Genomic DNA, 58,441 nt, shown 5'->3' on the forward strand with positions numbered 1-58,441 from the left:
ACCCCGACCCACCCCGTCCTCCTGCGGAAACATAGAGTGTCCATCCAGTCGTGAAAGAGTGTTTGACAAACCCAGTTTGTGAGACATTCTATAGAACAAGGGACCGGCGCTGCCCCAAAGGAAGGCCAGGTGGGACTAGGGCGGGAGGTGGTCCGGCTGGAAGGGACCCGGCACCCAGCAGGTGAGCCCCTCCCACCCCCACCCCCACCCCCGACCTCAGAGGCCTCCAGACTGTCACACACCAACTCAGTTCTTACTCGTGCTTCCTAGGACTGTGACATGACAGGGGAGCCATACAGAGCATCCCCGTCCTGCTTTACAACTTCTGTTTTTATTTTGAAATCACTCCAAGTGAAGAAAGCACCTCCTTAGCCACACTTTGTTTTGGACTCTGGCCTGGCCCCCCTGGCCCCCGCCCGCTCCCCGAGTGGCTCAGCCCTGCCTCTGCCTTTCCCAGCCCTTCCCCCACGCCCTGAGCCCCCCACCGGTACTGAGCAGAGCTCTCTGACCGTCCCTCTGGCCCTCTGTCCCTCCGCAAGCAGCTCATTCACAGGTGCTCCAGGGAGACACAGGAGGAAGGACCCTCACCCCCCTGCCTGGCCACGCGGCATAAGGGGGAGCCCAACACCCACTGCCCCGGGAGGCCCTGCTTCCAGCCCTCGAGGCGTGTCTAGCAGGGGCTCCTTGGGGTCATGCGGCCCACCCTGGCCGGGATAGCAGGTCCACAGAACACAGAATGTGACAGCCTCTGCATAAAAATCCTTTCTGGAACCAAAAAGCTGCCCACTCAAATGATCCCACTGTCTCCTGTTTCCCCTTCTACTTCACCCCATCTCAAATTTCCCATGTAGAGATTTCTTCCAGAGCATTCCCCTGAGGGTCAAGGGGTGGCAGCAAGGGGCAGAGGCAGAAAAGAGAGGGGTACACCATGGCCTGGATCTCCCATCCCTGCACTCGGTCCAGAAGGGCCCCTTGAGCTCAGGGACACGGGGGCAGCCCCCTCCCCAATGCTGTGAGCCTCCTGCATACCCGCTCCCTGGCCCAGCCCTCCAAGAATGGGACCCCCGCCCTTAACAAGCAACCGCGGGCCCAAGCCATTTCTGTCCACTCCAGGCGGCAGCAGGAGGGACCCGCGAAGCATGCCGCGTGACTGGTTCACACTGCGAAACAGATTAATAAACCATTATGATAAGCAGGCTGATTATCAGCACGGGAACGAGGCTCGGGAGCTAATTGAAGCCATCCAGCAAAATGTCAGCGCCTTCTTGGGGTATGAAATATTAATCGCACCCAGGCCCCGACCGGAGACAGAGGTTTGTTTGCACCTTCTCTCACGTGGCCGAGTGACCGGTGAGACTCCTGTCCCTGCGACGAGGTCAGAGCCCCCTGCTCCCTGGGGCCCTGGCCCTCTGGCTGCGGCTGGCTTACACTGCGGCCCCTCTCCCAGTCCACTTCCAGAGAAGAGGGAGATCCCTGTAAGTGTAGGGGAGCTCAGCACCCATTCTCATGGGTCTCCATCCAGGGGGGGTCCTGTGTCCTGGGAGGTGGGGCTCGAGGCTGCCTTTTCTGTTGCGAGGTGCCCACGCAGACGGCCTGTTCCATAGCCTGGAACGTTCCAGACCCCAAGAGCAGCCCTCCAGCACTTGACCATTCTCTTCCTTTCATTCAGCTGGCAACCCACGTGCTCCCCTCCTCCAGCCAGCTCCAGTCACGGTGGCATGCAGGATGGGATGGTTCCAGGTGCAGTGGCCAGCCCCCGCCAGGGCTGATGTCTCGTCTCCACTGACTGGGGCCCAGGAGCCTGTCTTTCTGGGGCCAGGAGGAGTCCAGGTAGGCCAGCTCCAGGTGGGGTCAGGGTTCCGGGGTGGGAACGCCATTCCTCAGGCCTCATTCCCTGCCTGTGAACTGCTGGCCTGACAACGCGAGAGGCACAGAGTCACATGTAAGGCTGCTGCAGAGCTGACCATCAGCGTGCAGGCTGGTGAGGGGGGCGATGCGGGCCTCAGCACTGGCAGAGGATGACGGCCTCCAAGGGGCAGTCCCTGCCCCCCTAAGGCTGCCGAGCGCTGGATGGCCTCAAAGGAGGGGCAGTGTCTGAGTCCCTCGGAGGCAGCAAATGCAACTGGCCTCCTCCCATGTTGTCATAGCAACCACAGTTTTTAAAAAAGTATCCCACCTTCTATTGTGTTAAGTGTGATGAGATTGACGTCAATTTTTCCAATGCCAACCCCCCCAAAAAGGGCTGCTCTATCCCACGGCATTTTTTAAAATTAAAGTGAATTAAAATTTCTCTGGTTTGAAGATTTTTCTAAAGACTGCTGTGACAGTGTGGAGAGAGTGATGGCCTTCCCGGGGCTCTATGTGACCCTAGCTGGGACCCTGTCTGCACGCCAGCGCAGAAAGCCCAACAGGACCAAGGCCCAGTGGACACCCCCATCTCCCGCTAGCCGTTGGAGGAGATGCAGCTTTTGGGGAGCGCCATGAAGCCTGAAAAACATTTGTGCCACCTCCAGAGGAGATTCCAGGCAACACCAGGGCACGGGGTTCTGGTTCACACTATGACACGGATGAGCTCAAGAATGGCACGCAGGACCACATGTTGCAGAATGCCATTCATAGGAACGTACAGAACAGGCAGGTTCACAGAGATGGATGGCACAGCAGGGGGCGGCGGGCACGGGGGTTCAAGGCAGTCCAGTGGGGATGGGAGTTCCCTTTTGGGGGCAATGAAAATGTCTTCACATTGATTGTGATTGTGGTCACACAACCCCGTGAAGACACTAAAAATCACAGAACCATGTGCACATGAATCCTATCTCAATAAAACTGGTTTTTTTTTTAAAGATACTATGTATTTATTCATGAGAGACACACAGAGAGAGGCAGAGACACAGGCAGAGGGAGAAGCAGGCTCCATGCAGGGAGCCCAATGCGGGATTCAATCCCGGGACCCCATCCCGGGACCCCAGAATCACACCCGGGGCCAAAGGCAGATGCTCAACTGCTGAGCCACCCAGGTGTCCCAATAAAACCGTTTTTTTTTTAATAAAACCATTTTTAAAACAAACCCCATACAATAACACTTTATTCCAGAAAACACACACATATGTGTACCCTCTCTGACCTAGCAATTTCACTTCTAGGAATTGTTCACAAGGAAATAATTAAGGCTGTGCACACAGCTGTTTAATGCTTTAAAAACCACTTTAAATGTCGAAGGAGAGAGGTTCGAACACATGTGGGCACACACGTATGCACTCCCGGAACGCTGCTCAGGCCGAGCCATGTGGTGGAGACGCTCCTGTGGAGCGGGTGTGGGGCTCCTGATAAACTGCTGTGATATCAGCGAGTACCAAACAGCACGTGGGGGTGCCATAAAGTCACCTGCCTCACGTGCATGGAAGCTAGGTCACCACATCATACACAAGGTCCCCTTCCAGACAAGAGATTCGGGAGGATTCCTTCCTCTTTTTTTTTTCCAATTCTGAGGATTCTCTGGTTTTTGTGTCATGACCTGTGTGACCGGTACATCAAACTGGAGTGAGTTACATTTTGCAGGAGACAGGAGGGGAAGACAGGTAAGTGCCGGAGCGCACAGAAACGTGGCTTTGTTTTGAGCACACAAAGTGAGCTCCGGGTGAGCAGAGCTGAGCAGAACACACTTGGCGTGGGGCCCCCGGCGAGGCCTGCCTCTCGGGGCCTCCGTCATGGACAAAATGTAAGTGATAAATCCCTCCTGGAATCCCAGGTCTGGGGCTGAGCCCCAGCGGGCCCGAGGCAGACGCTGATGGAAGGGGCCAGCTGTGGGTGAGGGAAGCCGGCTGCGCACCCCCCCGGCCTCCTGGGCACACCGGCCCGGATGACAGCTCTGGGCCCCGGGCCAGCAGGTCCTCGCTGGGCCCGCTCCCTCTGCCTGCACATTATTTCCTGCTAATCAGCATCACTGGGCCCCAAGAGATGCCAGCCTGGAGCCCCACCAGCTGCTCTGAGGAGCCGCTCCCCTGTTCCGGGGCACGCTTGGCTGGTTTTGGGAAGGCTGGGCATAAGCAAAGCTGACAGCCCCATCTGCTTCCTCCCGAGGAGCGCGAAGCACTGGGAGCAGGCACAGAGCCCCGTTCAACACCCGGGGCCCGGCCTGAGCTGGGGCACCCTCCTCGCCAGCCCGAGCCCCAGGCCCACCTCCCCTCTATGGCCCTGCCAAGGAGACTGCAAGGGACAGAGTCAGGACCTGCCACCTAGACAGCAGCCCCGGGTCGGGCAGGGGGATGAGGCCGGGGTGCTCCATCCTGATGGCAACGCAGACTACACTGAGGGCCAGCGACAGCAGCAAGTAGAGCAACATCATTGACGTTAACTGAGCGCTTACTGATTGCTCAGGGGGACCTTTGCCTTTACCCCTGCACCAGTCAGGCGTCCCTCCTTTATAGATGGGGGCACTGAGACCCGGGAAGGTGTCATCTGCAGAGCTGTGCCCCGCACACCAGCCACCCTGCCTTCCCAGGCATGTGGCAAATGGTCCCGGATGGCTGAGTATGGGACTTCCACCCTGGGCCACAGGCTTCCAGACCCCTGCAGATGTCCCCCGGCGAGGCAGGGAAGGGGATTCCTCTGACAGTCTGATAGAGCAGGGAGGCAGAGTCCGAGGGCACAGCCCAGGGCAGCCTGGGGTGTGCAGAAGCTCCTGGGTGACAGGCAGAGGCTCCCAGCTGGGCCTGCGCCCTCTGGGGAGGAGAGGACAAGTGGAGCCTGCCCATTGGCGGAGGGCCTGTCCCCTCTTGGTTTCCCAAGAAGCAGGCTCCTGGGGGAGCAGGTCCTTGGAGGCTCACCTGCTAGGAGCTAGGGGAGGCAGGGCAGGCAGAGGGCTGAGCTGGCCTGCAGCCAACCACACAGGCCCAGGGCAGTCTCTGGAGCTAGGCCCCCCCAGACTCACCCCGAATTGAGGCAAGGCGGACAGGCCTCTGTACCCCGTGCATCATTGGCACAGACTGCCATCCCCCCGACCCAAGAGGGTAGTGACCTTGGACCAGGAGTGTCAGCAGGTGTTGCCCGCAGCTGGGGGGGGTGGGTGCTGGGGCCCAGAGAGGAAATCTGGGTGGACACCCTGGCATCACCATGAGCCTATAGGGACCCCCATCCTGCCCGGAGGAGGCCAGGGTCAAGGTGATGCCCCCACAGCAGCTCCCTTCTGCCAGGGCCCTGAAACAAGCACCTCCTAGTCCTGGGTGCCACCCCCCCCCCCGCCCCAGTGCCTCCCTACTGCACTCCCAGCTGCAATTGCCCTCCTGAGTGTCCCGTGTGGGCTGTGGTGCCTCCTGCCTCTGGGTCATGCTTGTTTAAAGGAGCCAATGCAGAGGCAGCAGGGGGACCTGACACACCCTTCCTCGCTGCCCCCAGCCCAGCGCCCCTTGCCCCTCCCCACCCACGGCCAGGGCAGCACAGACCCTGAGAGACCCCCTCATGGGCCAAGAACACGGCCTTTGCTCTTGATGAAGATATTTCAGCTCATCATGCAAATTTGAACTTGTGCAGAGCAGAAACTGGGGCTCCCCACACCCCCCACCCGCAGAGAACCTGCTGAGGCTTCCATGCCACCCCCCACCCTGGACCCACCTGTGGTTTGCATATGTGGAGAACATTACGGGAAGAGACTGGGCTGCTGTGCTGCCCACTGCCTGCTGTCCGTGCACACAGACGGACGCCAGCCTTTCCAGTTCAAGTGTCAAACTTCCGAGACCTGCCGGGTGCATCGGGTCAACACGTCTCTGGCGCAAGAGGACCCGAGAGGTAGGTGCGGGGAGAGCAGAGCCCACCGGGCCTTGGATTCCTCGCCTAAGAAGTGGGGCTGGCACGGCATGTGCCGACCTCACAGCCGTGCCTGTGTTGGGAACACCCTTGGATGGGGGTGTTGCAGCAGGAGACTGAGCCAGGGACCCGGAGATGGCTGGTGGTGGTAACTTCTGGCCTCAATCAATAGCTATTTCTCTGCTCCAAATTACTTTCTCCTCCCCCTGAAACCATCAGAGGCACCTGCTGCATCAGCTATGACACTTTACAGAAATGCTATCGGAATTTCCGAACTCCAGAGGGTTCTCTGGGGCCGCTGTTTGCTTAGCCAACTCCATCAGCCAACGGGGTGGGGAGAGTCAGCACAGGGCTGACCCACTGCCCTGGGCAAGTCACTCGGGCCTCAGCGGGGTAGCCACGGCGTCCCCAGAGCAGCCCTACTGGGGCCCCACCCCGCGATGGGTGGGCCAGACTTCGGCACTGACCTTGCATGTGACCTCGTGAGTAGAAGTGCTGGCTTTCCTGGGTTCAGTAACACCAAGGAGTAGAATTGGGGGGGGGGGGGCATGGCCTGGGTGTAGCCCTGCAGACCCTGTTAGGGTGAGTCATTGGGTCCCTACACCAGCTCTTGAGGTCCCTGTAGGCCCCAAGATCAAGTCCCAGCCAGTATCCCTGGGAGCAACTGTCAGCCATAGTGCCCAAGGAGGGGCTTCCTTGCCCGGGGTCCCAAAGCCAGTGGAACAAACAGGACTGCCCTCACTTGTGGGTGGCACCGCGTGCAACACAGGCTCAAGGGGCCACACAGACGTGGGCTGGAATCTGGTCCTCCACAGTCAATAACTGGGTGACTCTGGGCAAGTATGACAACGATGCCAGCTTGTTGAGTCTTGGCAAGACAAGTGTCCACGTGTGGAAGCACCGGGCACAGGCTGGGTTCCAAACAGGCATCCACATGATTCCAGGCCCACATGTTCCCCAGACACTCGTGCTCGCCTTAGCTCAGGAGCTTCCTTGAGAACAGGGCCTGGATGGACAGGTCATTGCAAGAGGAGCATTAAGGGGCCTCTGAGGCCTCATCAGGCCACGGCCCAGCCAGGGTCCCACAACCACAGCCCTGAGGCTCAGGCCTCAAGTGGCCCCGAGGTGCCCAGCTGCGTCCTCCCCCACCCAGACCACACTGGGAGACAGTAGAGCGCCACCTAGGTTTGAGCCCACAGATCTCGCTCCATGTGGCCCGCCTCAGAGCAGAGAGCCCTCCCTGGTGTTGCTGCCACAGCCCTCGCCCACAGGTAATTAAAAGAAGGAACAAGATAATGACCTCCTAACCGCGGAGGTCCCTCGTGTGCCACGCTTGCTCGTTCCTGCTAATTGGAGGGAACTGCTGCCAGCCACCCGGAGTCAGGGCTGCCTTCCCGTGGCCCTCACCCCCCCACAGCCCTCACCCCCCTGCAGCTGAGCTCTGGAAGCCATGAAGCAAGTCCCCAGGAGTGCCCCCCGATGCGGGAAAAACGGGACACCAGGGATTCTGGGGTGGACAGGGTGCCCCCCTCGTCCCACCTCAGGTACGATCAAAGCACCAGTTGTGCCCAAGAGGCAGTGCAGAGAGGAAAGAGAGCCCTGGGCACCAACTCTCGACCCCGACCCTCCGTGTTCTCATCTGTAAGGTGGGGAAGGCATCACCTGCCTTCGCAGGAACAGCAAGGATGTCACACGCAGTGCCCAGTGCAGTTCCATTCAGCCCCAATCACTGTTGGTTTTTACAAGAAAAGAAGGGGTGCGGGATGTGAGTGTGGAACCATCCGGTCCTGGGTTCCAGGCACACGGGGGTGGGGGAGGGATAGTGAGAACTGGGGAACCTGGCGATGGAAGGGTGAGGATGGCCACCCTGGGACCCAGCTGCCCAGCTTGCCTGACTGTGCCCCTGAGCTTCCAGGAGAGGAGACCCCAGAGAGGCCGATGACCACACCTGCTGGGCCAATTCATGGTGGGCGATATGAGACTGTGTTTTCAACCATGAAAAAAAATGCATTAAGATAAAAATAAATAAAACTATGCCGGAATTGAAGGCTGAAGTGTCCACGCAGAGCCTCAGCCCAGGGCTCAGGCTCTGTCCAGCTCCCCACTGTGTCTCCGGCACCTGACGCTGCATAGCTGGTCCCAGAGAGCAAGGCCCCAGGTGGCTGCTTTTAGGCAGGCCCCGAGAGCCTCTCCTCCTTACAGCTCCCAGAACCTAGACACAGGGACTCCACCCCAGAGTGAGGGGGCTTCTGGTGCTCCCTGCCCCTGGTCAGCTCTACTGAGGCCCTCGGGGTCCCCCCAACCACCCAGAGGCATCCCAGGCCCCCCGGCCTTTCCCAACACTGCCTTGCAAGCAAACCCCCCCCCCACCTGCCTTCTGATGGCACCCAATGCAGAGTAAACCCCACTTCCTTGAACCTCCCAGAATCACTTAACACAAGCCTGAGTCCCACTACTAGCCCTTTCTGACACCCTGTGTGGGGACGCCCCAGAGGCCCCCGGCATGTGGGTTCTTCACTGTGAATGCCAGTATGAGCCAGAGCTGTACAACCCCTGGTGGCCCTTGGCAGAAGCAGCCAACAACACCATATCCTGTGGCACTGCCACATGTGCTCCTGCCGGACCCTCCTCCAGGGAAGTACTGAGATGTCTCCGTGTCCCCCTCTCTTCTCACCGATACTTTCAACTAATTTTTTTCTGGCCCATAAGTCTCCCTTGGATGGTACCTCCTCCTCCTTCCCTACCCCCCCAAATGGCTTCCTATCTGTGTCTGCGCCCCCACATCCTTGAGCCCTCTCGGGGTCCCCAGCAGGCTATGCCACAGCTGAGTGTCTCCTCCGCAGACCCATTGTGGCCTGAAGCAGGGGCCTGGCCCAGGGAAGAGTGGCTGGCAGCCTGGACCCCACCAGCCAGCATCATCAGCATGAGGGCCTGCACAGCCCACGGGCACCTGCCTGGAAGGGAACAGGAACGAAACACCGGAAACACCGGCTTCTGTGGGTCCACTGCCCCAGCCACATGTGTGCACGAGGACTGAGCACAGGGCTGGTGATTGGGCTTTTTTCTCATCTTGAGGGGCAGAGACCAGGCACCAGGGTGCAGGCGTGCCCCCCAGGGAAGGCTGTGACCCATGCCCCCTCCCCGGCCTCCAGGCTGGGCCGGGAGCAGGATGGCCGTGTGCAGGCAGGGCAAGGACCACATTTTAAAAGGAGAGCCCTGGACACCCACATGCAAAACAGTGAAAGTTAGACACAGACCTAACACCTTTCATAAAAGTCAACTTGAAATGGATCACAGATTTCAACGTAAGGTCTGAAAACTTCTAGATCAGAGAAGAAAAACCCAGAAGACCCTGGGCGCATCAATGACTTCTCAGCGACAGCATGAGAGACACCGCCTCTGCATGAAAGCGGGACCTTGTTAAAATTAAAACCTTCTGCTCTGCAAAAGACGATGTTAGGACATGAGAAGATAAGCCACAGATGGGAAAAATACCCACAGAGTGTCTGATAAAGTGCTCTTCAAACTCAACAATGAGGAAAAACAGAAAACCCAATTAAAAATGGGCAAAACATCTGAGCAGACAGTGAAGAAGATACACAAGTGGCCAACAAGCCCGTGGAGAGATGCTCCACGTCACCGTCCTCAGGGAAACGCAAACCAGAACAACAGCGAGACCCCACCATGCACCTCTGAGAACAGCCAGCTTCCAGAATGCTGGCTGCGAGGGGCAAACGGTCAGCGTGGGGCGCCCGCGGAGCCTGGCCAGCACTCTCCAGCACTCTGCAACACGAGTTGGCAATTTCTCACAAAATTGGACAGTGTTATTCCCATACCATTCGCCTTGGCACTCACCCAAATTAGTTGAAAATTCATATCTGCCAAAAAACCCATTCGTGGAATTTGATGGTAGTTTTGCTTACAATTTCCCAAATTTGGATGTGGCCAAGATGTCCCTGAGAAGGTGAGTGAATAAATACAGCGTGGTCCATCCAGAGAGTGGAATAGTACTCAGCGCTAAAAAGAAACGAGCGATTAGTCCGCGAAAAGACATGGGGGAAACTCACGAGTGTATTGTTGAGACACCAGCATGGGAAGGCCAAGCATGTGTGTTGGTGGCTCTACAGCATTCTGGGAAAGGCCACATTTTGGAGACAGTGAAAGGATTAGGAGTTTCCAGGGGTAGATAGATGGAGCACCAAGGGTGTTTAGGACAGAGAAGCCATCCCTGTGATGTGTCGTGACAGGTGCATGTCGCCATACAACCGTCTATAAATGTGCCTTCATGTTTCTGTGAACTCAAGACTGCTTAACACACACACACACACACACACACACACACACACACACAAGTCTATTAAATTAAATTGTAGGAAAGAAGCCAAAAGAAAGAAGCCAGAGGGGTGACACTTCAGGCAGCAGGTGGGTGACTGGCCCTCTGCACTGCCCAAGACTGGTGCCACCCAGGTGGGCCTGGAATGTCTTCCATCAAGCAGTCTCCCGTGAGGACCATGGGAGGGCTGGGGACCCAGGTGAGAGGACCCGAGAGCCACCACACAGCTCTCCAAGGACTTCACTTACCTCCCTAGTCGGTGCCCAGGCACCCGAGCATGCTCCTTCTCTCAGAGCGTTGACGGAGCACCCGCCGGCCGAGTGCCTGGCCTTGATTCACAGACTCCTGCAGTCAGCCCTTTCCTGTCTGAGAAGCAAGCAAATAGTGGCTTGAGCTAGGCCCAGACACGATGTCTGTGAACCCTAATTATGGCTGTCAGGATTAATGAGGTTTTGCAGATTCTCATTACTGGGGAAATATTTCAGAGAAGCTGTCTGCAGTACAGTGGGCAGGGCCACCACCTGCCAGGAAGGTGCTTCTTGCTCAGAGGAGCAGCCCGGAGCAGGTCAATTAGGCAAGCAGCCCCCAGGAGGGGCAGCCCCTGGCCTTCCCCGGGCACTGGCACCCATCAGAACACCTCCAGGAGTGGGTCCACCAGCTGGAGCAGGGGCGGCTCGGCAGTGGCGGGGGTCACGGGCCTGGTCAGCTGGCATTCATCCCAGCCCATAACACTGTTTACTGGTGACCACTGCCTGCAGAGGACAAACAGACATCCAGTTGCTCATCCATGCCTTTTAATTAACTAATTCATATTCGTGCATTCATTCATCGGCCATGGGTGCATTTTTCAAGTGTTTAATGAACGTCTGCTATGCGCCAAGCACCTTCGTAATGAGCCCACACGCTTATTTATGAATCAACGCATCCACAGACTTCAGGCACTCACGTGTGTTCAATTCCACTGCTCACTTGGGGCTCAGAGGGACTGAGCTGTGGGAGGGTCGGGAGGGTCTGGGAGTGCTTCTTGAAGAGGGGGCTCTGCACTCCAGGATGGGGAGGCTGGGACCGGCCCTAGGATTGGTGGATGGCACCCCCGGTGGCAAGCAGAGCCCAGGCACCTATGACAGTGAGCCCTTCAGGTGGCCGGTGCAGGCTGGCGGCCACAGAGTCAGGGGGCTGGTGGGGGCCTCCGCATCTAGATCATGCGGGCTGTGGGCCGGTGGCCCCCCACTCAGGGCAGCGGGAGCAGGACCAGCTGGCGTGGCCTCCCCACGCCTCATGATGTGCACACTGCTGCAGGAGCGGCGAGAGCTCACTTTACAATGAAATATTCATCATGGCTGGCATACGCCTGGCCCTGAAATATAGTTTGGAGAAGGAAAAAAGAGTCATCAGGCATTTAATAGCAGTGTTAACAATGCTTTATTTGGAAATGAATTCATTCTGACAGTGTCCCCGCCAGCAAGTCAGGGCCCGGCCAACCTGTCCTGCCAGCTCCGGGATGGTGTCTCATTTCTGTGACATCGAGGAGAGATGTGCTCGCCAACAGGAGACACACCTGGACCAGGCACAGATCTGACTCGATCGAGGTTACGGCCGATGGTCCTCCGCTTAGGGGGAGCCCATGAAATTTTAACGACATCCTGAGGTTTGCCAAACGCATCCTTTTAAGTGGAGAGCGAGAAGTGCCCTGCGCAGACTGGGCATATCCAGCGTAGCTGAGCAGCAGGGGCTACGGTGAGCTACGTGTGCCTCCACAATGAGCTTCCCCGGGGTGGGAATCAGCCTGCACCTGCCACCTCTGTCTCCCCTCACAGCTGCGTGGGAACCCCTAGGTCCCGGCCCTTCAAGGCAGGTGTGCCCACAAGGGTCTCCCAAACTCGGGATCCTAGGCACCCCCCGCTGGGTCCCTCCCTCCAGTTTCGATCCATTGGAAGTCCCTCCCCAAGGCAGAGGCACCCTCGTCCCAAGAACCAAAGCCCCTCTAGAAGGGGCCGTCTTGGGTCTACATGCCCCTCGGAAGTGCTTTTGGGAGGTCATTTGCACATAACGAGAACACAGAGAAACTCTATGATTTCAGACACCACTAATGAGGGGAGTGCAAGCAGCGGTCTGGGCAGCACAAGTTGACATTTGCTTTCTCCATAGACAGTGCAAATGAACAAGCAGATGAGCTCAGGGGACCTTTCAAACGCCGGGAGCAGGTCCTGGCCAGCCAGTGGCATTGCCATGCACATTGGGAGCACCGATTACCAGTTTCTCTTTTCTTGCCAGTAGTAGAGGTCCCCAAGGGGCAGCCAGGGGCACCATGTGCGGCCTCCCACGAGATCTGGAGGCCCCAGAGTGGTCCTGGGAGGAGGGCGTTCACGGAGCAGGCTAAGTGTCCTGGGGGAGGCTCCCTGGGTCACACAGTGGAGATGTGCAGAGACTGCCAGGCCCCAATACCGCAGGGGCTCCTCCATGATGTGTGCAGAGAAGGGACACGAGCCAGGAATCAGCACCACCAGGCAGGTCCCGGGCTCCCTTCTCTGCTTTGCCAAATCCCACCCTGTCTGGGAGATGAGGAGGACAAAGGGGCCCTTCTCCCTTATAAATTGTGGGGTCCAGGGGTCAACAGGGAGGCGGCGGGAAGTGGAGCACAGTGTTGTTGGAAGGTATCCTCGAGGGCTCACAGTGAGGCCAGACAGTGGGAGGAACCATGAAAGGTTATGGAGCAGGAGCCTAAGGAGGAAAGAGGCAGAGTGGGGAGGGATGAAGACAGGGGTGAGCCCAGGGTGGGGACATGGGTCAGGCCTATGTGCAGGGGCCCAGAGCAAAATGAAAATGCAGGGTTCCAGCCCAACAAAGTGGGAAAATGGGCCATTAGTGGGGCTGAAATCCAGAGTTTTGTTTGGTTTCCACACAATGTGTTTTGCTATTTAATGTCATTCTGAGAAAAATCCTAAATGTAAATTACTAGCATGAGTTTTGACCATTCTTCCTTCTTTCTTCTCCGATTGTTATATCCGAGCGTCTTACTCACATGTAAAACCACAGAAATGACCTGATTTGTGTTTCTCGGCTTGCTCCTGAGCAATGCCTCCACCTCGTACTTGGGCAGAGACAAGGCAAGCCAGACCCAGGAAGGCTCCGAGGAGGAAGAGGGTCCCCCAGGCAGGAGCCGCCCCCAGGGGTACTCCTTCCAACCCTTGGAGGGGTACCTGGCAGGGCGTCACAGCTGCTGGGTCCCCCTCCTGCCACTGCCACTGAGGGATGCACCACAACCACACCAGGCGAGTCCAGGGGTGGTGCAGCCTGCACTCCAGGACACACCAGATGCCCCTCCAGGTGGCCCACCCAACTTGCCTGGGTGGGTGCTATGGCTCAGAGCATGCCACTTGAGACACGGAACACACACCCCGCTCAGAGCTCCAGGGCAGAGGGCGGTAGTGGTCACGGGGCCAGGTTGCGTGGGGGAAAGTCAGCGTGGGGGGACCCCGGTGGGGTGAGTGAAGAGAGAATCCTGGTCCCGTCAGTGTCCATATAGTGGGCTGGATGCTGGGAGGAGGGAGAAGGGAAGGGGGAGGATGGAGGGAGGGGAGGAGGGACAGAGAACACAGAGAGGAAGGAGGGGTGAACACCCACCTGCTCAGGCCTTCACACCCAACCTGCCAGAGCTGGGATAGGCAGGAGCACTGGCCAGCAGGGCCGGGGACTGGATGGGCTCTGGCAGGTGCTCCCAGCTCTGGCTCCAGCCAGCGTCTCCTCCTCCCTGCGTCTCTGCTCCCTTTGGAGGCAAGAACATCACAGCGGCCGGCTCCAGCTCCGTGGATGTGCTCATGGCCACAGGCCACACCCCAGGCAGGACTGGCCCAGACCACAGGGTGTTAGCTTCCCAGCCTGGCCCCACTGCACCCCTGGGAAGGCTGTTTCTCAGGGATGCAGGACACGTGCCTGTCTGGACCTCTGGGCGCCAGGTTCTGGCCCTGGTGTTGCCCCTCTCCTGCCACCCTGCCCCAGGTCTGTGGCCTGTCCTGCCCAAGGGTGACCCTGGTGCTCTGTTTGACTCTGGCGGGAGTGTAACCAAGCCTGGGTCGGTTCCTGGCCCTGGGCTCCTCCTCATTCCTAGGAACCCCTCAGCCTGCAGACCCCAGCCCATCCCGAGCAGCAGAGACAGACCCTCTTGTGCCTCTTGTAGGGAAGGCCGGGGCTGGGGACCGCTGCACACTGAGGCGGCCTTTTCACCCACGGGCTCCCTGGGGACAAGGCCTGGCTGACTGAGCTCCGCTGATGCAGGGCCCTGCGGACCCAGACACCCCACGCCCCCCACCCCACCCTCCCCTGAGACATCTGCCCGCACAGACCTGCTTCTGTCTCTACCGCTCCGTATCACCCGTACCGAGCAGCGTATCTCTCTGTATCTTTCTGGCTACAAAACAAATGCCCTGCGAGCAGGACCGCAGCTCTCCCACCCTGGTCTCCCCAGCATCCTGCAGGTGCTGGCGCCCAGGACACATGCCCGCTAGTGGCAAGAGGGGGCAGGACGGAGGGACCTGAGTTGGGCAGCTCCTGGAGAAACCCAGGACGGTGAGCAGCATCGCCCACCAGTCAGGCAGGCATCTACCTGGGGCCACCTTGTCTCTGCCAGGTGTGGCCGAGCTGAGAGGACACCAGCCCTGTCTGACCGCAGAACCGCTTCCCTGGGAGCAGCTGGCCCCCCGCTGTCCCCAGTCCTCTCCTTTCAATAAGTCTTTCAGCCCATGTTGTGTAAATAAAATTATTCTTCCAAAAAAAAAAAATCATTAGCAAGGCCCGACATTAATTCCCCTGCAATCTGTGTAATTAACTGCATGTAACACCAGGCATTACAGGGTCCGTGTGCTAATCACCACTCCTCAGCTCCTGGCACCTAATTAAATCCTCTTCCTGTTTATCCACTTCCAGGAGCCTCAGCAAAGACACAAGCCGCCAGGAAAGCCGTGGTCGTAAATCATCTCCCCCCCGATTTTCAGAGGGCACAGTGCCACTGTGTATCTTTGCATCTGATTCCCATCACAGAGTCCCCGCCCCACGCAGTCCTGTCCTCCTGTGACTGTGACTCCTGGCTGCCACCACCAGTGTCCTTCTAACGGGTTGGGGGGGCGGGGAGCAGAGGGAGACGTGACACCAGAGAGGAGAAGCCACGAGAGGATGGAGCAGAGAGAGGCCAGGGAGTGCGGGGTTGCAGCCCCCAGTCAAGGGACACCCCAAGCCACCAGCAGCTGCAGGGGACAAGGAGGGACCCTTCCCTGGAGCCTCCAGCGGAGCACAGTCCCAGTGACGCCTTGAGTTCCGACTGGTGGCCTCACAACAGGGAGAATAAATCTCCAATTCCTAGTGTGCCAAGCTTACTGTGGCCCCAGGAAACCAACCCATCCCCTGAATCAGAATCTGAGTGTTAACAAGACCCCCGGGTCCCAGGGTGCGGGCGAGGGTTGTCTGGTGCCCGGGCACCTCCAGGCAGAGCAGGATGCGGGCCTCAGTTCTGTGCTGACAGCAATAGCAGCTGACACCAGGACCTTGCACTCACCGTGTGTCTCCCCCTTCCCCATATGACCCTCCTCATCCTCACCATTTAATCCCGTATAATACCCCAGACTGGGAAACTGAGGCTGGAAGTAACATACCTGGGCCAGGAGCACACAACTGGCACGTGGCTGAGGTGGGACTTGAACCGGGACTCTGGCTTTAGGATCTGTGCACGTGCCAGGCCCTTGTGCACAGGGCATGGGGGTGGGGGAAGGGGGGGTCACAAGGCCACCCGTCTCGGCGTCGGCACTGTTGGTTCGGCTTCTGGGAGCTGGGACGGGGAAGCCGAAATCAGGCAGCCGTGCTGGGCTTATGAGGAGTGATGCAAGCTCATTCTGAGCACCAGGTGCCTAAGGTGGGGCCCACGGAAACGAGCCACTCGCCCCCCTGGCCTGTTGTCAGAGGCTGAGATCAGGTAAGGCAGGCCCCTGCCAGGGTCTCCTGACCCCTACTCCCTCTGGCCATCCCGAGCCACTGCCCAGATACCGTTCCCACCGGGGCCCAGGATGGCTCTACTCCCCCGCCACAGGTCAGCTGCCCGGCCACTGTCCATGAGTCAGAGGCGGGTGTGCAGGAGGGTCGGCAGGGGCGCCCGAGGATGAGCCCCTGGGGGGCAGGAGGCAGGATCGGGCAGAGAATGGAGCAGGCAGCATAATCTGCTCAAGGCACAATCTCGACCCAGGCAGCAGCTCACCCTGCAAGGGCTCAGAGCCATCCTAGGCCCGGGCGAGGGGCCCAGACTGTCCGCACCCCACGTCCACCAGGCTGGATGCTGGCTGCCCTCAGAAGAAGGCAGGTACTGGGCCAGGCTGTTCTCTTTAGCCAAGGGCGAGTCTGCAGAGGGACCCCCGAGGGCCGCTGTTGAGTACCGGCACTGCAGCAACAGGGGGACCCCAGGCGGCATGGCTCAGCATCTGCCAGCACCCGCAAGCACCCACCATTGCCCACCAGCGCCCACCTCCCACCTTCATCCAGGTACCCTCCCAGGAGATGCACGGCCTACCACTACGGTGACCCCCATTCCCGGTCAGCACAGAGGTCCTGGGTCCCCAGAATGGGAGCCGGGCAGAGCTCGAGGGACAGAGCTGCCACTCCGCCCAGCCTCGGGGGGGCGGGGGGTCAGCCGTCCTCATCGCCACCGGCCTCTCGCCTCCACACGTACAATGAAACCGGGCGTCCTGCCAGGCCTGTCTCCGGCAATTTCCGCGCGTTAATAATGCTCCCATTAGCCCCATGCAGCAAATCTGTCACAAGCAGCCCCCTTCTGGGCCGTATTTTTTACTTTTAATTATGATCAGATGTGGAATATTGAGTACTTTGATGCATTTTAGGCGCCTTCAGAGAGTTCTTTTTAATAATGCAATTGTAAGGCTCTGAAGCCTCATAACCTGGGTCATTACTGAAATGTGCATCCAGTGGTGTCAAAGTTGGATGCTCCCCCCACAACAGGGGAGTTGGTGGGTGAAGTCAGAGGCTGGAGATGACCTGGGGAGTCACCCTGGAGGCCTGGAGCATCTCAGGGCCCGGAATACACCCTCCCGCCTGCCAGCGTGGGTGACAGCAGCGAGTTCTCGATGGTCTGCACCAGGACATCAAGTCACCTGCTGCCAGTTCTCCAATTCACGGCACACGGACCTGTGCTTACCTCCATCAGAGCAGGACAGCTGGGGGTTAAGGGAGGCTCTGGGTCAGGTAGGTCAGGGAGGGGATTCAGCGCCATAAACCCTGAAATCCACTTGCAGCCACACCTGCTGGCAGCCAGTTAGCTCCCCTCCTTGGGAGCCGGGAGGGGGAGCCTCGCTGTGACTGGGCAGCAGGCACAGTCCACCTTAGGGTCAGGACGGTCAGTCTGGGATCTCAGCCTGGGTTTTTCTAGCTCAGGGAAAGATTGGAGGCACCTAGAGGAAGAAGCCGAGGGGGCCTCTAACTCCCCAAGCCTCCTTCCACCAGTCGCTGGTTTAGGAGGCTCTGGAGGACCGGACCACAGCCCACAGCACTGGAGCTGGTCTCAGGGTCTCCCCCTCCCCACCCTCTGTTCGTCATCCCCTCACCCTCCACCACCCCTCTGCCAGCGATGTGATCCGGACCTCATCCCCGAGGGGCCATGAGTACCTGCCCACTCTACCTCCTTTGCTGTTAAACGGGCACCGGGTCAGACAGGACATTTTGTGGGGTCCTGTGCCCGTGGGCCACCAACTCCAACATCCTCAGACAGCGATGCTGGCAGGGCCTTGTAGGTGGATGAGGCGACCCCAGGCCTGGAACAGGGCTCTGTTGCTATTGAGAAAGGAACTCCATCCCTTCCCTGTGACTCTCCGGGCCCGACCGCAGGTGACCACAGGGGCTGGACCAGGGACCACCACACCAGGTGATAGGCCAGACACCACGGTTTCAGAGGGGGCTGCGGGCCAGGACTCTGCCGGCCAGCAAGGCCTGTTCCTGCACATTCCTGCCTCTGCCCACCTCCCCTCAGGACGCTCCTCAGTGGGCCTCGGGCATGGGTCCTCCCAGGCCCCTGTGCCCAGATCTCCTCTGGGGGCCTGGAGGACACTGCCATCCACTGAGACTTGAGGCCTTCCCACCTCCCAGTTCTCCCCCCAAGGCCCGGCTTGAGCTTCCCTGGGTGCACCTGTCCACTAGGTGCTTTCTCTGGTTCAGCCCCTCCTTATACCCTGGCCAGGAGCCAGTAAGCTCGGGGCCACTTCCCTCCTTCTGGCTCCTCTCTCTGAACTCGTGACCCCGCAGCTCAGCTGAGCTCCCAAGAGTCAACTCGAGCCCTGTGGCCAGTCAGCCTCCCAGGGAGCAGGTGTCACCCCAGGGCTCCTCCCCACCTTTATTGCAGGCTGGTTGGACATTCAGGGGTGGCGGCAGCTAAATATTTCCAGGGCCCATGGGTAGCCTCCCTCTCCACCATGGCGGCCACTGGTCCTCGCGTTCCCTGTGCTAATGCTGGAATGGCTGATGACCGAAGCTGCGTGACATCCCCCAGCTGAGTCACATTGTCTTCCTGGATACTGAGGCTCCTCTGCTGGCTTCAACCTGTGACCGCGGGGCCACTGCCAAATCTTCTCCCCACATGCCCGTACCCCAGACTTCCTAGGACCCAGTCGTACTGGACAGGCTTCTCCAGAGAAACAGAACCAATAGGACAGGTGGAGAGATGGATGACAGAGAGACAGATGATTGATAGATTGATAGATAAGGATTGGCCCGTGAGGTTATGGAGGCCGAGAAGTCCCACGAGCCTCAGAGAGCCAGTGGCATAAGTTCCAACCTGAGCGCAGGACCAGACCCATGTCCCGGCTCAAACAGTCAGATCGAGAGCAAGTTCTCCCTTACCCCACCTTCTGTTCTAGCCAGGTCTTCAACTGATTGGACGAGGCCCACCTGCACTGGGGAGGGTGATCCACTCAGTCTATGTATTCGAATTAGTTAATCCCATCCCGAAACCCCTCACAGACACACCTAGCATGGTGTTTAACCAAATACCTGGGTGCCAGCTGGCCCGCCAGGCTGACACATCATCCCCACCCCCCAGTCTTTTCCCTCAGGCCACAGGCAAACCAGCCAGGCCATTTGCCGCTGTCTGTAAGCCTCTTTGGGCCACTTGTCTTCCTACACAGAGGATGAGCAGATGCAGTGCCCAATTCCACTCATGGAGGATCTTCCCTCACTCCTGCCTTTCGAAGCCCTCCTCTGGGTGAGCCACAGGGCGGCTCACCTGTGGGTGCCTCTCCCCATGAGTCTTAGGGCCTGGCCCAGGCCACGAGAGCAGGATGCCCGCAGGCCGGGTGGAGCTCGGGGCTTCCGAGGACCTTGCCTCTGAAGTCCCACAACCTGGCCTCCTCTGCCTTCTGGTGGCCAAGCAAGTCAGGGGGACCAACCCAGATTCCCAGGGGCTAGGGATTTGACACCACCTATGAATAGGAAGAGAGCAAAGAACTGGCAGCACAAGTAACTGACCCAAGCTACTTGGCCAGGTCGGGGGCCCCCCAACCCCATCGTGGCCCCCAGTGAGCCAGAAGGACCCCCAGGCCCTGGGGCTGCAGCCTGTGCCCCCTGGTCCTGGCTCCCCTGGGTCTCCGCACCAGACTGTGTGCCTCTGCAGGTCTGCAGAGCGGCCAATCTAGGATGGAGGGCATCCCTGGGGGCTCCCCGTGTGGCTGTATGTACATATCTGGGTCTGGGATCCCCACGCCCACCCCCCTGCCACAGTCACCTGAGGGCAGCGGCCCTGGTGTTCACCTTCGGTTCCACGTAGGACAGGAGGGTGTGCAGCCTCCACTCCTGCATAGGATCTCCATCTCCTGTTCGGCCCCTCCACCTCCTCCCCACCCGCAGCCGGCCCCCTGAATGGGCACATGTGCCTACCAGGGCAGGAGTTAGGCCCTAATAGCTCTAAACTACAGCCTCAATTTATGGCTCTTTCCTTGCAAAAAAAAAAATCTGGTGGGTTCCCTGAAGACCCTTAACTTCCCTTCTGCAGATTCATTTGTCATCCGGCTACTGAGCACAGCACAGGGTGGCCGTCTTCTTCCCCACCCGGGGCTGGCCGGGAAGCCTGCTGGAGCTCAGCCCCAGCCGCCCTGTGGCCCCGGCACACGGACTCTCCTCTGCTCACAAACACCCTGTGTGCCCGACAGCTAGTCCCACTCAGGCAAACAGCGCCAAAGGCAGAGTCTGAGCGGCCAGCGTCCCCAGTTAATCTCCTGACCCCAGGGCTTTTGCAGCCATGCCAGCCCTTTGCTGCTCCTGAAATACTCACCTGTTTCCCTGCGTGGTGACTACAGTGTGACCCTTGCTGTCTCCTGAACACAGCCTCCACTGCGGCCCCCAGGAGTCCTACCCACTCTTGAGTGAGGCTCTCTCCAAGGCTGGCTAGTGCCATGACCCCATTCCTGGCTGGATGTGACCTCTCCACATGCACCTGGACATGGGAACCATCGCCTGAGCATTCATCTGAAACCCCTGTGTAACAGGTTCCAAGTGATCCACACATCCTCGAGCCAGGGGCCTACACCTGCCACCCTCCCACACCTCCGACCCTGTAAGAGGACATCAGGAGCCTGCCAAGGGTTAGGAGAATAGGATGGGCATGTCCCTGCAGGAAACATCACCATGTGCTGTGTCCTGCACCCCCCACCTTAGGCAGGGAGGTAGGTACTCCTCCTGTCACTGTGAGTCAAGCTGGGGGACCCCCGGGCTGGGCACCCACACGCGAGCTATCCCAGGCCAGGGGCTGTGTCTGGAGCACCCCTGTGACAGAGAGCAAAGAGTCCTCACTGCTTGTGGCAGGACCGCATGGCCCTGTTTGGGGGCAAGGACTCAAATGGGCTTCTCCAGGAGGGGAGCTGGGCTTGGGTCATCTTGAAAGAGGCCCTTCCCATGAGGACCACTTGGAGTGGCCAGGTGACCTCAGGAGGGGGCTTCCCCATGTCAAGGAGAGATCCCCCACAGGTGAGAGACCCTCAGAGGTGGTCTCTCTAGCACCCACACGAGGGCCCCCGGCAACAGGTACACCCATCCAGGGCACCTTTCTGCCCCTTGCCTCTCTTGGACTCTGCTGGAGCTGGGTGCCGGGGAGACCAGGCAGGGCTTGGAGAATCAGCTGACAGCCCCCTGGAAGCAACTGCACCCCGCCCAGAGGGACCTCAGCCCAAAAAGCAAGGGCTTGACGTCGGATGAGTGTCTGGAGGTGTGTGACTATGGGGCCAGACAACGCGAGAGACGTCAGGGCAAGGAGAGGAGTATCTGAGGGAGTAAGTTGGCCTGGAAAGGGTGGGAAGGCACAAGAGGCCCACCTCCCCTGTCCGGCTCTTCCAATAAGACCATCACGAGCCCAGGCATCCACCCCGGGGACGATGGATAAGCACAATGTGGCAGATCTGTATGGTGGAATGTGACGGAGCCTCTAAAAGGAAGGCCATCCCGGTACAGCATGGAAGGACCGGAGGACGTCATGCTCAATGAAGGAAGCCAGTCTCCAGAGGACAGATCCTGCAGGATTCCATTTATAGGAGTTATCCAAAGGAGTGGGATCCGCAGACGCAGGAGCAGGAGGGTGGGGGTGGGGCTGGGGGTGGCGGGGGCCTCGTGTCACGGGGACAGGGTTACACAACCATGTGAACGGGCCCAATGCCACAGAACTACACACTTAAAAATAGCTGGAGTGGTGTACTTCGTGTTATCTGCATTCTTCCACAATTTAAAAAATTATATAAACCCATTACACATGTACTTATTTTTGTCAAAACTTCCCTGGAAGCGTGTGTGCCGAATGAGGGCACGCTTATTTCTGGCCCGGTGCTGACGGCCGGCCACTATCACTTCTCCAACTCAATTGCCTGTTTCTTGGTTTTCCACATGAGCACACGTTCTCTAAGCTGGAAACGGACAAAGGCGCGTGAGCCCACCCCCACCCCCGTGGAACGGGTGGGGTGCAGATGGACAGATGGTCTGGGGGGCTCAGACATGGACCCTGGGGTACTGAGTGCACCCAGGCCCGCAGGTGGGGGTCTGACCCATCCCGAGGGACCCACTGTGTGACCAAGCACTGGGAGGAGAAGCAGAAAGGAGGAGCCAAGAGCAGGGTCTCCGACCTCCCCCCACCCCAGCCCTCCACCCACCTGGGGCCTACCCTGAGCCCAGAAGGGCCTGCGAGCAGAGCTGGCCCCCAGTGGAGCCGCCCAGAGGGAGGCAGCACCTGCAAATCGCCCTCCACCTTTGGAGCAAGTGCTTCCTTAGGTCATCAATAAGTGATGAGTGGTTGCCATGGCAACAGCCCGCCCCTACTTCATATCCTGGAGGTTCAGGAGAGCTGGGGCTCTGGCGGTGCCACAGAGTGTGGGGCCTAGAGGGAAAGGGCCCAGCATCCCGCCTTTCCCTGGCCAGCCCCAGGGGCCTGTGAGCATGGTGGGGGATGGGGGGACACTGCCCGAGATGGGGGGCGCCGGGGGACAGAAGGGACCAGATTGATGCAAGAGGAGCAGAGAACAGGGTGGCTGGGGGCTGGATTCATCCCTGGGCCGGTGCCTGTTCTGCTGGGCGTCCAGAGCACCTGACCGCTCCAGCCTCAGTTTCCTTAGCAGCAGGATGGAGACAGGAACTGCAACCTGCCCTGTCAGGGTTTTGTGGAAATTGGAATGTGAGGGGCTGGGCCCCTGGCAGCACTCTGCTGACCTGAACCATGAGGACGGTGTCCATACACACTGTGCGTTTTGTACACGTGGATGCTCACCCTCGCTGTCGCCATATCACGGTCCTGGCTCCTTGGGCTGGGCCTGCGGTCCCACCCGGCACCGGCCCTCTTCCTGACAGTCGCCTCAGGGCTCCCTGCGGTTGGCTTCTTGGTGGCCAGCCCCCTCTGCACTGTGCTCCCAGATGGGCCTCCTCCCGCCTTCGTCTCTGATGGAGCCTCACTGGGTAGAGACTCCTGGCTATGAGCCTTCTGTCTTGCTTCCAAGCCGCTTCTGCTGTCCCTCCTGGTTCCCACGACAGATCCCTTCTCGTCCCCGTACTTCCCATGGACTACCTGTCAGACGTCCCTGTGTCCCAGGGCTGAGGAGGGCTCGTGATTTGCTTTGCTGGGGGCCTTCATGCTCCTGTGCCTGGGGCTCACCGAGCTCCCCGAATCTGTGAGGTCAAACGTGGACATTTGTGGGCTGTGATTTCTCCAAATGTGTCCTGCCCCCTCGCTCCCCTCTCCCCCCAGGACCCCGTGGAGTGTGTATTCTGCTACTTGACAAAAATCCCCTCAGGGGCTGCTCGTATTTCAGATGGCTCTTCATTTGTCCGGATCAATGCTACCGATACATCTTCAAGTTCACTAATCTTTTCTCCATGATGTTTCATTCCTCAGTGTGTTTTTCATCTCAGACACCGGACTTTGCAGGTTTTGTCTCTGGGAGTCTGATTCAGGCCTTTCATAGCTTCCATGACTCTACTTATGATGCTGCTGCTTCTCCTCTGGCTTTTCGGATGGCTGGAAAGCCATCCCGGCAGTGGATTTCACACCCACCCGCCAACTCTAACACTGGATGGGGAGGGGTTTTCATGATTGGGGTTCTCCTCCTTGGGGGTCACGTTTTCCTGCTTCCTGTGTGCCTGGTCATTTCCTGTTGAACCCCCAGCATCGTGTCGTTGACCTTTTTGGGTGCCGAATCCTTTTTATCCATATCCACAGTCTCGAGCTTTGTTTCAGGATGCATTTATTTTGAAACACTTTGAACCCTTTGGTCTTCCTTTTAAGCTTTCGTATGCAGGACCAGAACGATGCTCCATCAGGTCTAATTATTCCCGGCAACTGAGGCGAGACCCTTCTGAGCGCGTGCCTGGGGACTCAGGAACTGCGAGGCTTTCCGTCTGGCTGGTGGGAAGGCGCGCTCCTTCCCCGCTCCTCCCTGGGTCGGCTCCCAAGGCTGTTTGCTCCCATCCTTCAGGTGGTGGACTTCTCCTCGGCCCCAGGAGCTGCCGTCACTCACACGCAGTGACTGGCACTCAGATGAAGGCCCCGAGACCCCGCAAACCTCCTCTGTGGACGTGCTCTCTCCTCCGGGGCTCTGCTTCATCTGCTCCAGCTACCCTGGTCTCCCTGGGCTTGCAGGGCCCCCTCCTCAACTCAAGGCTTTGGGCAGGCTCCTCCTGTGTCACGGCCTGAAAACTCCATCCAGGGTGTGAGTGGGCACCGTCAGGGGCTCCCCTGTTTGCTTCCACTCCCCAGAAATCACTGTCCTTTGTTGCCCAGCGTCCAGTGTCCTGAAAATTGTGCCTTCACGCATGATGTCTGGCCCATCCTCACCTCTTGGTGCTCTTGAGAGGGTGAATGGCACAGGGTGAACCAGGGGACCGCTCCCATGTCTCTGAGGCCGCTCAGAGGAAGGAGCCGACTGCCAGGCAGGCTCAGAGCGAGGGAGTACACAGTCCCACCATGAAGACAGAGCCCCATGGTGGAGCTGAGCATCCATCCTATGCCCAGCACCTGCTAGACAGGGGCCAGGAGAAGGGTCTGATAGCCCCAAAGAGAAGGGAGGGGGGCATCTGCCCTGGTGCAGGGAGGAACCCCAGGTCCCCACAGTGATATTCTCATCACAGGCATCATCATGAGTAGCTTGCTGCTGTCCCAGCCAGCCCTTCTGTGTGTCATCCACCCAACCTCCACCCCTCCCGGGTCTGCGGGGTGGGGCCCCCGGCGGCTGTCTCTGGACACGGAGCCAGCCACATCCCCCTGGCTCTGCCTCTCCCTGAGTCCCAGGAGAGACACACCGAGCCGCTGACCTCCAGCCAATGGGTCTCTCTAGTAAAATGTTACCGCCAGCCTGTAAAATGTTTAAACCCCATATTTCACTACTAAAATGTGAGGCAGGAGCCAGCACCTTCTGGAGATTTTTCTGGGTACACACAGGCATTTTATAGATCAAAGCCTAGAATAAAATAAATATGACCATCGAGCCATGAGGAGCAGGAGGTCCTGTCCGGGGAAGAGCTCCTGTGGAGCTGGGACCACAGAGGGAGCAGAGGCCGAGGGAGGGGCGGCCTGGAAGTCAGCCCCCTCCTCGTACAGACTTGGCTCTGAACCTCTAGGGCTCCAGGGCTCTGACCCAACCTGGCTCCTGGGTCATCCTCAGTGCCTCCCAACACACAGGACCAGTCCAGCTTCTGATTCCCTGATGAAAAGCCTGAGGTCCCAAGAGCCCCCATGACTTGCCCAAGGCCCCACTGCTCTCGGTGGCAGAGACGGGCTTGAATGTGTGTGAACTCAAACCCTGCTCCTGCCTCACATGTCTCAGCCCCTGTGTCAGCACAGCGGGGACCCCCAGCCTTGTGGGTGAGGCAGAGGAAAAGTTGGCCCCGGCCCCACCCTTCTTCCCACCTGTGGGTCCACTGAGCATCACCCTAATGGCCGTTGGTCCAAACCCTTTGTGTGTGGTTTCAGGAGCAGTGGGGCCCGTGCTGACTGCAGGATGGGTCCCGTGCTGCCCTTCTACCCCTGGAAGAGGCCCCAGAGGCCGTCCTGGGGAGTGTGAGCGAGGGCCGGGCAGGTCCGGGAGGCAGGCAGCCATGCGTCCCTGCACCCAGGGCCATGTCTTGCTCTTGCATGCTGAACTCCTTCATAATTGTGAACAAAGGGCCCTGCTTTCCTTCTGCCTTGGACCCCCGTCCCGGCACCCAGCAAGGAAGGATATCCTTCCCAAGCCCCTGCACCACCCAGCAGCAAGCCAGGGCCTCTGGGAAGGTTTCGGCCTTCTTCCCAGCCACGAGGGCAGGCTCAGAAAAGGTGAGAGATGGGAGTGTTGAGAGGTGACCCATGCAGGGTCACAGAGTGGTCAGGGAGCAATGGGTGGTGCTTTAGGCAGGGGCTGGGGAAGAGGAGGCAGACTGCCTAACCCCTGGCGGGCAGCCGTGAAGGTGGAAACGGGGTGGCCGGCCCACAGCTCTGGCATGGCCACTAGTGGAGGGCAGGGACTGTGGCAGAGCTGAGTTCAAATCCTGCTGAGGCCACTTGCCAGCAGGGGGGCCTTAGCAGGAGACCTCCCCTCTGGCCTGGGGGCTTGGGGGGCACAGGGCCCCACTCAGGGGTTGAATGCACACAGTGCTGGGCCCAGCTTGGGGGGCCCCAATCCTGAGCTCCTTCCAAGTGTTGGTGCCCGCCAGACACCAACTCCCACCAAGGAAAGCCCTCCCCAGACCAAGCAGAGCACCCCCTGCAGACGTGGCTCAGGCCCGTGTCTCCCTTCCCAAGCGAGCAGCCCTTCCCGGAGGCCCTGGGCCTGGCCGAGGTTTTCCCTCTGCTGTACACTCGCTGTGAGACCCAGGCAGCCCGTCTCGGCTAGAGTCACGCTCAAAGACTCACAGTCCAACAGCCAAAATTAATTAAGAGAAGAAATTCTGACTTTTATTTATACTTAGAAAAGATTGAACTGACCCAAATCAGTTTTCTGCCACAACTCCAGAGCCCGGTGCCCCAAACCCGTCCCCTCTCAGAGTCCAGCCCCACCCCCACACCGACCCCTGGCACCTCGACCGCGCTGCCTCCATGTCTGGTTGCTGCTCTGCCCACCTCTGTCCCTCTGCGCGTAAGGACATGGGGCATCTGAGACAGGCGCCCGACCTGTGTCCTGCCCTCATCTCCTTCCTCCCATGCTCCCCACCCAGGATCCAGGCCATGATCCCAGAGCAGCCCTCCTGTGCAAACCCTGTGTCCTCTCGGGAGGGAAGACGGGAGGCAGAATGAGGCGATCTGGTCTCCACTGCGGTGGACAACCCCAATGCTCGGTGTCCCCCAAAGTCCGCTGGCCCTGCCCTATCTCCACTGGACAGCCCTGAGGGATGGGACGGCAGCTCAGAAGGGGATATCACATCACCAGGACCAGAAGGGGCCCCTGGTCTCCACGACCTGCAGCCCAGCCTCCCCCTGGCTCCTTCTCAGCTGGGGCCTGCCTTATACTTCTCTCTGCCCCCTCCACACCCCTCCAGGCTCCTCAGAGGAGCCTGAGGTGTTGAGATGCCCCTGAGGCCTGGTGGACCCCAGCCCAGCAGACCAGCCTGCCTGCTGCCCGCCCACTGTGGCAGTGGCCCTTATCCGGGGACCGGGCCGTGAGGCGGGAGGCTCATCACGCTCCCCAGGGAGGGCCTTTCTGCTGTGTGTCCTTTTTAATGAGGCTCTGGGTCTGAGCCTCTGATCACCACCTTCAGTGATCCCTGGGCAGTCGGCTGCCCCCCTCCACAGCCTCCCACCTGTGCAGACAGGGCAGGGGCATCCCAGAGCAGAGGTGACCTGGCAAGAGAGGGAAAAGGAGAGGCCCTGCCCCCTGGACTCAGGAACCTCCACATGCAGGATACCGTGCACGACACCCTGGCACCTCCCCTGGCCTCCCCGGCTCAGCAGAGGCTCTGTTCTCCAGACACCCCGACCCTGTATCCAGAGCTCCCTGCCCCACCACCTGCTAGCCCTCAGGCCCGACCACTGAGGGGCCCCCCTGCAGCTCGAGCTGAGTGTTCCCATATCCGCCACGGCCTGCGAGCTCCAGGAAGGCAGCCGGGGCTCTGTGGTATTCACCGCCATAGACCAGCAGTTTTCAACGGGGACCCTGCTCACCACCAGGGACACTCGGCCATGTCCTGGCATCTAGGGATGCTGCTCACCCCCCTACAATACACAGGAACCACGACCAGGAAGGACCAGCCCCCAAGAGCAACAGAGCCGAGGGGGAGAAATCTGCTAGAGCCTGGCCACCCGGGACCAAGTACACAGCAGGAGCTCAAGTGGTGAATGACTGAGCCGACCCTCACTGAGTGCTGAGTGACGGCCTCCTGCTACGGGCAGGGTCCCTGTGACCACACACACACACACACACACACACACACACACACGTGTGAGAAGCTCACCAGAGGGTAGGGCTCATCGCTCCTACCCCAGGCCACCCTCCCGCCGAAGCTCTGTGCCCCTCGCCCTCCCCCAAGCCCCACCCCCAGCCCGGGCTGCACAGATCACACATCCCGTGGAGAAGAAGCCTCCGGCCTGTCCCTGGGGACTCTGTGCTGGCCGCAAGCCGCCAACCGCCTAGATCCTCAGTTTCCACTTGCATCAGGCCGCCGCAGTCACTGCCTTGCGCTCTCCCCGGACTGTCACAAAAGCGAACCTCCTAAACTGTGAAGTGCGGTGCCCCCGGGAAGAGCAGCCCGCTGGTGCCGCTGGGCTCTGCAGGCCCAGCCCCGTCCCAACCGGGAAGAGAGACCCCCTCCCTGCTCCGTGGGGTGGGATCCAGGGCCCACGTGAGCAGCTGGCGACTGTGCCAGGAGGCAGGCAGCCCACGGGCTCCAGCGCACTCACCCGGGAGAGGAAAGAGGCAGATGGCTTGTGGGCAGGCTGGTGGCGCCACCCGTGCGGGCGGGCGACACAGACGTCTCCTTGCTGCCTCCTCCACACATACTGGGAGACGCCGTGGGGAGAACCGGCGTGGCCCGGGAGACGGGCCTCCAGGATCTCCGCGCAGCTGTCTGTCCTCCGGGAAGCCCTCCGGTTCGTGGGCATGGCTCCTCACTCCGCCAGGCCCCTCCCCGACCCCTCCGGGTGCAGCCACTTGGCTCGCTGTCCACACCAGCCTCTGTCTCTGTGAGGGCAGGTCCCTGGCTGTCCCCCCGGGGTCCCTCCCTCCCTGCTCACGGCCCTGAAGTGGCATCGTGACTGGCCCAAGGGAAACATTTATAGAACGAGGGGACAGAGGGACAGATGGATGGATGGGGGCGACGGAGGAGGGAGCGGTGGGCGGGCGAGTGGGTGGGTGCAGGGCCGGATGAGCACATGGATGATGGATAGTGGGCAGACCAGCCGACAGACAGAAGTGTGGACAGAAGGATGGATGGATGGGGGATCAACGGGCGGAAAGGTATATGGCTGCTTCGACTGGTGGCTGGAGACCACGGCACATCAGCCGAGGGATAATCCTAGGCCTGGAGCCAGGGCAAGAGGCCGGGGCCTGCACGCCCCGGGAGGCCGAGTGGGAGCCCGGAGTCACTAAGCCTGCGTGCGCGACCCCCAGGCCCCAGCAGCCCTGTCTTCATTAAGGTGTGATGAGGAAAAGGAGGCGAGAGCCACTCCCAGCCCTGGCACCGAAGCCTCCTGACCAAGCACCTCGCACCGGAAGCGACACCACACCCAGGGACCCGGGGTGAGCCCCTGCTCTGCACCCCGTCCTCCACTCCCCTTAAGTGCACGAGCAGAGGTGAAGCCCTGTCTGAGGCCTCTTCCAGCTCCCGGGGTAACGAGCTCCTGAGCTGCCCTACAGCTCCCCAAAGCCCATCCATTTCTAGAACTCTCTGAGCCCAGGACCAAGTGTCCAGAGGGTCAGCCCCACAGGAGCCTTCTGTGTAATAAAAGGCACAAGGGCCATTTCATGGGGAAAAAATTGTGAGTTTGAGCCAGCTAAGGACTTCTTTGCTTGGTGACCCAATTTCTCAAGGTGGGGGTGGGGTGGAAGTTGTGTCAAGTTGGAACAAATTAAAATGCATTTGTCTTCCATTCGGAAGGAATCCAGCCCAGTGGGGATGGCAGGCGCTGTCTTATTCTAGCTTGCCCGGTGCCAAGTCAGTTTTTAGGGAGCGACACACTTCTGGCTCAAGCACAGAGCAGGGACACGTGGGGCGGGGCCAGGGCCCATCCCAGCGGGGGCCCTCAGCCCCTCCCAGGAGCTCTGTCCCCACTCTGCCCACGGCCACGAGGGCTCACACTGTGGGATGGCCCTCCCCGCCTCCTAGAGGTGCCTCGTCCCCAGGACAGCCCAGCGAGTAGCTGGCACGTGGTCAGCACTCCTAGCTCGGGCCATGGCGGGAGCCGGTGCTGGCGGTGGGAGAGGTCACGGTGGCAGCGGCCACGCTGCTGAGCACTGAGGGTCAGGCACTGCCATAAGCCTCCACCCGGATCACTGTTCGGCCCTCACAACAAATGACATTCTCATAGCTTCACAGGTGGGGACACTGAGGCTCAGAGAGCTGACCGCGCTGGGAGCTTCTCCGTTCATTCGTTCAACAGATCTTTCTGTGGGCCTACAGACCTCGTCCAGGGTTGGGACTGGGGCTGGGAGCCAGAGACTGGGGGCTGAGGGCTGGGGGTTGGGGCCTGGGGGCTAGGGGCTGGAGGCTGGGAGTCCTGGGGGCTGGGGCTGGGGGCCGGGGGGGCCTGTGGGCTGGGGGACCTGGGGACTGGGGCTGAGGGCTGGGAGCTAGGGCCTGGGGGCTGGGGCTGGGGGCTGGGGCTGGGGGCTGGGCTGGGGCTGGGTAGAGCAGACGGCCCCACCCCCACCCCGTAGACTGCATCAGGGGCAGGGGGGCAGCCAGCACGGGGAGCGCATGCACAGCTCTGTAATTACATGGAGGCCACAGGGAGAAACGCCAGGTACGGGCAAAGCAGATGGGCCTGGATCTAAGCCCATCCTGAGGCCGAGAAACTGCCCCCAGGAGAGTGACAGAGAGACAGCACGAGCCCCGGAGGCCGGAGAGGCCAGCAGGCACAGGGAGGGCCGAGGCACATGGACATGGTGCAGGCAGACACTGGGCGGCGACAGCCAGGATGGGGGCGACAGCCAGGATGGGGTCTCGGAGTGGCCTGTGGCCAGGGGAGCGCAGCGGCTGCTGCACCAGGAAGGGACCAGGTGTAGGGGGACGCAGACACCCTTGACCTAGACTAAGTGGCAGTGTGACCAGGGACAAGAGGACAGATGTGCTAGGGGCGCACCCTGGGGACAGGTTGGTGGTGGAGGGCGAGGACCCATCCCTGCCCACCCCCCAGGTGGTGGCCCCTCCCGAGTGCTCAGCTTGACAGCGTGCTGAGTGCTTCACCCGCCATCCACCTTGGGCCTTCTGCACCGTGGGGCCCTGAGCTGCCCCAGAGTCTGTGACCCCAGGCCCATCTCCTGGGTGCCCCCACATCCAGTGCCGGCTCCCGACCTGCCCCCGCACCTGCTTCCAGGAGGACCCCACTGTCTGTCTCACCCACAGACTCGCTCCGACCCACACCCTGGACCTCGTCTGCACCCTCATCCTCGGGTTTCCTTTGCTCCTGGAGGACTTTAGACTCGGCTTGGGAATGATGCCCCTGTGCCCCCTAGCCTCCTCCACCCCACCCACCACCAGCACTTCTCAGCCTGGACCACCTCCAGATGCCAGTCTCTGTGCCCCAGGTCAACCACCGCTAAACCTCGACCCTGCTCCCACTGCCTCCCCTGCCTGACACCCCGCATCCCCGGGGATCAGATGGCTCGGGGACCTGGTAGGATGTCCAGGAGTGGCCGCAAGTCTTCCCAGGAGAGCCCCAAACACAGATGCAGGGTCCCCAGGGCCCAGGAACTGGGGTTTCCACAAGCAGCAGGGCCGTGCCCCTGAGTGCTGGGGCTGAGGGATGCGGGGCAGAGGCAGAGCCCAGGGAGCACAGGCCCACGCACAGAGCACGGAGGCCGGTGGGGTCCCTGACTAAAGCCATGCAGAGGGCAGTGCCGAGGGGGCCGCCTGCCCCGGGCCCACCCCACTCCTGACCTGCGCCCATCATGGACCACCTTGGCTGCCCTGGCCCACCGCCCTCAGACCCCCATATCTGTGTAGACAAGCGCATACCTGCACATCCCGCTCAGGCCCCGAGAACCTGCTCAGGCTCCTCCCGCCCCTTCCCTGCGCCACCCAGCCTCCCAGCCTCCATGGGCGGGCTGTCAGCGCCCTCTCGTGGACAATGGCAGGCTCACCGGTCACCAGCCATCAGGGCAGCGGCCAGACCAGCACTCCCCAGTGCCCCATACAGGGGCTGGGGGCCCAGCTGCAGATTCTGGAGGCAGGAGGGCAGAGGTCTGAAGGGGACGCCTGGGGCAGAGGCAAGGTGGAGCAGCCTCACGGGTGGTGGAGGTTGGGAGTCCCCCACCCACAGCAGCCATGAATCTGGCATTTTAGGGCCCAGGGGCCCCAGAGTCATCATTCACATACTCATTCAAGCCATTTTATCAAGTACCCAGGGTGCCAGGGACTCCACCAGGGACCAGACTAGGTGGCCTTGCTCACAGAGCACCAGTTTGGGGGAGATAGATGTGTGTGTCACCCTGGCCCACACACTCCTAGAGCCCCATGGGAGCCCCAAGGAGGAATGTATCTCTTCCAGGTCAGGTCTGTGGGGCGGGGGACACACTGGCTGCGTGGGCTGCACAGATCAGGGGCAGGACAAGTGGTCCAGCATCACAGGAGTAAGCAGAGAGCAGTCTGCAAGTCACTCCGGGGGGCTTAAGGGTGGGGAGCTTCAGGGTTCTCAGCAGAAGTGGACAAGGCCAGACTGATGAGCTAGGGAGAGGATTCTGGCTACCAGGGGAGGGGACTGTCACAGCATCCACAGCTAGTGGGGCACAACCTGGGGCCATAGGTGGGCACAGTGGGCCTGGTGACTGGGCGAGTGTGGGATGAGGGGAGAGCAGAGGGGACCCCAGGTCAGGGCAGGAGCTGCAGGAGAGCTTTCTAGAGGAAGAAGGGGCCTGTAGGTGGGGCTGGGGCCATCAGGTGGCTCTGTGGTCTCAGGTGGCCTGGGGGAGGCACTCAGAGGTGCAGGGTGACTGCGTGGGGCCACCATAGCCTCACAACCCTACCCCTTGCCGTTGTCATTCTCTCTGACTCGATAGAGACCCCAGGGTGAGGGCCCTGCTCCACTGTCCGTGCCGGAGCCCCGGCACCTACCTCCACACACCCAGCAGGAAAGCAGAGGATGAGTCACGTATAGAAACCATGAAAGAAGCTGTGTTTGGCATGAGCCAGCCCACAGGAAGGTGCCTGGTGGAATGTGGGAGTGGGGTTCTGCTGGGACACCCTTGGGGAGGAGCCTGTGCACTGTTCCTGCAGGTCCACCAGCAGCGGTAGCAGAGACCCAGCCCCCCCCCCCCGTAGGTGCATCCCACTGGACCCTGCTGCCCAGTTTCCCTGTGTTCCCAGTGGAGGAGTAGCAGGGCTCACTCACCTGGGAGGAGGAGATGGGGGCCTTCCTCCAGTCCCTGAGTAGGACCAGGAGTCACGCTGGGAAGCCGTGGGGGAAGCTGGGACCATGAGCAAGAAAGCCTGTGCTCCTGGGCAGCCATGGGGAAGGGAGCAGCCATGGGGAAGGGGAGCGGCCACAGGGAAGGGGAGCAAACATGGGGAAGGGGAACAGCCATGGGGAAGGGGAGCAGCCACGGGGAAGGGGAGCAGCCACGGGGAAGGGGAGTGGCCATGGGGAAGGGGAGTGGCCACGGGGAAAGGGAGCAGCCATGGGGAAGGGGAGCAGCCACGGAGAAGGGGAACAGCCACAGGAAAGAGGAGCAGCCACAGGGAAGGATCCCAGGATTATTATCAATAGCACCCCATGCCCAGATATGTGCTCACTCTCCCATGGTGGTCCTAGGTGCTCTGGCCCCGTGTGACCCCCCTAGCCCTCTCAGGTACTAGATGGGATGACCCCTGCCATCAGGTCTGCTCAGCCCCAGGACTTGGCCCCAATATTGGGGCTGCCCTGACCTCTGAGCCATTTGCCAGCATCCAGCCATGGGCAAGCACCTCAGGCTGCTTTGGGCTGGACGCGGGGCACTGAGCCTCAGAGAGAGGCAACCTCACCAGAAGCAGGGCGGGCCAGGCACCCAGGGAGATGGCCCATACCACGTGAGAGCCCACCACACAACATGCAGGGCGCAGGACCCCTCATCCAACCCCTCAGCAGGACACTAGCAGGCCCCCAAACTCACAGCCCCACACTGCTGGGGAAGGGCCCTGACCCCAGCTGGGAGGAGTTAGCCCAGCCACACTCCAGCCACCTCCAAAGCCACTGCCCAACGGGCAGCTGCCCCAGAGACAGCTGAACAGTTTCCAGGGCCAGCTCAGAAGTACAGAGGCCACCAGGCTTTGCGAGGATTCATGCAGGTGACAGCCTGCCCTGAGCCCAGGATGGGCCAATGCCCAGGCTGGGGCTTCCTATTGCCAGAGGAGCCCCATCCAGCTACCAGCACTGCACACAGCCCTCCAGGGAGCGCCTCCATTGGACACACAGTTTTGCTAACTGGATCCTATTGAGTTCTCCTATTTGAGCACTAGATCCTATTCTGTGGGCCCCGGGGCCCAGACCACCGAGCTCTGCAAACTGTGGCCTCATCACCAGCATTCGGCCTTGTGGCTCCCCCAGGCCCACAGCCATGTCCCTACACACTGGGAAGCACGTGACCCAAACAAGTCCCACTCTGGGGATCAGACTTGCATCATGTCAAGCTCCTGTTGGACTGTAGGGAAAAAGTGTGCAGTTTGGAGCTGGATAGAACTGATCCCCTTCCGAGGCCACTCCCTGTGTGACTTCAACAGACTTCACTTGCCAGGCCTGGCCCCAGCCTAAGGGGACTGTCCCTTCTGAAGTTGGGGGCTGTGAGGTTGCCCACCGCAGGGGTCGAGACCGGAGATCACATTCCCAGTGTGCGCTCAAAATCTGGTGGGAGAGGTGACCGAGGGGACAGTCCAGGGCAGGAGTGCTGGGCAGTAGACAGCCAGGACCCCTCTGAGAACACTGGCCGGTACTTAGGGTGGGCTGCCCACCCCCCTCCCCTGGTGCCAAACCTCCTTCCTTCTTCTAGGAGGTGGGTCCCATCCTGATGGGCAACTGTCTTCGAGAGACAGAGGGTGGGCAAGGCCCACCAGAGACGGCATTTTCAGAGTGGGCTCCCTCCCAGGGCTTCCCAGGAAACATCCCTTGGGGCAGACACACCAGAAAGTCCATGTTCGGCCCCCACAGCAACTCCCGAAGTGCAGAAATGTGCTGTCAGCCAGGAAGCACAGGGGACGTCGTGCAGAGTGACCCTCCCCAGACTGATGTGACTGGAGCTCTTTTCTCCAGGGCTTGCAGACTGGCCTCCCTGAGCAGGTGTTCTGAGTAGGACGCTCGGGACTGTCCGACAGAAGGGGGCTCACAGCTGGTCCGTCTGCGCCTGAGCTGTTCTGTGACATCCTCGTCCCCCAACCCCTGGCCACACTGAGCACAAGAAAGAGCCAAGTGTGGACCTGTCCAACTGCAGGATCTCCGTTCTGTGCAGCCCACCCAGGGACAGGGAATCTAACGTAATGAAGCTGCTCACACCCATGTCCACGTATGGGTCAGAACCAGACGCTCCCCTAAATGGACTTTCCAGAAACAGAGATGGGCTGGCCGTCTTCCCACAGGCTGGGAGGGGGGACATGGAGCACGGTTGACAGACAGAAGGCCCCCAGAGCCCCCTCCCACCCCGACTTCCCTTCTCAGCTGAAGGACTCCCGTGAAGGCACGTCTGTCGTGTAAACGGGCATCTGGAGGGAGAAGGCACTGCCACCAGGTCATCCTGTGGCCTCGGGCCAGCCTCTCCCCTGCAGCCTGGTCCTCAGCCGTGGACACCAAGCTAGACTGGGAAAAGCTGGAAAAGACACACAGCATGAGAGAGCAAGCGATGGGGCAGCCGGTTAACTTCTGTGCCACATTTTAACCCTAAGCAGATATCAGGTTCCTGGCAGGTGACACTTGTGTCCATGTGCCATCTGGACTTGGGCTCAGATGCAATGGAGCACACTCTCCAGGGAGAACTTGGCAGGAGCCCAGAGCCGGAGGGGACAGCAGAGGAACTGTTCCCGGCAGAGGCAGGGGGCAGGGGGGTGCAGCTGAGGACTGACCTAGCCCACCACAAAGACTCGGGTGCCACCAGGCCCCCAGAAGCTGCGCACCCCCAGGACAAGTGCAAGGGCGATGTGGAAGGAGGAACCTTGATATCTCCCGAGAGGGGCCAGGAAAAGTCCTGAAGGGACACAGTCACCGTGAACCAGCACGATTAAGATTCTCCCACGGGTGGGGGTGGCGCCTTCAGAGCCAGTCTGCTCACTGGGCAATGGGGTTCCACCTACGCCCACAGACACGCGCACCTGCTCCTGCTTCGGGGCCCCACGGTCCTCCCCACTGTTATCACTGCTGTTGCTGCCCCTGCCATGGGAGGAGCTGTGTGAGGACGCCAGGAGGGCTCCGCTGGGTTTCGGGGGTCAGGCGTGCCGGGCATGCTGGGCGTCTGGCCCGCCATCCAGACTCTGGGCCCCCTTGGGGGACACACTCCCTCTGGGGCCCAGCTGCCCCCTCTGCAGCAGGAAGGGACCCCCTGAGTGATGCTGAGAGTGCTCCCCACATGCAGCAGGGGCCGGGGTGGGGCTGGAGCCGCCAGGCTGGCAGCGGAGCAGCAGGCATACCGAGGCCTGGGCTGATCCTGGCAGGAGGGAGGAGCCCGAGGACTCCATCCAACCCGCCACCCAGGGCCACCCTCCCTAAGACCCACAGCGGCTCGGCTCTGCCCTGGGCTGGGCTGTGCTGAGACTCAACAGCCTTCTGCCCCACCCAGACTGGCAAAGTGCCACATTGCGGGGCCAGGGTCGGCTTCCAGGACTCGGGGCCAACCAGGAGGAGGGACGAGCTTTGACCAACCAGCCAAGGGACGGTGCCCCTCCCTCCGACCCTGACGGACAGCTCCAAAACTGGGCCTCCCTCTCCACACCTTGTGTGGCCACGGGGGACAGCTCCTGTTGGGCCAGCTCTGCCCACATGCCCCCTTCCGGGTCCCCCACCCCTGCTGGCCTGCAACCCACCTCCTGTTACAGGTCGACCTGAGCACCCCCCATTCATGTGGAAGTCCTGACCCCCAGCCTGTTAGGATGTCACTGTGTGGAGACAGGGTCTTGACAGAGGTGCTCAAGGTAAACTGAGGTCACTAGAGTGACGTCATTCAACCTGATTAGTGTCCTTATAGGAAGAGACCAGGACACAGAAGCACAGAGGGATGCCTGTGTGTGGACACCGGGAGGACACAGCCGTCCGCGAGCCCAGGAAGGAGGCCTCGGGAGGAACCAGCCCTGCCCATACCCTCCGTCTAGGACTCCTGCCTCCACGATGCAGGGATACCCTCGTGTGCTCTGAGCTGCCACCAGGGGCAGACCAATAACTCTTCCAATCAGCCTCGCCTCTGGGGACCCCAGTGCCCTGAGAGGTCTCCACAAAGCCCCAGGCTTGTCTCCCCATTGCTGAGAAAGTTCTGGAAATAGGCCCGGGGTCAGACAAGGCAGGTTCTTCGGGACTGGGTGCTCCTCTCCTGAGCAGAGCAGACGGCCAGGTGTTGCCAGAAGCTTTTCAGCAGCAGGCTGCCTCTGACAGTGCCCTCCTGGGGGGCAGGGGGCAGGTGGCAAGTGCTCCGTGCTCCCCTCCCCCCTCAGGGTCCCACCCCCAGAAAGCCACAAGGACGTTACAGGTCACCTGTCTCCAGCCCCTGCCTCTCCTCCTCCCCAGGATTTCTTTCCCCCAATCCTGCCCACATGGGCCTCCCCAGGGTCTCCAGAGCTGAGAGGGAGGGAGCTTTATTTGTCAGCTCAGGTGCAGCTGCAACGGGGGGCTCTGGGGGTTTTGGGCAGAGTGTGGGTGGGGGCAAGGTGGCGGTACCCTGAGGGAGCAGCCGGCCAGCGCAGGGTCTGAGAGCCCCGTCCTGTCCACCTTGCTGCGCCACCTCCCTGTGGCTGAAAGGTCCTGCATGGGCACCTGCTGCCCACGGGACCTCCCTCCCTGGCTCCCCGTCCCCCCAGGAAGCTGGCCCCCCTCAGCACCCCACCCCAGGCCCCTGATGTTGAGCTGTAGTGCCAAGGCTGAGGATGGAAAGAGGTGCTGGCAGTGAGGGCTGCCCGGGTCTGGCACGTCCCACGTGGGCAGCAGGTGTTAGCCGAGATAGAAATCCTCACCAGCTTGAGCCCGGGCCCACCCACTCCCTCGACACTCTGGCCCAGCCCTCCTCCCCGCACACCTGACCACCTGGAAGCCCTGCCTCCTGCCCTTCTGCCCCCTAAGAGCTCCCTTTGGGTGGGTGTCCCCTCTCGCATGTATGCACTGGCTCTCTTGCTGGCCTCCAGGCTGGAGCAGGCGCCCCTGCTCTCCCCCCATGCAGTGCACCCCGAGGCCTGCCCAGTCATGGTTGCTGCGTCCTCCTGCTGCTCACCGGGTCCCCTGCTGGACTGAGAGCGTGCCCAGAGCCCCGCTGAGCCTCGGGCACCTGTGTGAGCCCAGAGCGAGCAGGGCCCCCGGAGTCAGCGGCTGCACCCAGGCTGCCTTGTAGCTCCCTCCCGGCCGCCGGCTGCCCGGCACCATCAAACCTGGAGGGAGGACTGCCTGGGGCACAGGGCAAAGAGTGCCTCCCTCCTGGGCTTGCAGCTGGCTGTGTCCTACACGCGGCCATCCCTCTGCGCTTCTGTGTCCTGGCCTCTTCCTATAAGGACACCAATCGGGTTGACTGAGGTCACCCTGCATCCTGGGACCTGCCTCCACCACAGGGGGTAGGGAGCACATAGAGGCATCCTGCCCCCTAGGGTGCTGCTCTGGGACCAGAGCCCCGAGGGAGGCAGAGAGTGGGGCAGAGCCACACCCACAGGGACTAGGGGTCCCAGCTCTGGGGGGACGGGGGGCACCAGCACCCTGACTCTGCGAGGCATAGAAAACACAGTGTCCGCAGCACCCGGGTCTCCGTGCAGCACCGTCCCGCGGAGAGGGACTGGAACCACACTTAAATAGGCAAGACGCCCGGGTAGCTCAGCGGTTGAGCATCTGCCTTCAGCTCAGGGAGTGATCCCCGGTGCTGGGATCGAGTCCCGCATCAAGCTCCCTGTGGGGAGCCTGCTTCTCCCTCTGCCTGTGTCTCTGCCTCCCTCTCTGTATCTCTCATGAATAAATAAAAAAAAAAAAATCTTTAAAAATACAATCAATCAATCAATAGGCAAGAAGAACAGGGAATGGGAATTCTGGGAATGGATTCTATTCAGCCAAAATATCTGAGTTGTCAATACCAGGGTGCGATCTATCACGTTACTCGTGAGCCACTTTGCATTTTCTTTACAAAAGTGGTCTTCGAGTCAGGACGTATGCGACCCTTGGAGGGGGGGAGGGTGTTGCTGCGTGGGCTGCGTGGAGCAGGAGGGGCCGAAGACCCCGCTGGCCCACCAGGGGCAAGGACACGAACAGGAAAGACTGCAAAGGCGCTTTTATGAAACGAGAAGCATCTGGTCCACGCGGCAAGCGTGGGAAGGAGGTGTTTCTTGCTCCACTTACTTGGAGCTGGATTTTTCAAGCCCTGAAGCAACAGCCACCCCGCCCATTGCACCCGCTCCGAGGAGGCGTGAGTGCCCCCTGCTGAACGCGCACCCCCCTGAGCATCCTGGGCGAGGTGAGGGTGGAGTGGCACCCCTGCAAGAGGCGGCTAGGGTTCAGGTGGGGGGCTTGGAAAAACAGGCGCAGGGAGTCAGAGGTTCAAGCCGGGACAAACAGGTCCTGGGGCGTCACAGCCACCGTGAATCAGACCCCACTGCAAATGTGAAAGCCACAAAGAGAATAAAACGTTGTGTAAGGATGTGAAGCGGCAGGTGGTAACGAGAGGTAGGGTCCTGGTCATTTTGCCGTATGTACCCACATCGAATCATGACATGTGTCCACCTGAAGTTAGTATCATGTTGTTGGCTGATGCCCAGAGCTGCAGGACCGGGAGGGAACGTCAGAGGTGGGGCTGAATGAGGTCAGGCCAGTGAGGCTCTGGCCTTGAGCACAGAATCATTTAAAACACCAGAAAACTCAGTCATCAAGATTTTTAAAATATGTTTAATGTAATTTTTAAATCAAAGGTAATGCAAAAGTATCCACTCTGGGCAAAATGTCAAATGTTAGGGGAGCCTGGGTGGCTCAGTGGTTGAGCATCTCCCTTTGGTTCAGGTTGTGATCCCGGGGTCCCAAGATCAAGTCCCGCATCGGGCTCTCCACGGGGAGCCTACTTTTCCCTCTGCCTGTGTCTCTGCCTCTCTGTGTGTGTGTCTCTCATGGATAAATTAAGTAAAATCTTAAAAAAAAAAAAAAAAAGAACATTAAATAAATATGGATGGGACCCTGGCCTCCCCCTTGCCCAGCTCCAGTCCCTCTCAGTCTCAGGGAAATCACCCTGGGTTCACCTGAGGGGCCCAGGGCTCTCCCAGCCACCAGTGGGGAAGGGGCCCATTAACTCATGTTGTACCATAAAAGACCCCACAGATGGGGCAGCTAAAACTACAGAACTTGATTTTCTCCATTCCAGAGGCCAGAAAGTCCCAGATCAGGGGGCTGGTGAGTTTGGTTTCTGGTGAAGCCTCTCTTGCTGGTAGAGGGATGCCACCCCCCAGCCATGTCCCCACAAGGCCCTTCCTCAGAGCTTCAACCCTGGGAATACAGGCCAGTAGACGGACCCCAGAGCCTGCCTGGTACCTAGCACCTTTGGCAAAGATGTGGGTGAAGCATGAGTCCACCTGCCCCACTTGCCTACACGAGCCTCGACATCCCCACAGCACAGGACAGGCTCCCCTGCCTCTCTTCAGCAGCCAGGCCCTGGCACCACAGGCGTGACCACCTGCCAGCCCACAAGGCCTTCTGGGTTCAGGGCCAGCAGCAGGCCTATCCTCACAGGGACTGTCTCTGCTCCCATGAGGGTCCCAATGGTCCCAATGGCCTCTGAGCTGCTGGACGTTTGATTTCCGTGATCTGCCCCCCCGATACCCCCAGAGGGGCCTATGGTCACCCAGGAGCCAACCTGGGACAGCCCAAATCATGCAGACCCCCAGCCCATGTCCATGCTGGGGCCAGCTCTGCCCCATGACGCCAGCCCACTGCAGAGATGGGACAGCAGCCTTGGCTTCTCCGGGCACCTCCAGCCAAACAGAACTGATCCCTTGAAACATGTTGCAGGAGGTTCCAGCTGCCTCTTCCCACAAATGTGGCCTGGTCCCGGGTGCAAGGAGCATTCAGCTTACAGTTTTCTCTCCAGGACACATGCTGGTCCCAACCTGGGGCTGCCTCAGAGAAACATTCTTGGAGCTGAAGACAGACAGACCTCTCTCTCTCTCTCTCTCTCTCTCTCTCTCTCTCTCTCTCTCTCAAGTGCTTTCCCAAAATAATTGAAAACAGACATTCGAACAAAAACCTCCACACAATCCTTCAGAGCAGCACAATTCACAATGGCCAAAATTTGAAAACGATCCAGATGTCCCTCCACGGGCAGATGGATAAACACAACAGGACCTGCCCATCCAGCAGAGCATCACTCAGCCGTGGACGAGCCTGGAAACACGATGCCAGGGCAGGAAAGCAGACACAGAGGCCACGTGCTCTATGATTCCTTGCAAACGAAGTGTCCAGAACCAGCCAGTCCCTGGAGAGGAGAGGCCGAGGGGTGGTTCCCAGGGAGGGGAGGGGTGATATGGCTGTTCCGGAGCCAGACACAGAAGGTAGTCCTGGAACATGGTGAATGTGTGAGATGCCACCAAATTGTGTCTTTTAGAAAGGTTTGTATTTATGTTTCATGACTTTTGCCTTGGTTTTTTTTTTTTTTTTTTTTTTTTTTTTAGTGCTTTCACAGTTGGACGGCACTCTCTCTCAGTGGCAGCAGGGAGCCAGCTTGAAGGCTGGGCGGTGTAAAGATCTGGAGAGCTCCAGGTTTCCTGGTGCACTCCAGAGGTCACCATGCACTCCTAGCACTGCAGAGCTGGTCCCCACTGTCCCCCGACACAAAGGACAGAAGTGTGTTCTTCCTTAGGAATTTTTGCACGAAGCTACATTCCTGGCTTGAAGAGGTCTTAGGAGCTCACGTGTGGCAGCAATAAAACATGACCCTGAAGTCTGGGACCCTCTTTCCTTGGGGTGGTGGGGTCTCTGTCCATCTCCCCAGAGCGGGGTGGGCTCTGGCCGCTTCCTCCCTCAGCCGAAACCCGGGCAGCCCTCACCAGATGCTCCTGGAACGCCAGCTCCTCCTGGAAGCTCCCTCTCTGGACCCGGCCACAGCTGGGAGAGGCCCAAGCCCATGGAGAGGCGGATGGCAGGTGCTCCCTGCACTGCAACAGCGCAGCCTCAGTACGGCCCCAGCACTGGCTTGCCCCCAGCAAGGACTCACACGTTATGGTGAAACCATCCGGCTATGTGGCACGCTTCACAGAAGCGGTCACATCCGGGACTCATCGACCGATAGTTGTCCCACGGCTTCCTGTCTCGAACAACCTGAAATTGGTTCGCTATCTAAACACTCACGTCTTACAAATGTCTGAGCTCACCCATGTAAGGACTTGGTGAACGTCAAGATCCTCAGGAAGTACGGATCTGCTGGAAAGGTCTATTGGCCAGAACTTTCCATTACAAGAGGTGGAGACAAGGCAAAGCAGCTTACCCCAGGAAGGAAGTTTCCAGCAGCGGGGAGCTGGGGTCCAGAGACCAAGCAGAGGCTATGGGGCATTTCTGTCTCCCTCCTTCTCTGTCCCTCCCTCTGCAAATGAGCCTTCTCCACGTGGCCACAGGGTTCCAGGTTGGCACGATCCCACATCAGCCACCTAGAAGAGGAAGCTCTCCCCTTCACACGTGCACATGCATGAACACGCATGCACATTAACCACACCACCCATGTAGTGAACCTTTGGATCATAATTTGCATTTCTTTATGACCTGCATACACACACACATGCACAGGTGTGTACACACGCGTGCAGCATCCATGCACACTCATGTGTGCATACATGTGCATGCACACAGACACATACACACTGGATTTTACGACCTGCCTGCATTTGCATCTTAGCCATCTGCCCTCCTCTCCCGACCAGAGCCCTGGATATCAGCTGGCCTGTGAGATTTTACAACCCTAGGCAGAGGGTCTAACTACCATGTCCTAAGAATACTTTCTATGAGGAAGGATGACACACTTTTGTAAAAGACACTTAACAGAGGGAAGCACTTGTGCTGAAATACATTAATATAAAAATTCCTACTCCAGAGAGCATTTTTTAATTATTGCTCTGAAGTTGGGAGCTGTGGAGCTTGGAGAGGGTTTTCCAGGCCTGCCGCATCCTCCCATGGGAGGGCTGGCACCCCGCTGTCCAGCTGTGGGAGCAGGGAGGGTTACTGATCCCCATTGGGAGTTGGATCTCACACTCCTGCCTTTTCCCCATGCCAGCCAGGATTGCACACCTTCATTTATCCTACAAATATTTATTAAGCGCCTTCTGTGTGGCAGATGTGCATCCATCAACCAAAACTCTCCTTTAGGTTGGAACATTTAAACCAATTAATTCTCCTGTTGCCTTAAATCATCACGGTAGACGAGCAACCATGATTTTTGAGTTCCAAGAGACTCTGAGAGGTGGTAGTTCAGTGGGGGAGGGGAGCTCTTTCCTTGATAATAAACATATTTTTACACAAAACTATAAAACCCTCTATATTTCTTCCTGCCAAAATTCATATTGCTACTCTGCTTTTCCTGAAAGATTCACTGAAAGCAGGGTCCCCAGCCACGGCCCTCCTCCCAGTGGGGCTGCATGACTTCCCATGCTGGGGTCCCTGGTCACTGGATGCCAAATGTGGGCAGCAACCCCAGTTGTGACGGCCAGCAGTGTCCTGGACGTGACCACATGTCCCTAGGAGGCCCTACCACTTCCCATCGAGAACCTCTGGTTTAGAGGGAATACTTTTCCTAGACCTTGGATCTTTTTTGAGTCTGGTTAGAGGGATTCATGTACTCGCCATCAGGCCGGTCTTCATAAATCACTTGGCAGAGCACATACCTGGCAGCAAGGAGTCCCATGGGACAGGTCATTTGCACGTGGCAGTGGTTCAAGGCAGGCAATCCCCACCCCATTCACGTCCTCATTTTCCTCATTGTCTCCATCAATATAGGAGAACTCTCTCAGGTTCCCATTTTTTGGCTGAGCTTTATCATTCTTGACACATTTTCAACAGCCTCTTCCACTCACAAGGTTTGGATGAATTTGCTGGGAGGGAAACTTTAAGCTGGGCCTTTTACCTCGAATCTAACCACAAAAGAGCGTTCCTATAAGAGAGTCCCTGGAAACCCGACATGTAGGTCATTTCCACAAGAGGAGGCCCTGGGGTTCGGGCTGGAGTGGACGGCTCACACCTCAGGATACTGGCCTGGCTTGAGAGTTCTGGCTCCTGTGAGTCCTTCTGAAGTTCAGCCTCCTTGTCCTGGAGGAGCTTCCCTCCCGTCTCCATCTCTGTCTCCATCCTGGTACAATTTCTCACCTCCAAGCTTCACAGGGTCCCAGGGGGCACCCAGAGCCAGGAGTCCCCATCTGTCTGTAGACATAGATGATCTTTGAATCACTTTCCTTCTGTGAAGTGTCAGCAAGGAAAAATCATTTGTTTTCCCTCAAGGCTGTTATACAAACAAGCATAATACCAAGCAGCCAGAAAAGAGGAGACATGCCCGGTTCTTTTTTTCTCTTTAAAAATAAAAAACTAAAATAAATAAATAAAAATAAATTTTAAAAAATACATAAAAATCTAGTAAAATGTGTCCTTTTAGTTCACTCTTCTGGATGGGTTTGTTTAAATTATTTGTACTTAATAAATAACCTTAATAAGTTACTCAAAGTAAGTAACCTGGAATTATCACTGGGATGGGGTGGGAGGGTGGGAACTATACCCCTGACACAAGCATCTGGAAAGATTGAAGGTCCCAGGACAGAAAAGATAGCATAGAATGCTAACCAAAGGAAAGCTGCTATAGTAACGTTAGAAAAAAAAACTTTAAAACAAAAAGCATTACTAGAGATAAAGAGAACCACTTCATGCTGACAAAACAATCCATTTATCAGGAATATGTAACAAGTCTAAATTTTTATGCACCTAATAAAATAGTTGCAAAATACATAAAGCAAAACCTTTCAAATAAACAAAGAAAAATAGAGAAACCTATGATCATAATGGGAGATCGTAACATATTAGAACAATCAGACAGAAAATCAGTTCAGATATTGATCAACATAGGGAACGAAATTGACTGACATTTTATTACTTCTTATGACTATAGGGCACATGTCCTTCTCAAATGCTCCCAAAACTTAATCTATAAAGTCTAAAAAAAATGTGAAAGGACTGATATCATGCAGACTATATCGTCTGACTACAATGAATACAATAGATTGTATTTTCCAAAAATGGCTGCAACGCTAGTTCTTTTCCAGAATTTTTCAGAACCTTGGCATTTCCCATTGAGAGAGGAACCTAATTCCCTGTTTTTGAACCTGGTGGGTCTTTGTGGCCAGTGGAACTGATGCTAGGGGACACCTGAGGCAGAGTTTAAAAGTAACACCACTTTCACCTGGCTCTCTCTCAGAAAGATCTCACTGGTAAAACCAGCCATGATTCTATGAGGAAGCTCAGGGCACATGCAGGGGTCCTGTTCTGCCTGAGAGCCCCCAGTGGCAGACAGGATGGACCTTGAGATGATTCAGCCCCAGCCTCTGAGTCCCGCCTACTAAGCTCCACCCAAACTTGGAGTCATGAGCAAAATCAATGCCATTGGCTGTTGTCATTTTAAGACACTGTTTGGGGGGTACTTTGTCAAAAGCAACACATAACCAAAATAACAAAATTAAGCTGGAAACATTTTTTAAATTAATTTCAGAAATGGCCATGCTTGGAAATTACTACAAAATTACTATAAAAATATTTTTAACTGATCATGAAAATTTAATATATCAAAACTTGAAATGCAGGGGCACCTGGGTGGCTCAGCAGGTGAAGCATCTGACTTTGGCTCAGGTCATGGTCCCAGAGTCCTGGGATGGAGCCCTGAGTCGGGCTCCCTCCTCAGTGGGGGGCCTGCTTCTGCCACTCCCCCTGCCTGTGCTCTCTCTTTCTGTCTCTCAAATAAATAAATAAATAGATCATTTAAAAAAAATTAATATGCAGCTTACTTAAGTCATGCCTAGAAATTTATAACCTTAGGAAGTATGTAGAAATAAATAAGAAATGCTAAAAATTGGGATGCCTGGGTGGCTCAGTGGTTGAGCATTTGCCTTTGGCTCAGGTCATGATCCCAGGGTTCTAGGATCAAGCCCCACATCAGGCTTGCCCACAGGGAGCCTGCTTCTCCCTCCGCCTGTGTCTATGCCTCTGTGTGTGTGTCTTTTATGAATAAATAAATCTTAAAAAAAAGAAAAGAAAGAAATGCTAAAAATTGATGACTAAGCATTCATTAAAAAAAAAAAAAAGACTTGAAAAAAAGAGTAAACTAAGTCCAAAGAAAGTGGAAGGCATAATGGAAATAATAGAAATGAATGCACTAGAAAAGCAGTTCATAGAAAGTGTTAACAAAGTCAAAACACTTGGGAAGAAGAAGAAGAAGAAGAAGAAGGAGGAGGAGGAGGAGGAGGAGGAGGAGGAGGAGGAGGAGGAGGAGAAGAAGAAGAAGAAGAAGAAGAAGAAGAAGAAGAAGAAGAAGAAAGAAGAAAGAAAGAAAGAAAGAAAAGAAGAAGAAGAAGAAGAAGAAAGAAGAAGAAGAAGAAAAGAAGAAGAAGAAGAAGAAGAAGAAGAAGAAGAAGAAGAAGAAGAAGGAAGAAAAAGAAGGAAGAAGAAGGAAACTGATAAACCCATAGTGAGAAGATCAATACTGAAAACAGAGGGAAGGTAACCAAATACCAAAAATGGAGAGGGGCCATTGCTTCAAATCTCATAGAGTGCCAAAGATCCACAGTGATATTACACCCAACTTTAGGCCAAAAGGCTTGAAAACTACATTAAATGGACACATTCTATGAAAAATGAAACTTGCCAAAACTGATACAAATGTACATCCTGAATATTCCTAAAATTCCTCTAAAAAAGAAGCTTTTAAAAGAAATCCACAAGCTTTTTCAAAGACAGACCAAGGAACACAAAGGTGAAGACTTCCTCCTACCTGGTGTCAGGACAGCAAATGAGACCACGTGGTACTGGTGGGAGGGTGAGCACATCCATCAGGGGAAGGCCATAGAGAACGCAGACGCAGACATAAAACACACATGACCAACTGCTCTTCAACAAAAGTGCCAGGGCAACTTCACAAAGAAAGGACAGCATTCTCAAAAAGTGAGAAGGCCAGGACTGTTAGCTCTACCCATATGCCAAAAGAAAGAATCTTGACCTACATCTTGAACCACCTACAGGAGTTAACTTGGAGTGGGTCATAGACCCAACGTAAAATTTTAAACTCCAACCTCCTTAAGAAAACATAGGAGAGAATCTTAACGGCTCTGGCAAAGATTTCTCAGGTCTGACTTCAAAAGCATAAATCATAAAAGAAAAATATTGCAAAATACACTTCATCAAAAAACGAAAAATGTCAGCTCTTCTGAACGTACTGTTAAGAAAGCGAAAAGAGGAGCCATAGACCGGGGGAGAGGGGAAATACTGGCAAAACACGTAGCTGATAAGAGACCCGTATCCAGGATGTAAAAGAACTTCAAAGTACGAATGAAAACAAAACAAAAAAAAATTGTTAACTTCAGAAGTGGGGGAAGATTCACTAAGGAATAAGAATAGAAATGAATTCCATTCAGATAAGCGCACAGAACGAGACTCAGCATCTTTCGTCCTTAGGAGACACAGCCTGGGACCACGCTGCGATGCTGCTGCACACGGCTCAGAATCATCGAAACCCCCGCACGTGTGCGCTGACCATCCAGAGAGCAGAGGAGAGCATGGAGAGACTAGAACTCTCACTGCTGGTCGGAACGCAGCTACCGGAGCAAACAATTTGGCGATTTCGTAAAAATGTACCCAACGACCCAATGGTTTCACTCTTTGCTATCTACCCGAGAGAGGGAAACACCGGTCCATACCATGTTCCGTACAGTTTATGGCAACACTGTAGCAGCCTGAAACTGAAAACCACCCAAATGTCCATCAGCCGGTGAACGACAAACCTACCGTGGTACATCAGCAATTGACTATCCAAAACTTAAAAGGAAAAAATCAGTAGGAAATGCAGAATCGTGGATGGATTCCTAATGCATTACGCTAAGCGGAAGAAGCCATACTCAAATGGCTGCGTAATTGCCCCAAATTAGACTGTCCGTCAGCTGCTGAATGAATAATTAAGACAGTAATTAAGTAACTGAGACAACGTGGTTTGGCAATAGAAGATGGAGCTTAGAAACAAGTCTTTGCCTAAGTGGGTACTTGATTTATGACAAAGGTGGCATTGCAGAACATTGGAGAGGAAGTATTTCTTCAGTTAGTGGATCTGGACAAAGAAATATTCATAGTTTTAAAAATGTATGTCATCCGTAATTCACACAGTGTGCACAAAAACCAGTCCCACGTGGCCTGTAGCACTTAAACGCGAAAGGCAAAAATATAAAGATTTTAAAGGATGATAGGAAGAGGGATGCCTGGTTGGCTCAGTGGTTGAGCATCTGCCTTTGGCTCAGGTCACGATCCCAGGGTTTGGGATCAAGTTCCACACTGAGCTCCATACGAGGAGCCTGCTTCTCCCTCTGCCTATGTCTGTGCCTCTCTCTCTCTGTGTCTCTCATGAATAAATAAATAAGATCTAAAAAAAATTTTTTTTAAATAAATCAGTGAGAAAAAGATCATCGACACAGTGTACACATGGACAAGAGACTCAAATGGGGTCTTTACCCAAGAGCGCTTCTGACAACCACAGACCCACTTGAGAAAGCGCTGGACATTTCTAGGAATCGCAGAGGGGAATGTTTCAGGGGCGGGAACACATCGCATCCGCTGGGGGCACTGAAGACAAAGAGGCAGCAGTAACAAGTGTCAGTAAGGATGCAGGTCTGCTGGGACCCCCCGCCCTGCCTGGCCAGTGGGAGTGTGAGTGGTGTGACCCCTCTGGAAAGCTGGCAGTGGCTACTCGCAGTAAGGAAGTGCCTGCTGTGCTCCCCCAAAGTGTGCGAGCATGGGGACGTGTGCTGGAACATTCATAATCTGTCCGGTAGAAGAATAATGGATGAATTGTGACGTTTATGAAATGGAATTGGACAGAACTCAACAACTAATCCTTTAAAAAATGTGATTAGGGCAGCCCCAGTGGCTCAGCGGTTTAGCGCCACCTTCAGCCCGGGGTGGGATCCTGGAGACCCGGGATTGAGTCCCACATCCGGCTCCCTGCATGGAGCCTGCTTCTCCCTCTGCCTGTGTCTGCCTTTCTCTCTCTCTATGTCTCTCATGCATGAATAAATAAAATTTCTTTAAATAAATAAATAAATAAATAAATAAATAAATAAATAAATAAATAAATAAATAAATAGATTAAAAATAGTGAAATGCTCTGCATGTATCTTCCAGCATCATACTTTTTCTTACAGAGAGCAGACTCAGATTTAAATCTGGTAATGGCAGGTGGGTTGGCCAGTGGCCAGACGATTGAGGTGTCCTTGGCTGGGACAGCTCCTTCCTGCCCTGGGGTCAGTAACGCATCATTCTCCCAGCCTGGGGGGGGTCTTCTTCCCACGGGGGTCTCAGAGTTCCGAGACCAGCAAGATCAGCAAGCTCCAACGTGCATGGACACTCAAGCCTCTGCCCACATCGCATTTGCTGACACCCATCAGCCCAGGCAAGCCACATGGCCAAGCCCAGAGTCAAGGGGTGGAAAGAGACCCCAGTTCTGGGTGGGAGGAGCAGCAAAGTCACCTTGAAAGGAGCAGGTATATGGGGTAGAAGCAATCACCACCCTCATTTGCAATCTCCCCCACCCCCACCTTGGGGTTTGGCTTAGGCGACAGTGTGGATGGGTGAGGATGGGTGACAATGGGAATGGTGAGTGATGGACAAGGAGCTGGTCCGCTCGGGGTCATTTTCAGTCCCAGATACCTGCTGGGCACCTAATGCTCGACTCCATTTCCCAAGTGGCTAACCTTTTATTACCCAGCATTCCTTCTGGATGTTGGCCTCTCCCTACAAGGCCATCCACCCTCTAAGCTAGTTGATTGGAGTAGACACCTGACCCAAGCACAGCCAGCCAGCCCCAGAGCGGTCTCTGACCTGTGACCTGTGACTGGGAGTCTGGGTTGGAAAAACGACCCCTGCCAGCCAGACTCCTTCCCCAGGAGCTGAGTTGGAGCAGTGAGGACAGAGCTGCTGGTTGTGGGGGAGCCCAGGGGACCAAGCGTCTGGGATGCAGCAAAGGCTGGCGGCAGCTTTTTGAGAGAAGCTGGTCAAAGTGAGCAATGACCTGGGACAGCGGCCCAGAGAGGCCACAGAGCTGTTGTAGGATAAAGCCTGATGCATCTGCACAGCCAGCCCTGGGGCTCCATCCAGGAGAGAGCATTGCACCCTACAGAAACAAACACCCTGCCACTGGAGCCCATTTGAACAACGTTGTGCTCCCTCGTCCTCCGGAGTGACGGTGGTGGTCTCCCAACTGTCCTGGACCTCGCTCCCATCACCTGGATTTATTATCCAAGCAGCCAGCTGACCTTTCTAGAACACAAACAAAAACCTGCCATTCTCCTTCCCAAAATGTTCTTACAACCATAGACCTCATCAGAAATCTGACACTCGACCACTGCGCCGGATGCTTCCCCTCCACCTCTGTCCACCATCCTCTCTCCCTGCCCTTGGATTCTGGGCTCCCCTCCCCCTGGTTGGGATCATCCAATGGGGGCCAGAGGAAGGAGGTGGGTTATACATCACCCCTCCCCCTTCCGTGCACCCTTGTCACTGATTGAAAGTTTACTACTAACCATGATGTCACATAGGAACAGTGGCCCCTGCCGGTGGCCATCGCCCATGGCCCTGGTGCCACCAGACCAGCCGGTTGGGGAGCCCTGGCCAGTCCCGGGGTCACTCTTGCTCCAGATCCCCACAGCCCAGCCCTGTCCTGGGTGCTTCTCTCCCTGCTTCCAGCTGAACTCTTTCACTACAGAAAAGTTCGGGCCTCCAAGGGAGTACAAGGAGGTTAGAAACGGTTGCCCATCCTCAGTGCTTTTAGGTCTCTTTTGTACAGATCCACTACCTTTTAGATTTTCCACAAGAAGCCCATATTGCTTTTATAAGTTGGGGAATAAAATTCAAATATTTTAGCAGACTAAAGATCAAATCCTTCCCCCCACCCTACCCCTGAGAAAGATGCCCACTCTGGAGGATGGCCCTCTGGGCCCTGTGAGTTGGCACACAGCAGTGCTGTCCAGGAGGATTTCACTTCTGCAGACATGAAAAGTAATCCAGGGAGAATTTGGGAGAAAGGTTTGAGTCACCAGGCAGGTTGTGGGTGTCAGGTGCAATGCGGGGCTTGATGAAATCACCCCAGGACTCATTTCCCAAAGTGGGCCATGATGGCTGTCCTGTGTCATGGGAGTGGGAATGGGGGTAGGGGGTGCTTGCAGCACAGCCTGCTGCTGAGTGGGGTCTGGTCTGTAGGAAGCAGCAGGAGCACGGACTCACAACAGGTTACCATCGACGTGGAGTCGGTTCACGGAGCTGGGGAGGGGGCTGAGCGTGCGGGAGGCCGGCTGCACCATGCAGCTGGTCCGTCCACCATGGGTGTCCTGGCGCTAGGAGGGAGCCTGCACCGTACGTGTCCACTGCCCCTCTAATGAGTGTGCAAAAGAAAGGAATGACTAGAACAGCTGTCTGGGAGGGCGGGTGGCTCTGTCCCTGCTTCTGAGCCCTGGGGACCACCTGCGGGCAAAGCTCCTTCCTCACCTGGTTGCTTAGCTTCCACATAAAAAATCAAACCCAGCCTGTCTCCCCGCCACAGAAAGGGTACCAACTTCACCTGGATGGTAACCGCCCCTGTGCTCTCTTCTTCCTGGAGCCTCAACCAGCCCAGAAGCTAAATTCCCAGTAGGGCTGGCCCCTTGCTCTCCCAGGGGTCCCCAGCACTCCGCAACAACAGAGGCTGAGTGGGCAGTGCCCGCAGGCGGGGCAGCCTCTTGGGTTGTGGCCCAGGGAGGCCGGGTCCCCTGGGGCCAGCTCAAGGGGGCAGCCCCACGGCTGGTGGGTGTCTACCTATCTGGGCGTTAGGACAACCGGGAGCCCCGAGGCCCACCCCAGGGCTTCCGATCTGATTGACCTGTCAAGGGCAAGACTGGCCGGGGGCAGAGCCGACCCTGGGGCAGATTCTGTGCACACAGGAGCCCCGGGGGACAGCTGTGAAGGCTGGAAGTCACGCCCCCACCCCCCACCAGGCCCACTGCACCTGCCCCTCTAGGGCGGCACCGGCCCACCTGGGCGGGGGTCCCAGTGCAGCTGCTGAATCAGAGCTCAAGGGAAGGAGGGGCTTTAGAACTTCCTAAGTGTGTTCAGGTCTCCAGCCTCGGCCACTCTGTTGCCCTGTGTGGGTGGCAAGTCCTTCACAACCGGGGCCTCTTTTCTTTAGCGGCCCGAATGCCACTCTGCAGCCCCGAAGAGGCCCCAGGGGGGAAGACCCCATGTTTCCCCGAGGGGTCTGTCCAACACACTGGAGGGGGCAGGGAGGACCCTTCGGCCCGCCCCAGCCTGAGGTCACAGGGCTGGTGTGCCACCCCCAGGGCCACTTTGCACAACAGGAGGGCAGTTTTATAAAAGCTAAACCTGCAGCAATCGTGTGACCAGCAATTCCACCCCCGAGTGTGAACCCAGGAGAAGTTACTGTGACCTGTCATGGCAGAGCTCACAGCGACCATGTTCATAAGAGCCCCAAGTGGGAAGCAGCCTGCGTGTGGGCAGCCAAGCACGTTCAAGAACTCTGGTCTTTCCGGCGCTGCCAGACACACAAGAAGGAACCCGCTTCTGACACACCTGATGAGGGCGCGACGTCTCAAAAATAGCACCGCAGGTACAAGAAGCCAGGCACAAGAGAAGAGCCCCGTGCCGTCCTATGGACAAGCTTCTAGAACCCGCGAAGTGACAGAGGGCCTCAATGGCACCTGCTCTCCAGACAGCTGCACCAACACCGTGCGTTCCCACCGGCGGCGTCCGAGGGTTGCAGCTGCTCCGCGTCTGTGCCGGCCCCTGCCCTCACCCCTGGTCCCAGCTGTCGCCACCGCGGGATGTGCCCAGCAGTGGCTGTCTGGGGCTCACAGGGGTCCTCTTAACACCGGAATCGAATTGTGATCCTCCCTCGTCAAGACTCTCCAAAATCCTCCTGGCCAAAGCAGTGACAATTCCAAAAACAACAACAACAGAAGTGTTAGGAACTAAGTACGACACATAAAATCAGTCATGAGTCCGGGCTTGCACAGACACATGGAAGGGAAAACGGAAAGCCTGTCTCTGCAGAACGACAACTGATAAAGACAGATGATGGAATTGGGAAAACCACCATCTGACAATCATCGGGGTCCTTTTTTTGGGGGGGGGCGGAGAATTGTCAGCAGGTAGCGACAGCAGTGGGCAGAACTGTGACCAGAAGCAGGATGTTGACATCGCCCCCGAGTACCCGTGTCCCCACCCAGATACTTACTTACTCAGGCCCGGAGGGGAAAGCATTTTCAGGCTGCAGGATCCCCCTGACACTGCCCTGGACAGACGGCCATGCCTGCTGGAGGGACCAGGACACAAACCTGCTGACACATCAGAAAGAAAACCCATCGGGGCTTGCCCCACCTGAGCTCTTCAACACCGCCAGGGTCATGAGGACAAAGACCAGCAAAGGAGCGGAATCAAAGTGGGCTGGGGCCGGGGGCGGGGGGATTGAGGGCACCCACAGCCTCTGAGCCTCCTGGGGCACACGACCTGCTTGTGTTTGCCCCAAAGGATGAGGCCGGGACAGCTGGTGCCAGCTGAGTGCGGTGTGCAGGGCAGATAAAGGGGCTGCACAGGCATGAACGTGTTCCCGTCCACCACTGTGAACGTCCTGTCCCCCGACCCAGGGGACGGTCCCATGCACAGGGAAGGCAGGGTCTCAACTCTCCGGGGAACAGCAGTGAGGGGGTGGGAGGAAGACGCAGGTGCACCACGAGGCTCGTATCTGGGAAGGTCCGGGTTACGGTCTAAGCGACAGGTGTGTCCTCCTTTCACAGCTTCTCTCTGTATCTAACATTATTTCAAAATCAAAATTTATTAAAATAAAACCTCCAAATGGCATCATATGGCTCTTAGAAACCAATCAAGGCCTGCTCTTTCCTGGCCCTGGCCACCTTTCCTGCCTCCAGCCTCCTCCCTCCAGCCTCCTGCCTTCACCCTCCTGCCTCCAGCCTCCTGCCTCCAGCCTCCTGCCTTCAGCCTCCTGTTTCCACCCTCCTGCCTCCTATCTCCAGCCTCCAGCCTCCAGCCTTAAGCCTCCTGCCTCCAGCCTTCAGCCTCCTACCTCTAGCCTCCTGCCTTCAGCCTCCTGCCTCCTGCCTTCAGCCTCCTGCCTCCTGCCTCCAGCCTCCAGCCTTCAGCCTCCTGCAAACCAGCCTCCTGCCTGCAATCTTCTGCCTTCACCCTCCTGCCTCCTGCCTCCTGCCTCCAGCTTCCTGTCTTCAGCCTCCTGCCTCCAGCCTCCTGCCTGCAATCTTCTGCCTTCACCCTCCAGCTTCCTGCCTCCAGCCTCCTACCTCCAACCTCCTGCCTTCAGCCTCCTGCCTTCAGCCTCCTGCCTCCAGTCTCCAGCCTCCTGCCTGAAGTCTCCTACCTCCAGCCTTCAGTCTCCTGCCTCCAGCCTCCTGCCCTCAACCTCCTGCCTCTAACCTCCTGCCTCCAGCCTCCTGCCTTCAGCCTCCTATCTTCAGCCTCCTGCCTTTACCCTCCCACCTCCAGACTCCTGCCTTCAGCCTCCTGCCTCCTGCCTCCAGCCTTCAGCCTCCTACCTCTAGCCTCCTGCCTTCAGCCTCCTGCCTCCTGCCTTCAGCCTCCTGCCTCCCGTCTCCAGCCTCCAGCCTTCAGCCTTCAGCCTCCTGCAAACCAGCCTCCTGCGTGCAATCTTCTGCCTTCACCCTCCAGCTTCCTGCCTCCAGCCTACCTCCAACCTCCTGCCTTCAGCCTCCTGCCTCCAGTCTCTAGCCTCCTGCCTGAAGTCTCCTACCTCCAGCCTCCAGCCTCCTGCCTTCAGCCTCCTGCCTCCAGCCTCCTGCCTGCAATCTTCTGCCTTCACCCTCCAGCTTCCTGCCTCCAGCCTACCTCCAACCTCCTGCCTTCAGCCTCCTGCCTTCAGCCTCCTGCCTCCAGTCTCTAGCCTCCTGCCTTCAGCCTCCTGCCTCCTGCCTTCAGCCTCCTGCCTCCCGTCTCCAGCCTCCAGCCTTCAGCCTTCAGCCTCCTGCAAACCAGCCTCCTGCCTGCAATCTTCTGCCTTCACCCTCCTGCCTCCTGCCTCCTGCCTCCAGCCTCCTGCCTTCAGCCTCCTGCCTCCAGCCTCCTGCCTGCAATCTTCTGCCTTCACCCTCCAGCTTCCTGCCTCCAGCCTACCTCCAACCTCCTGCCTTCAGCCTCCTGCCTTCAGCCTCCTGCCTCCAGTCTCTAGCCTCCTGCCTGAAGTCTCCTACCTCCAGCCTTCAGTCTCCTGCCTCCAGCCTCCTGCCCTCAACCTCCTGCCTCCAGCCTCCTGCCTTCAGCCTCCTATCTTCAGCCTCCTGCCTTTACCCTCCCACCTCCAGACTCCTGCCTTCAGCCTCCTGCCTCCAGCCTCGTCACTTACTCCTTACACACAACTTGCCCCAGGCTCCTTCTGTGTCCCAAAGCCACCAAACCCATTCCTGCCTCAGTGCCTTTGCACTTGCTGTTCCCTGCAGGGAAACCCTTCCCTCACATGCCGGAATTGCTTACTCCCAGGTATCATTGTGGTCTCCGTTCTGATGTCACCTTCCCTAAGCAGCTCTGTCCCGCCTTGTTGCCTGGCTGTACTTCATAGTGCCTTCCCCTTCAGCCCTCAGCACGTGGGCACGATGTCTCCTTCAGGCTATATTTATTCACTCGTTGTCACCCCACACACACACACCGGTCCCACTGTGCACTGCCCTCCCCCTGCACTTCCCCTCTGGGACCCCCCACCCCACCAGTATCTGACGAGAGGCCACCCTCTCTGCTAGCCATTCCTCCCCCTCTCTTCTTCCCAGGACAGCCTCCATTTGTCCATATAGAACCTTTGTGTGAATTAGCCTTCCTTGTTCAGTGAGCAATCTACACACCTGCACATGGCCACCCTGCCCAATTCAGCAGCCCAGGAGGGGAGAAGAACTCTGATCCTACCACTCTCCTGCTTGCAGCTCGCCTGTGACTCCTTGGTGCATTCCAGTCCAAACCTGGATGTGCCTGACTCTGAGCTCCCCCGGCCTTACTCACACTGTACTGGCTGATTCTCACCGTCCACTGTGGCTCTTGGGGGACAGGGCTGGACTCTAACTTCCTCCGCACTGCCAGGCTCTGGCACCCAGAAGGCACTAAGCAAATGCATCCTGAGCCCATTTTCACCTTCCGTCGGTATCTGCTGGGTTCTTACTCCATCAAGTCCATGCCGGGCTCAGAGGACGCCCCGCACATTCTCAATCCTCCCCTGGGGGGCTGCGGGGTGGGGGGGGGTCACACACACAGCCTGTTGTTGCGGCCTGCGCCAGGAAGAAAAGTGGCAGGCTGTGAGAAGCCTCCGCCTGGGATGAACCAGTGAACCAAGTTGACACTGGAGCACCTGGCACTGCCTCGCAGGCCTCCCCACCATCCCTGCTCCCCAGGGCTTTGTGCCACAGGCCAGGGACCCCGGGTCCCCAGGTCTAAAGAATGAGCCCACGTTCTCGTGACACTCAGGCGGGTAGAAAGATGCCCACCTGGAAGGGACTCCCGGGGAATCCCACAGGAGGAGCCCCGCCCCACACTGCACCTGGCTCCAGCCCACCCAGCTCCTTCCTCACCCTCCACTTCACACGGTCTACGTGCTTGGCCGCCCTGAGAGCGTCACCGGGCGGGTGTGCACCACTAGCAGCTGAGTTACAGGCATCACATGGCGGGGAAGACGGGGCTGGGGCCAGTGGGCGTTCAAAGGCAGCCGACCCTAACACGGAGCTTCGTCTACACCTGCAGACAGACACCTCACACTAAGGCAGCCCGACAGAGATCTCTCATCCCCATGTCTCCACGTTAATGACACTTCCCCGAGTCAGGCACTGGAGGGGACATTCCCACATGTTCCCAAACTGTACTGCCGGGGTATATCTCTGGAGGTGGCATTAGTTTGACGTTAGGGCCCTCCGGGATGAGGAGGGCCTTGGGCTCTCGCTTCTCCCTCCCAGATGGTTCACCTTTCTATCAGCTTCGGGTCCCAGATAGGCCCCAGTGGGCGTGGAGGGCACCACTCCCCATGCACCCCTTCCTACACCGCAGCAGCCCCCAAGGGTCACCACAGAGGACCCCAAGCCTTTTACCAAGCTTGCAGGATACTTCTCACCATCTCACATCTCAGAAAGGGACTGCGTGATTCGGGATACACATAGGCATCTTTACAGACCTAAGATTTTAAAAGCAGATTTAAAATATATATATTTTTTTAATCGAACATTTTCGGTGTTGCCTTTTCAAACCTCAGAGAGTGCACGGCAGATTACCTCTCCTTTCTGCCAAAGGAGAGCTGAAATAGAATATTTTCCGTGGATGTGGGGAACTTTTTTGAGCCCGAAGTGCCGACTGTCTTGTGCACAGACCCCCCACGGGACCAGTTTTGCCAGAATTTGTTTCTTGTCTCACGTTTGCCATCAGGTTAATTCTGATGGTTAAAATTCTGCCTCAGGCCTTTATACCTAAGCTACCTCTACGTAAATCTTATAATTTCTTGGCCCATTTTCAGCAGCCTCTTCCACCAAGGGTGGTTTGGATAAAATGTCTGAGGGGGATGGAGCGAGGGGCCCAGCCCTCTGCCTGGGCCATGGAGACAGAGCTGCTGGAAGTCCTACAAGATTCAGTATATGTGATGAAGGGATGAGGTCCTGGACGGGTCGCAAGGGGACACAGGGCAGCTGCCTGGATGCCTGTGGGCTGAGCCCCAGCTGAAAGGACACTCTTGGGCCACGGTCACCCCCTGCCTGGGGGCAGCTCACATACAGCAGCCCCCGGACAGGGGTGCAGAAGCCAGGCCCCTCGCTCCCACTGAGCTGATCCCCATTGCATCCACAGCACAGCTCCCATCTAGCCCTATACTTCAGGGGTCCCCCTGCACCGAGCCCCAGAGCACACTTCTCCTCGTGTGGCCCGAGGGGCAGTTCCTGCCCAGAGTTCCTCAGGTCGGGGGCATCTAATTACTGCTGGTCTTTGTCCCTTTTGCCTTTTTCTCAGAATGTTTTTCCCACCTTGGAAGGGGGCTCCCCATCCTGGCCCTGCGCCCCCAGTCCCACCACCTCCCAACGCCGCCCCCAGGTGCCAGTGGGCCTAGCAGGCAGAGGACAGGACAAACTTCCCAACATTGCCTGCTCAGGGGCTTCATCTACCCCATTTTCTGCCAAGAATCAGAGCAAGAAAATCATTTTTTCTCTCAAATCTTGAATTGGAAACTCTCCTGC

The 58,441-nt window shown here is 57.8% G+C and overlaps 1 protein-coding gene and 1 long non-coding RNA gene across 4 annotated transcripts; both read right to left on the bottom strand.

The window, feature by feature from the left end:
• Positions 1–11,585: 11,585 nt before the first annotated feature.
• LOC112677382 (uncharacterized) lies at positions 11,586–31,812 on the bottom strand. Of its 2 annotated transcripts, none has more exons than XR_003147013.3 (3): positions 31,787–31,812; positions 13,760–13,901; positions 11,586–12,856 (listed from the first exon to the last, which is right to left on the bottom strand). XR_003147013.3 is itself a non-coding variant. In XM_049114384.1 (3 exons), exons 1-3 carry the CDS (start codon positions 28,858–28,860, stop codon positions 12,385–12,387), a joined length of 963 nt encoding a protein of 320 aa, XP_048970341.1. In that variant the 5' UTR covers positions 28,861–30,275; the 3' UTR covers positions 11,586–12,384. The 2 variants fall into 2 exon arrangements, 1 of the variants encoding a protein (XP_048970341.1); XM_049114384.1 differs by lacking the exon at positions 31,787–31,812 and adding an exon at positions 28,512–30,275.
• Positions 31,813–39,822: 8,010 nt separating this feature from the next.
• LOC118355628 (uncharacterized) lies at positions 39,823–54,118 on the bottom strand. Of its 2 annotated transcripts, none has more exons than XR_004818426.2 (2): positions 53,443–54,118; positions 39,823–44,342 (listed from the first exon to the last, which is right to left on the bottom strand). It is a non-coding gene; the product is annotated as an uncharacterized LOC118355628 (long non-coding RNA). The 2 variants fall into 2 exon arrangements; XR_004818425.2 differs by having other exon boundaries at positions 39,823–44,377.
• Positions 54,119–58,441: the final 4,323 nt, after the last annotated feature.

This window comes from Canis lupus, chromosome 9, assembly GCF_003254725.2.
Source record: "Canis lupus dingo isolate Sandy chromosome 9, ASM325472v2, whole genome shotgun sequence".
NCBI classification, from domain to species: domain Eukaryota; kingdom Metazoa; phylum Chordata; class Mammalia; order Carnivora; family Canidae; genus Canis; species Canis lupus.

Bases quoted from the DNA above. Each gene is read 5' to 3' on its own strand.
- LOC112677382 (XM_049114384.1), bottom strand. From the start codon at position 28,860: ATGCCACTTCAGGGCCGTGAGCAGGGAGGGAGGGACCCCGGGGGGACA. The intron at 13,902-28,511 runs GTGAGTGCGCTG...TTGCCTCCAAAG, and splicing joins CTGCCTCTTTCCTCTCCCGG to GGAGCAGAGACGCAGGGAGG. The intron at 12,857-13,759 runs GTGGGTGTTCAC...TTTCCTCCTTAG, and splicing joins GGGTGTGAAGGCCTGAGCAG to GCTCCTGCTCCATAACCTTT.